The sequence below is a fragment of the Muntiacus reevesi genome, chromosome 5 (genome assembly GCF_963930625.1).
Source record: "Muntiacus reevesi chromosome 5, mMunRee1.1, whole genome shotgun sequence".
Classification (NCBI taxonomy): Eukaryota; Metazoa; Chordata; class Mammalia; order Artiodactyla; family Cervidae; genus Muntiacus; species Muntiacus reevesi.
Genome location: NC_089253.1, coordinates 119,299,911 through 119,371,999, shown reverse-complemented (window position 1 = coordinate 119,371,999; position 72,089 = coordinate 119,299,911).

The following is a 72,089-nucleotide window of genomic DNA, read 5'->3' as shown; positions in this document are numbered from 1 at the left end:
TTAGGCCTTTCATTTATTTTGAGCTATTTTTTATGTAAGATATACAGATTTAATTTCATTTTTTTATGTGTGGATATCCAGTATTCCCAGTACTATTTGTTGAAAAAAACTGTCCTTTCTCCAGTGACTCCTCAGATCATATTTAAGGTTGCTTAAGTACACCATCTATTCTTAAAGTGTCTTCTTGGCAAATACATTACAATCACTTATTAGCATTCTTCTTTTAATTATAATAACTATCCTTAACACACATCAATCATAATAGTGCTCTCATTCTAGCGTGAATTAGTTCGTAAGAGACCACTACTCTGCTACTTGTAGTAGTAAGTCCAAAGGGCTCTCCCTCCCACCTTGCCATTATTCAGCTGTAAGAAAATGACCCGCCAGTTTTCCTTGCTGCAAACTTTTCCCTGCTGAAAACTTTCTGCAAAGGTTTTCTCTTCTGCAAAATAAAAACTTGAGCAAGAACAATGACTTTCAAATGTTTCCCAAACAGCAGAACACCTTGAAACATGAGTCTTCCTTATAGTAAATTGACAAAAGTACAGGTGCTTTGATTGACAAAAGAGTGTAGCACCCAGCCCCTCTCTATCATGCAGTTGTTGAGAGATGTTTGTGAAATCTGAAGATCCTAAGAACACCGTTTAAAAAACCAAAGGAGAGACGCAAGCCCGATTCCCTGCTGGACAAAAGATATCATGGGTCTGTGATGTCAAGTACACTCCCCCAAAGCAATGAGAATTTCAGAACAAGTGTAGAATTTTTGGTATATCAGGATATTGGGAGGTAGAATTTGTTTGGATGGAAGGAAATGGGAAAATGTGAGAGGCCAAAAGAGAAAATGTGATGCAACTAATTGTAAGCATAAGGGAGTAAAAATAAACAACTGAGGGGGAAAAGGCTGAAACAGGAGGGAAGTGGGCAGGGCACAACCCTTAAGGAATAACCTAGCTGTCTGGATAGACATAAACTAATTAGAACCAACTAGGTCCGAGATGGTAGAAGATTTGACTTCAGTAGACCTTGAACCTTATTATACACTCATTGTAATGCTTTATCATCTTAATGACAGGTGCCATGACAATTCCAAGGCTAACCACAAATAGCCAAAAAGTGGACAGTGGGCTAATCCCTGGAACTCTCTGCCACTCTCCAAAATAGTTCAAAAATAATCCTCCTACTCATTAGCCTATGGAATTACCCAGTCCATAAAAACTAACCACCCCATATTTCGGGGCCCCTCACCTTCTGAGATGGCCCACACTCCTTCTGTGGAGTGTTTCTCCCATGACCACTCTCACTTTCCAGATGACCCCACACCCTGAGGCTGCTCTCAGCGTTTGAGACTGACTGCATTTTGTCTGTGCAATGTATACTTCTCAAAATAAATCCACTTCTTACTTATCCCTTTGTCTCTCACTGAATTCTTTCTGTGACAAGACAAAGAACCTGAACTTCAGCAAGTACTGAGGACAGGCGTGCGATCTCAATTAAAGACAGGGGTTCAAGTGTCAATCTGAGTTTTGGTTGAGTTCAAGTCCCAATCTGAGTTGTAAGTTTCAAGATGCCTGAAGCAAGAAGAGAGGCAGATTGTGGATGAGAACATCTGCTTCATGGATTTGCCCGGGTCCACGTGACCTGGGAAGATACCCTTGATAGGTCAAGTAGAGGATGTCATGGGATCATGGTGGTCTTCACAAAGGGCGAATCCCAAACCTAACTGAGGCTAATTTGAACTTTAACCCTTAGCCAAAGAGTCTGAGGTTGGATTAATCACACTTCTATTCAGCACGTTATCAAACCCTGCCTCCCTTCAATCATTTAATTCTTGTGCATAGACAGCCTGGCTCTATCCTGTTCTCAACCCCACTTTCCTATGCCCTCAGCACACAGTCCATGTACAAACACAGATTTCTGTCTTTCTTTTTTCTTTCCACATCATGTAATCTACAAAGGAGACGGGTGTATGTGGATTTTAAAAAAGAGATTTGCTCAACTTTGAAGACACTAACAAGAACCGGGGTAACACGTACGGAATAATTAAAGCTGCTATGATCTTCTGCGTTTCAAAACCCTTTTAAATTCGTGTCATCTTTGGTCAACAGCTTTACAGTTCTAACAAGCAATTTTCACAAAGCCCTATTAAGGGCCGTAAACTTTATTTTCTTCTCTCTATTTCTCCTTAAAACATTGTTTTGGGTTGCACTGTGGTGAGGAAGTATGAAGACAGTGTATCTTTAAATAATAAAGAAACCATTTTAATATTCTCATAAAATCATCCCCTCTGCTCAGCGCTACAAACTTTAACAGCCCAGCAGCCAGAGAAGCAAGCAGGGCAAACAATACAAGAGTCATTATTGTAACTAAATTAGACCGTTTGTTTTCTTTCCCTCAAATCAAATTGTGTAGGAGCTGCTTTATTGCAAAACAGACATTAAAATTCCAGCAAGACCTCAGAGAGAAAGTAATTTCTATTTTATCAGTGCTGTAAAGCTGTCTTTATGTTCTGAAGCAGGAAATATTGCAAGGATATTTATAGCTTCGGCTCCAAAGCCAGTTTGAATAGAAATGTTACCGCAGTCGCTGGAGCTGTCATACCGCTCGCTGGAGCAGGGAATTTTAGTGAATTTGTGAATTACTGTTTCAGTCTTGACAAGTCTCTCAGTGAGGCCGGTGTGTGTCTGGCGCTGTTTGGTGGTTTGGGAGATAATGATTAAAGACTTGGATTTGCTTTAAGAGAAGATTTAAATGATATTCTACAGCTAATCAGTTTTGCTCGTCAGGTCCTTCCAGCATAAAGACAAGGCTTTCAGACTTGGCCATCCTCAGCCTTGGGTGGCCCTGCAGTGAACTTTCCCCAGCCCCCTCCCCCTCCTCCCTCCCCCTCCCCCTTTCTCCCCTCCCCCCATCTGCCCTTGACCTGCTCATAAGGTGTCCCTGCTCCCCTGTCTGTCTGAACCGCTTACCAAGATTTGACAGTTATTTACCATCCTGCTTCTCCCCTAGGTCTGCTAAAATGATTCATCATGGTATCTTGCATTTATCTTAAATCTTCCTGTGAAATGTGCCAGGATTCCACAAATGGTGATCCTCACCATCAAAGTGGAAGGGGCCTTAGCTGTTTTACGGGAGGATGTGCTAAAGTCTAGACGTGGGGAGTCTTCTGACTAAGGTCACGTGCTCTGGAGAACAGATGGGCTGAGCGCTCAGTTCTCTCATTTTAGCTCAAGTATTTCGCCACTACCACTTCCATCTCGCACCACTAAAAAGCAGTTTCGTGACTGAGGTCTAAACAGACCAGCGTTTGAACAATTTCATCTGAAAGTGGGGCAATGAATAGAGACTTTTAATAGTTCTGGGGCCACCCCAGGCTACGAGGCAAGACGAAGCTCTGCTGTGCTGGAGAATATTGCTGCTCTAAAAGTCAGCGGCCGGGGGGATGGGGAGCTCATGACTTACCCGGGTCTTGGGAATGAAACATACCATGGAGCGTGCGGTGTTCTAATAAAGCTGTGCAAAAAGTAATCATAAGAGCTATGCTTTTGGTTTGTGGGTCAAAGATTTGATTTACACCACATCGCTCATCACCTGACCACTGGGATCAATAGCAAAGTTAATTTCAAGATAAGCCATCCCTCAGGGAGTTTTTTCCCCTAGAACCATATCCTAGAGAATCCCTTTGCTCTATGCGGCAAAATCTGTACTCTCTGCTCAGAATCTGCCATTTTGGTGAGAGCTGAAGATGCTTTTTTAGTCTCCCTAAATTGAAACGGAAATAGCAGACTTGCCTTGGGGACTGTCCTAGCTTCAATGGCTTGACCATTCTTATCCGGTTTTTCGATGCATCCACATCCTTGACTTGTCATTGACTCAGAGAACACGAGGGCTGCGAAAGGACTCTAGAGACCATCTGATGCAGTCCATCAATTAAGATCAATTAGAAGAAAAGTCTTTTTTTTTTTTTGTATATTCTTAAATATGGTTTAATACTCTTCTCCATTTCTGTACATCACAACACCAAGATTTTGCTGTTTAGGATCTCTCTGTAGAGGCTATAGAGAATGCAAAGGCTACGGTTTTCACCCCCTCTTATTTATGTGTTTGTATTGTGTAAGTGTAATACATATCAGTATATATTGATACACACATCAATATATAATGCAATATATATCACTGAAGAGAACACATTGATTAAAGAAATACAAAAATTTGGCATCATTTCCAAACTTAAATAGTAAGAAAAGTCTTTTTATTCAGACCTTGTGATCTTCCGTCTGTACTTGCAGTGTCCAAAATAGTAGACAGTAGCCACATGTGGCTATTCAGCATTTGAATGAAGCCATTCCAAATTTAGATGTGTTGTAAGCGTGTAGAAAATAAACCAGATTTCAAAGACCTGGTAGAAAGAAAAAAAAATCTAAAATATTTTATTACATTGATTTCAAATTTTTATATTGATTTCATGTTGAAATGATAATATATATTGGCTAAGACACATTAACATCTTTTTCTACTTCCTTTCTGAATGTGGCTACTAGAAAATTTTAAAGCACATATATGGACCACATTATATTTCTATTGGGTGATGTTGTGCATCTTTCCATCTTGAGTATAGGCTCATTATTAAAGCAATATGAGTACCTAGATGTTCAAACTCTCCCATAAAGATTCAGCTTGATACTGGTCAGGCTTTCTTCCTATCAGCTGTTTGTTCCCATGTGTTTAAAAGCCCAAAGAATAAAGCCCTGCCCTATAGCATGGTGCTATGCAGAGTTATCATCTTCCTGTCAAAGTTCAGAGGGTTAGGGGTGGTTTTAACTGTATCCCCTTTGATCCGTACTTCAAATTCTCAGGGCATGTGTGCTAAGTCACTTCAGTTGTGTCTGACTCTTTGTGACGCTATGGACTGCAGCCCACTAGGATCCTCTGTCCATGGGATTCTCCAGGCAAGAATACTGGAGTGGTTTGCCCTGCCCTCCTCAAGGGGATCTTCCAGACCCAGGGATCGAACCCACGTCTCTTATGTCTCCTGCATTGGCAGGTGGGTTCTTTACTATTAGCGCCACCTAAGAAGCCCTCAAATTCTCAGTAGGATATCCCAAACTAGAAAGAATTATTACTTTTTTCATATCTAATTATAGATTTTTCTAATTTTCCACTCCTGATTGTTGGAATAAGCTTAATAGAAGATGTATTAAACATAGATTCTGTAATTACTCAGTTTTAAGAGGAGATCTCTACCATCAACGAAAACCTATTTTCTATTAATATTTCCTTCTATTTCCCTTCAGATAGAACTCTTGTAATGGTTAAGTTGGTACCCACACATAGCCTTGCATATAACTTAGATTTCTCTTTTTCCTTTCAAACTAAATTCTTTCTCCTTTTATAATCCAGATACATTTGTTATTAAAGTACTGCTAGATAGAGATATAATCCTTCCCCTTTCAAAATTGGCTATTTGGCCTTAATGACACCAGACTTTGTAGATAATTTGGCAAGGACACTGGCTTGAGCAGTATCTCTGGCTCTAAAACATTAGAAATATACTTTTATTCAGACAGACTCATATCATGGGCCCATGGAAGTGATTCACAGACTTGTCTGCACTTAGAATCACCTGATGATGTTTCAAAGAGTCCAAAGTCCAGACCGTATCCAGGCCAATCACATCAGCCTCTGGTGGACAGACCATAAGCATCAAAAATTTCTCAGGTGATTCCAATGTGCAGACAAGTTTGGAAAGTCCAGGCTCATCAGACAGCCCAAACACCAAATATCTGCCAGAGTGCACACCCATTTAAATTGGATTAACGTTTTCTCCCCCGGAGGGTCACTGTGCCTCTTTTCTTAATAAGCCCACATCACTTATTTTTGTTGTTGTTATAACAATGGACAGAGTCTAAATTGGGGGAAAAAATAGAGCAGAAAGTGTATGTAAATTAAAAGAACAACTTTTATCCACTGTTTGCCAAGAGATGTTGTCTCTCGTGGTATCAGAAGATATAAACTGAGCAGAAATTTAAAAGAAGATGGAATATGAAAAGGTCATTATTTTTTATATGTGTGTGCTAAGCTTCTTCAATCATGTGCAACTCTTTGTGACCCTGTGGACTGTAGCACACCCAGGCTCCTCTGTCCATGGAATTCTCCGGGCAAGAACACTGGAGTGAGTTGCCATTTCCTTCTCCAGGGGATCTTCCCTACCCAGGAATCGAACCAATAGCTCTTACATCTCCCACTTTGCCAGGTGGGTTCTTTACCACTGGGCAACCTGGGAAGCCCTACTTTTTATATACAAGTTTCAAATTTCATCCCTTTGAGTTGGACTTCAAGTCACATTCCTTACCCAGATGGTACCTACGAACACTACAAGTTGAGATAAATTCCTTGAGATTCTGTTGGCCACATTTGTCTTCATTCTTACTGAGGTGTTCTGAAGTCTCAGTTGGCATTCCAGAGACAGTCATAAGGCTGGAGTCAGGAGCAGCTGAAGAGAACCACTTCTGGGAGATTTCCTCCAGAAAGGACCTCTGTGCATAAGGAAGGGTTGATGGGGCAACCATCTTGAGGATATCACACCAGCACACGTACCTGAACAACTTGTCAAGGTCAGTAAGCCTGGTGGGGTTCTGGATTCCCACTTGTTTTAGCTGCCATGAAACTGTCTGTACAAAGAAAGCAGAAACTGGATGACAATTAGAAATTATCTACAATACATATGTTAAATGAATGTGTTAGACCTCCCAACATACTCTAAAATAGTTCCTATTGGTGTTTTCTCAGGACATAGATCCCTGTTAGTTAAATACATATGGGAAGAGATGAGTCTAACGTTACATTAGGCTATCAGGCTCTGCTTTTCTGTAAATACCTGTTCTTTTTAAACAGAGAGCTTGAATCTTTTAAGGAGAATGCACTAAATGCCAATCAAATATACATATGAATGTATGTATCTAATATGCATTATACAATACATGTATTTACATTATATACATTAAATGATATATTATATATTGCACATAATATAATTTATATATATATAATTGGCCCTAGTGTAGAAACCTACACTCTAGTCTTCTTGTGTTTCTTCGTTACTCTAGCACAGTTACCACACACACAACACCTCTGATACCAGTTGTATGGGTTTTTTTCCCACACCATGTCGCTCTCTGCAACACCAGCAAGGTCTACAATTTAATTCAGTTGTACCTGGAGATAGCATCAGATTCCACCAGATTAGCGGCTCAGCCCTGTAAAACCGCCTCCCCCCATTTCCGATGCCATGCAAGCCCAGATTGTTATCTGTGCTTCTGACCTTCATGCATGCTTAGTCATTCAGTCGTGTCTGACTCTTTGTGACCCCATGGACGGTGGCCCGCCAGGCTCCTCTGTCCATGGGATTATCCCTGCAAAAGTACTGGAGTGGGTTGCCATTTCCTCCTCCGGGGGATCATTCTGACCTAGGGATCAAACTTGTGTCTCCTCTGGCTCCTGCATGGCAGGCAGATTCTTAACCACACAAGGAAAGCCCCGTGCTTCTTTCTGATCTACCAGCTGTTAATCAGAGGTTCCATGCTCCTTCCTCCTCAGGTCCAATTAATGTGCTAGGAAAGTCCCCTGAATTTGGGAAAAAACTTTACTTAGCGTTTGCCAGTTTATTATAAAAGATGCAGGTGAACATCCAGACGGACGAGAGGCACAGGGGAATGTGTGTGGGAAGAGGTGTTGTTTCTACGCTTTCTTAGGCAGCACCACTAGCCAACTACCTCCAGCTGTTCACTGACCCAGAAGCTCTCCAATTCCCCTACTTTGGGGATCGCACAGAGAGCATCATGTAACAATCATTGATTATTAACTCCTTTTTATCCCCTCATACTCTCTCTGAAGGATGCGAAGGGATGCTGAAAATTCCAAGTTTCTATTCATGGCATGTTTTCTCTGGTAGCCAGCCTCCATGAAAGAGCCTACCCTCATTAGAACAAAAGACACCACTACCCCTCAGGAAAGTTCAAGGCAGTTTGAAACTCTGTATCAGGAACTGGGGTCAAAGGCCAAATATGAGAACAAAAGATGCTTCTAGTGCTATAAATGATCACTTAGGGAATTATAAAGGTTTTAGAAGTTCTGTGCCAGGAACTAGGGACAAAGATCAATATATATATTTTCCACTTTCTCATAGCACTTAATGCCAATCAAATTTTAAGGAGCATGCATTAAGTGCCAATAAAATATACAAATTTGATATGATATATAGAATATATGCAATATTAAGTGCCAATCAAATATACAGTATATCATCATATGTTATATATAATTTATATAACTTTTGGATTTCCCAGGTGACTCAGCAATACAGAATTCGCCTGCATTGCAGGAGTTGCAGGAAACATGGGTGGGATCACTGGATCAGGAAGATCCCCTGGAGGAGGGCACGGTAACCCACTCCAGTATTCTTTACTGGGGAATCTCACGGAGAGAGAAGCCTGGAGGGCTACAGTCCATGGGGTTGAAAAGAGTTGGACATGACTCAAGTGACTTAGCGTGCACGCACACATATTTAACTTTCATATAATATTATATATAATTTGGTCTTCATAATTACCCTATAAAGTGTATTTTATCTTGCTTGTTTTACAAATAAGCACTGAGGCTCAAAAGGATCAAGAAAATGAAGTTTCTGTGATTAGCAAGGCATACAATCATAGTCTGAAGTCAAGTCTGTCTGATTCCTGGACTGATGCTCTTTTTACTAGGTTGTGCTATCTACCAAAAGTGGAGAGCAGCTTGATGGGGCCGAATTGTGTGGATGGAGGCAAGACAGTGCTTCTGCTGCTGCTGCTAAGTCGCTTCAATCGTGCCCGACTCTGTGTGACCCCACAGACGGCAGCCCGCCAGGCTCCCCCGTCCCTGGGATTCTCCAGGCAAGAACACTGGAGTGGGCTGCCACTGCCTTCTCCGCAAGACACAATAACAGGGTAGGAATGGGGCTTTCCATGAAAAGATACTCAATGCTACTTATTTATTTTTTTATTTTCTATTTTTGGTTTGCAATTGTGCACCATCACAAAGGAAATAGAATCCAGATTCTGTTAGTTGTTTACACAGCTTTTTACAAGTGCTCTCCTGGTTCATGATCTATCAGGCCTCTAAAAATTAGCATATTTTCTCCTGAGGCACAGGAGCCTCATGTTGGGACAGTGTGGGAAATTTTTTGAAAATTGAAAATGTCAGGTTACACGTTGATGCACATACACTGAAACTGCTTAGGTGGTTGCCCGCCTAATCAGGGGTTGCATCATACACCATGTCCCTTCCAGACAGCTAAATTCTTAAGGCTCCCTCCTGCCCATTCATTCAGTCAATGTGTGTGTGTGTCTGCGTGTGTGTGTGTGTTTAGTCATTAAGTCATGTAGAACTCTTTTGGAACCATGTGGACTGTAGCTCGCCAGGCTCCTCTATTGATGGGATTTCCCAGGCAAAAATACCGGAGTGGGTTGCCATTTCCCTCTCCAGGGGATCTTCTCTATCAAACCCGCATATGCTGCATTGCAGGCCGTTCTTTACCACTGACCCAGGAGGGAAGCTATATAAATATATATATATATGTATTTTTAAATTTCTCCCATATGCCAGATATTTCTCTTTGGTGGCATCCCCTTCTCTAGGGATGCAATGGTAAACAAAATGGTAAAAACTCCTTGTCTTTTCCATTTTCGGCCTTAACATTTATTAAGGGGAGAAGGGCCAGTTGAAAAGGCATACAAGTGAAGTAAGGACTATGCCAGACAGTGATAGGTGCTGTGGAGAAAAATAGAAGAGGGGTACAAGGAGCTGCGCGTGTGAAGACAGCATACAGTTTAGCTAGCTAGAGTGTGAAAGTCAAAGAGTTAGTCCTTCTGTGCTGTTCTTAGTCACTCAGTTGTCTTCGACTCTTTGCGACCCCATGGACTGTAGCCCACCAGGCTCCTCCATCCCTGGAATTCTCTAGGCAAGAATACTGGAGTGAATAGCCATTCCCTTCTCCAGGAGATCTTCCCCATCCAGGGATCAAACCCAGATCTCCCACACTTCAGGAGGATTCTTTACCATCTGAACCACCAGGGAAGTCCTTTGCTAGCTAAGGATGACCTAAAAAAGTTGAAGGAGCAAATGGTCAGATGTTTGGGGAAGTATGTTCCAGGCAGAGGTAATAATACAAGTAAAGTCTTCAAGGTGGGTGTTTTAGGTTTAATGATGCCAGATCATGTAGAGTCTTGAATACTATTAAAAGGGCTCCACCTTTTATTCTGAGTAAATTGGTTGTGATCAGGAGAGTCACATGATTTACTATTTATGAGGTTACTTTGGCTGTTATATGAAGAATAGGCTCAACTCAGTTCAGTTGAGCCCAGTCACTCAGTCATGTCCGGCTCTTTGCAACACCATGGACCACGACACGCCAGGCCTCCCAGTCCATCACCAAATCCTGGAGTTTACTCAAACTCATGCCCATTGAGTCGGTGATGCCATCCAACCATCTCATCCTCTGTCGTCCCCTTCTCCTCGCACCTTCATTCTTTCCCAGCATCAGAGTCTTTTCAGATGAGTCAGTTGGCATCAGGTGGCCAAAGTATTGGTTTCAGCTTCAACATCAGTCCTTCCAATGAATATTCAGGATGGATTTCATTTAGGGTGGACTGCTTGGATCCCCTTGCAATCCAAGGGACTCTCAAGAGTCTTCCCCAACACCACAGTTCAAAAGCTTCATTTCTTTGGTGCTCAGCTTTCTTTATAGTCCAATTCTCACATCCATACATGACTACTGGTAAAACCATAGCCTTGACTAGGTGGACCTTTGTTGGCAAAGTAATGTCTCTGCTTTTTAATATGCTGTCTAGGTTGGTCATAACTTTTCTCTCAAGGAGTAAGCGTCTTTTAATTTCATGGCTGCAGTCACCATCTTCAGTGATTTTGGAGCCCCCCAAAAATAAAGTCTGCCACTGTTTCCACTGTTTCTCCATCTAGTTGCCATGAAGTGATGGGACCGGATGCCATGATCCTAGTTTTCTGAATGTTGAGTTTTATCCAAACTTTTTTACTCTCCTCTTCACTTTCATCAAGAGGCTAAACAAGAATAGGCTAAAGGTGGGCAAAGTCAAACTAAGAAAAGCTCTTGCAATAATCCAAAAGTGTTGGTAGTGAATTGGGTTAAGAAGATAGCTGTGGGAGTGCCAAGACATAGTCAATCATTTTCTGAAGACACAACCAGCAGGACTGGCTGACAGATTGGTCATGGATAAAGTGAGAAAGTATTAAAGATAATTCTGTGGTTGGAGCCCTGAGCAACTGGAAGGGTCAAGTTGTTATTATCTATGATAGAAGACACAGCAAGTGCAACCAAGTTTGGGAAATATCAGGAGAGCAGTATTGAAAAGTTGCAATTTGAGGTGCTTTTTTGGACACTGGAGAGCTGTAGAGAGCTGAGGCAAGAGTTCTGCCAGAGATTTAAAATGTGGAGTTGTCCTGATGGCACTGGAAGCTGTGGTACTAGAGAAACACATCAAGAAAGTGAGCAAGAAAGAGGAAAGTTACAAAGACTGAACTGTGAACACTCTGATGTTTGGAAGTCATTTGAATGGGTAGGAACTGACAGAGGCAACTGAGGAGGTTTGTGGATATAAGTAAAAGGAAAACAAGAGGGAATACTGTCTTGGAAGTCAAGTGATGCTAGATGTTGCTGATTGGTCAAGTAAGATGCCTGCTGAAAATGGCTATGCTGGTTATGTTCATGACATTGAAGTGAGTCTGGAGACCTGGATTCAAACACTGACTTCATTATTTATTGGTTTGTGACCTTGGGAAAGTCACACCTACAGGAAGCTCAATTTCCCCAACTATGGAAACTGATTATTATAAAGATGAAATAAGAAAGCTAAAAATGTGCAGTAGAATTAGAACCTAGCCCATAGCGATTACACAACAAATATCAGTTGATTTTTGTTGAATCAAGTCTTATATATTTATAGTTCAGTTATTTGCTTATTTTGTTAATTGATTGATTTCTTGTGCTTTTAACATGGCCTGCACAATCAAGTCACTGCTATCTGACTCCTGCTCCCCATCCAGTTTGAACTCCTAATCACTCCTCCTAGGTTTAGCTCTGATACTATATTTTTCCCTCATTCTGTTGTAGCTAACTTGATTGCTCTAAATTTCCAAGTCACTCATTCAATAATATTTTTGACCACCAATGAATGAGCCCCTGTGCTAAATATTGACCATGACCCCTTGCAGTTCCAGCCTTTCCAAATCACCCATGAGTTCTCTCTGATAATGTCAGACTCCCATTCCTGGTTTCCAGAGGTTCAAATAAATCCCTGATTACCACTTACTAACCCTGAACTATTGAAGAAATTACTTAGTTTCTTGAGATTCAGTTACCTTCTCGAAGAAGTATAAATATAAATTGCCATGCTGGGAGATAGGTGTTGTTCACATTGTGAAAAAATGATACCAAATATGTGAATGGTCTTAGTCTTTGTCACTTAATAGTCAATTACATAGTAGTAACAAGAATGTTAATTTCATGCCTCTGCCCACTCTATGCTGATGCCTCCCAAGACGTGGTGTTAAGTTTCTGCCATTATCCAGATGAGACTCAGAGAGTGAAAGATGGTGCACAACAAATTCTCACACACTGTTTCAGACTTGCACTGTTGGATTAGCTATCTAGCATTAGTTGCTCCATCGTGTCTGACTCTTTTTGACCCCATGAACTATAGCCCACCAGGCTCCTCTGTCCATGGGATTTTCCAAGCCAGAATACTGAAGTGGGTCTCCATTTTCTTCTCCAGGAGATCTTCCCAACCCAGGGATCAACCCGCGTCTCCCACATTTCAGGCAGACTCTTTACCATCTGAGTCACCAGGGAAGCCTGGATTAGCTATATCCATTGAGAAACAAATCCTTAGTTAATAGTTGTCTTAGTTATGAAAATAGCCTGTGTGCATGTGCAAACACACACACACACATGTACACACACACATAAAAACAGGCAAACATCAATTTTGGTTGGTATATTGGAAAAAACTTAGACGAAAAATCAGCTGATAATTCAAATAAGTTTTAACTAGGACTCAAGTAAAAAATCCTGAGGCAAAACCCATACTTCATACATAGTTTACCCCTGTGTTTTCCCACCTCTGTTTCTATTTTCTCTCCTTTACTCTTGACCTTGGCCAAAGAAAGCCACAAACTGAAATCCAGACCTATGTCTAGTCCTTACCTACTGTGTATACATGTCCCGAAGAGGACTTAAAGATAGCTTCAGAGCAAAATTATGGGTCACCCAAAAAGATATACAGAGGAGAAAATAGTTTTATTATTTTTTTTGCAGTGATGAAAAGTCATACTCTTGCCATGAAAAGACCTCAAATTTTATTAGAGTGCATTGTTATAAAGATATTTTAAGGAACTAAGAATAGATGATTTTTAAATAGCAAGATATTAATATTTTGAAAAATAAATCTTGTTTTTTTTTTAAATTAATGATACTGCTGAATTAATTCCTAATCAGGTTGACTACTTTTGATTGATTTGGTCTAAAAATGAACTTATGGAGACTTAATTACACTGTGAGATCAGGGTATGCTTATTGATTGTGCCTTTGACATGATTAGCTGCATTAGATTTTGATGTTCTCATCTCTCAAAGATCAAAACTAGGATTGGACTTTCTCTGCGGGCCATTAGTCATATGCTCATGGCACGAGCTCAATTTTTTTCATTATGTAATAGGTAGAGGAGACTATTAAAAAAGCATTAGCTTTATGCCACTCAGAAATCTATTTTAGAAATGTGTCTGATGGAAACAGACCATATCTCTCCTCCTAACCCAACAGATGCTTAATAGACATGGATGGAATTGAGAAGGGAGCATTTTTATGGAGTGTTTCACTCTTTACCATCCACTGTTGTACCACAGTGGGGCTGGAGCCCCTTCACAGGTAATCCTAAATCCCACATCACCATCTTTGGTCTAAACGCTCTAGTCAGCCACTAAAGATAAGGGCAAGTACAGCTGTGGTATTTTTTGAGTCCAGGCTCCAGCCATGCGGCAGATCAAATCCCTGCGCCCTACGGCCAGCTGGGGACTCCATCCATTTCAGTCAGCACAGCATCACTCATAACTAGAAGAACGCCACAGAAAATATGGGCGCCGTGGCGGCAGTGACAGGGGAATGAGATGCAGAGCAGTGCATGCTGGGAAGTCTTGGCCTTAATTAGAATGTGCATGTACAGTATTTATCTTTCACTCAAACCTATAAATAAGGCCGGCGCTTTGGCCATTACTGATGTCTGCCGTCATTTCACAAGGCCTCTGCTTTGATGGAGCACCAGCTGCTGCAAAATAATATTTCTTTCTTCTCTCATCTGCATCTACTTCTGATGGAAACCTCTCAGAGACTTTGAGAACTATGACTGGAGAGGAGGAAAGGGGTGGACATCAACTTCTGAGAATCTAAGTAAAAATTGCTCTTTGGGGACTCTTTGCTGTAATAAGAGACCATAAGATGTAGAAAGAAGCTTACAGGAAATAATCAACACTCCTGTTCCCAAAGAGGGCCTTCATCCTCAGCATCCCTGAAGGTATTTTTCCAACTCCTCCTTGAATTATTTTTAGGGATGAACCATCTCCAAAGGCAGCCAACTCCAACTTCGGACACACTAAAATCTTTTTTTTACTATTGAATAAATATAACTCTCTGCCATTTATCCCTATTGGTCTGAATATGAACTCCCAGATGGAAACATCCTAAATGTCCGAGGCACTTACTCAGTTCTCCTATGTGATCTATATGAATAATTATAAAACCAAACATAATTGTTTGGTTTCCTCTCTGACTGAAAGTAAATTGTAAATTCATTAAGGGAAGAAGCTGGTTTGTTGTTGTTAAATTCAGTATTTCTTAGTACATGTACACAGCAGGTCTTCAGTAAGTAATTAAAAATAATTAAATCACTTTAACTGAGATAGAAAAGTCACCTTGGGGCCTCACTTCCAAAGGTTCATGCCTTCCCACAATAAATACTTTTGTCTTCTAGTTTGGTTTTCTATAGGTGAGGATGTCAGGTAGGCATATGCTCACCATCACTCTTAATGAATGGTTTTTCAGAAAGTTGTGGTTGGGGCCAAACACTAAACCACCTCTCCACTTCCCGTGCCTGAGGAGATATCATCAATTTCTCCTTGAAATACACTGTCAGTCATTTCTTGTCCAGTTGGCTCCTGGAAAATCATCTGCCATCCTTATCATACTCAAAAAGAAAATAAAAACTAGGTTAAACCAATGACGAGCTCTCACACCCAACCTCATTCCCAATGGGAATTTCATTACCTGTCTCAGCATTTCCCTTCACAAATTGATCTGCCGTGAATGATACTCAGCCTGCTGTTAAACCCTAGAGGGTAGGAACCCTGTAGGGCTGAGGGCTTAGACTTTCCTTTTCCCCTTTAGTGCAGCCATGATAAAAATGCACCCCTTTGCTCAGAGAAGTGGGAATATAAGTATATTCCCCCAAAGGCTGGGGGAAAAGAATTATAGATTTCTCATGGAAAAACTACATATTTGACAAGGAAAGACAACTATTTATACAAAAAATAATTTATAGAAGAGAAAGCTGACATTAAATGCTTCAAGCTTTCAGATGATGTTACATGATTCTTCTGGGTGATAAAATGCCAAACAAATGTGCATAAACTTTGGAAAGTCTTTCAAGGCAACTATGCAATACAAAGTCAGGAATCCTGGATATGGAACAAAGTCAGGAGACCTGGATATAATTATTTGCTATCTATGTGCTCTTGAGTGAAAATCTGAACCTTTTTCAAAATGGGGGATTTAATACTGATTCACAACAAATGAGCAGCAGCAAATTATGTCTTTACCTCCAGCAGTGTTCTAACTGAGGTGTTGAAGCTGAGGAGATGAACCAACAGACCGATGTGGTTTTTCAGGAGGATGAGGAAGTCATACCATCATGGACACCACACAGACTGAAGATGATACTTGAAACTGAAGTATTGTGAGATGGTGCAGAAGTCCTGGATGAACATGAGGTTATGGAACAGATGAGAAGAATAAAGAGTGATGCATCTTGCAAGGGTGAGTCTCACAGTAAAAGGTACTTCTTAGAGCACAGTGAAGGAGTAATTGCTTGGAGAAGAGAAGGCATCATTGAAAGGATGTTAAAAGTCCCCAACAGAATAAGTACTGAATTGCCTAGAATACAGGCAGTCTCACCTGGACTCACTAAACACTATTTTATTTTCAAAGTCTTCCAATGTGCTAGATACTGCTCTAAATGTTTCATAATACATTAATTTTATCCTCATAATAATCCTAATGGAGTTTTTTCTTCTATTTACTGATATAAAATCTGAGGCTAAAAAACTTTTGGTACCTTGCTCAAGGTGATATACTTCATGAATGGCAGGGCTGAAATTTGAACCCAGAGCCAGAACTCTTTACATCTACCCTAGACCCCAGTGTTCCTGAGTAATTGCCAGGATCCACTCAAAGTTAGGGAAAGAAGAAATGGGCTGTGGAGGAATTACAGATATAGAGGAGTTTATTTACTTTGAAACTGGGATTCAAGATGGCATTTGGAAGAAAAGTAAAGTTAGTCTTCTATTGACTCTGGCTTATCTTTGGTCCTAGTTCCAAATTGAACTCTAGTGAACATTTGCCAAGATGCTACAAAAAGATCCTTCCTGGATGCCTTAGAGAGAGGAACCTGGGGTCTTTGTAGCTGAACAGGACTCGGGTCCTTTCTGATGGTCTTGGTGGCCATCTGCTGAAGTCAGGTCATCATTGGTGCTCAATATTTGTTATCATCTGTAATGTTGGACACAAAGAAAAAGATAGGATAGAAATTCAGAGAGATGGAAGAACCAGACAAATGAACTTGCGTGCTTTGCAGTCTGCTTGAGCTCTTGAAGCAGCAGTTTTCACTATGGCTTGCACGATGATATCAGATAGAGCACAGAAGGCTATAAACTTCGGCTTTCCCCAAGGCAGGCTGATATTTTGAGGACAGATCACTCTATCCTGTGTGTTTCAGCGAGTTACACTGGGAGAAATGGGGGCCAAAATAATGGAATAAGATGTGTGCATTCTGTCCTCCCTCTCCCCATTACAACATATAATACCTTTCCTACATATACATACCCAGTAAAACACAGATCCTTTCACTCCCTCTGTGTCTGTGTAGATGAGATCAAAGGCATAGTTGGAGATGCTCCCATTTGTTGAACTTTGGATCATTTACTCTGGCATGTCTGTATCCTATAGTGGGTAGTAAATCGCAGAATTCTTCTTTATTTACTTGTTTATATTATTGATTACTTGCTTTCTTGCTTGATTGCAATCCATTATAGGCTGAACAGAGTTAAAAATTCAAAAGGCTACAGAGAAATTCATGGATGAAGCATTGATTATAAATTACCAAGTTGATGTAGGATATTTGAGTAAGATCCTCTAAAACTGATTGAAAAGTGGACCTTCCACAACCTCACTGTGAAAAATATATCCAATCTGCTTCTCTTGTTGGGCAGGGGTCGTGGGAAGGGAAAGGGTCTCAAGGAGAATAGAATCCCATCTAGAGTATCACTGGCCATAATAAGCCATTGAAACCAGCAGTGTTTGCAGAGAGACTTGAGATCCAGATGCAAAGGTCAGCAGGGATCAGAATTCTGGGAGGTGCCAACATGAAGCACCAGGTCTGGGCTGGAACATCGAAGAGGACCTGGGTGAGTTCCAGAGATGAGAGGTCTTGTCAGACATCAGGATCATTTAAAGATATCAAAACTAAGATGTTCATAAATACTTCAGGTAATTAGTAAGACCCATGTCGACAAATCCTATATTTTTAATGAGCTAAACCAAGTACTAAGCCCAGAAGGACAAGAACATCTCCAAAGGCATTAACCTGGAGTACCACACCATCCCAAAAGGCCACTCTGTGTTTAAAAAACAAAAAACAAAAACAAAAAGTAAGGAATTTAGAGGGGAATAAGATAAAACAAGAAGATAAAACCTTTGTAGGAACTTGATAGTTTACAAAGCATTTTCACACATAGTTTCTCCATGGGTCAGCGTGAGCCAGTGTGATTTACAGGCCTGGTAGAATAGGAATACAACGGGTTAAAGAGGTAAAAGGCCCAAGTTCTTAGCCCAACCTTGCATCTGTGTGGTTAGACCTGTTTTCTCTTTTTATTTCAGTGTCTTTTTTCTCTTCTTTTCAACTAGGACTGCTCAACCTAGCACTACTGACAATTTGGACCAGATGATTCTTTGTTGTGCAAAGTAGAGTGCTCAGCAGTTTTGCTGTTCTCTACCTGCCAGAGGCGAGGAGCATACCCACCCCCACCCCCCTACCAGCCAGGACAACCAAAAATGTCTGAACATTGTCAAATATTTCCTGAGGGCAAAATCACACTTGGTTGAAAACCACTGATATAAACAAAGAAACAAAACAGAAGCATCTCTGGTTGTCCTTGATGAACCCTGGGCTCACTTCCATCTTTTGCAAGAACTCTCTGTAGATCATGTAGCATTTTATGACTGCCCAGACTTTAGTTAAGGTCACTCATTACTTGCTAGATGCATAATAACAGCTAAGTCCCTTAATTTAGCTGCACCTCAGTTTCCTTGTCCGTGAAAAGGGAAGAATAATAAGATCATCTCCAAGGTTGTAGGGAGAAGGTGATACGAGATAACATGTAGAGAACTCAGAGAGACATGGATACAGGACCATTTATCATTGTTAGATATCCTTCTTACTGTTGTTACCATTATATGGGAAAGTGGTTGTCTTTGACTGTTTGCTATGTCATCCTCTCTCCCTTGTAGGAATAGGAAAATGAAGATGACAATTGCTTTCCCCTCGGGAGCTGGCAGTCCATTAGGAAACAGAGGCCTGTCTATGAATCACTGTAACACAGGGCATCAAAACGATTGCCAGCAATGAACTAGAAGTTGCTGCTGCTGGGTTGAAAGGCAGAGAAACAGATGCCAGGACCACACTGATATGTAGAACTGTGGTGCAGAGTCACCTGGGAAACTCTCAGGAGTTCTGGATGATGTATCTCAAGATCAAAGAGGTCTGGAGAGAGTCCAGGGAAGGGTACCAAAAATGATAGAAAGTATTAGGACTCTGCTGTCTTAGTCTGGGGAGGTAAAAGCAGAAAGAGGTCAGGATTAAAATCTGCCAAAGTATGAAAAGTGGTTATTTATACTCAATGCTCCTTTATATCATTAATAAAAATATGTTGTTATATTGTGTGTTCTGTCGCTCAGTCATGTCCAATTCTTTGCAGCCCCATGAACGGTAGCCCACCAGGCTCTTTCTGTCCATAAAATTTTCCAGGTAAGAATACTGGAGTGGATTGCCATTTCCTACCCCAGAGGAGCTTCTCAACCCAGAATCGAACTTGAGTCTCTTGCATCTCCTGCATTGGCAGGCAGATTCAATAAAAATGTGTAGAGCAAAAAAAATAGTACTGATCACTCTATTTGCAGGGCAGGAATAGAGATGCAGATGTAAAGAATAGACTTGTGTACACAGCGGGGAAGGGAAGGGTGGGATAAAATGGAAGAATGGCATTGATATGCACACATTTCCATGTGTAGAATAGGGAGTGGGAAGCTGCCAAATAGTACAGGGAGCTCAGCCTGGTACTCTGCGATGAGCGAGCGGGGAAGGATGGGGTTGGGGGTGGGACGGAGGCTCAGGAGGGAGGAGATATATGCATATTTATAGCTGATTCACATAGTTGTACAACAGAAACTAAGATAACATCATAAATCACTTATGCTTCAAATAAAATAAATAATTTTAAAATGTATAAAGTATCTGCACAAATCTTGGTTTTATAAACCTTGCTAGGGCTATAGAAATAAACAAGTGCAAATCTTTCCCTCAAGGAATTCCAGTTTAGAGAGGGAAACAAGTCTGCAAGCAAGTATTTCCAAGATATCGACAGAATATCTAATGGCCTTATGACCAAACTATAGTGGAAAGTCAGAGGGAAGAGTCAGGGCCAGAGAAGCAAGCTTTACAGAGGACGTGATTCTTGGTTAGTGCCTTAAAGGGGGAGTGGAATTTCAATAGAGAAGGAGGGCATCCAGGGGTGAGAGAGAGGGAATTCCAACAGCGTGGACTTTGTGGATGTTGGAGCAGATGTCCTGGCGGCAGCCTGCTTGGACGGTTCCACAAGAGCAAGCTTCTCTTTCTCTGGCCTTCCCACTTTGGTGACGAGATTTTGCTCACATCTTCTGCATTCAGCTCCTAGATTTTCTCGCATGAGCACCCTGCTCAGCCTGTGCCCAAGTGGATATCAGCGGTTCAGAAAGCTGCCACCACCAGGGGCAACCCTGAGCCAACAGGAATACGTGGGGAACCGGTCACGCTTCCCTCTACGGGATGGATATTTGCATGAGGCACTCTGTGTGCTTCCGGAGTGAACCACGGGGCAGAGCCTAGACGACCCTCCTTCCCTGCCTCACTCTCCGCACCCCTCACATCCATTTCCTTTGAAATATCCCCAGATAAACAGCTGGCACCCAAATTTTCATCTCTGACTCTCTATTTTGGAGCAGCTCAGACTAAGATAAGGTCAAGAGTGTGACTAAGGAGAAAACATCATTTCTCACCACTTCTTGAATTTCTCAAATTATAACCATGGTATACCATGGAACACTTTTTGTCAGAGGGACTTTTCTTCAGAGAGAGCTGAGCTAATTACTAGATTTGTGATTGGCTATTTAATCAATATGAGACTCAGTTTCTTTATCGACTTCTTATCTTCTAGAGTTGGGAAAATATGTGAAATGGTTATCTAATGTACTTAATCTAGATTGAACGTGGGCATGACCATCCTCTTAAAAATCCTATCATATCTATTATAGTAAAGAAGTTTGATACTACCTTACACAGCGACTGATTTTTAACTTTGGCTTTGGCTTTATACAAACAGCAACTTAGAAAGTCCTGGATAGTTACCATACTACTTTGAATTTGGCCCAACTTATGACATGTTTGGCCAAAGGAAGGATATTTCCCCTTCAAAGCAGGCCTCTTAGTTGTCAGTACTTGAATTCTTTTTGGAGCTCATCTTTGGGCTAGACTTCTCAAAGTTGATTTGCATGACACATTGAGAAAACCAATCTTATTAGTCTATGGTCACAGCTCATTTTTGATCTAAAAGGCTCATAACCAGCTTGATCAAGCACATGGATCCCTCAGCTCAGCTCTTAATGATCTTTAACTGTTTCAAATCAAATTTGCTTTCAGTGGGCAAAAAGTTTCAACTATTGAGGAATTCAAAAGAACATATCATAACAAACAGAAGATAATTTCTAAAAGTCCCCCAAGATTTGGGGCATAGAAGCCATAGAATCATAATTTTAGAGCTAGCAGGAATTTGAGAGAGGACCAAAGCTCCTTCATTATAAATGAGAAAATAGAGAGTAGGATGGGGAAGTGATTGAAAAGGGACAGACTTTATAATCAGCAGTTGACTCACAACTAGGAGCCTGACTACCTAGCTTTTAATCCAGCATTATTCTAGCTACACCATGAATTAGTAGCATAATAGAAACATGGATAGTTTTTCAAAGTCAGTTCAGTTCACTCAGTCATGTCTGACTCTTGGCGAGCATGCTAGGCCTCCTTGTCGATCAACAACCCCTGGAGTTTACTCAAACTCATGTCCGTAGAGTTGGTGATGCCATCCAACCATCTCATCCTCTGTCGTCCTCTTCTCCTCCTGCCCTCAATCTTTCCCAGCATCAGGATCTTTTCCAATGAGTCAGTTGTTCGCATCAGGTGGCCAAAGTATTGGATCTTCAGCATTAGTCCTTCCAATGAATATTCTGGGTTGATTTCCTTTAGGATTGTGTGGTTTGATCTCCTTGCAGTCCAAGGGACTCACAGGAAGCTTCTCCAACACCACAGTTCAAAAGCATCAATTCTTTGGTGCTCAACTTTCTTTATGGTCCAACTCTCACATCCATACATGACTACTGGAAAGACCATAGCTTTGGCTAGACAGACCTTTGTCCGAAAAGTAAATGTCTCTGCTTTTTACTATGCTGTTTAGGTTGGTCATACTTTTCAGAGTGACTACACTGAAATGGATCATGTCAATTAGAATACATAAGTTCATTAGGTATTATGTATGCTTCTGAGTAAGAAAAGGGTTGAAGAAGAACTTAAACACATTTGTCACTGATAAAGCCATATGAAACTGTGAGCAAAGGAGATGAATGCCTTTGCTTTAGGGCTGGAATCACGGATGCTAACACTGTACTTGCCCCTAAGGATACAGATGGATAGTGGAATGCTGTGATAATTGGTTAAGGATTTATTGGAACATGGCAATTCCTTTTTTCTGTATCCTGGTACTTGTAACACACACACACACACCCTCTGCTCTTCCCAGTAAGAAGCATTGTCTTCACTGTGATAGAGAGAAAAGGAACAGTAACTTTGGGTATTTAGTTTTAGATGAAGCTGTATGAAAGCAAAACTTTAGATTCTCACTCTCAGAAATAACTTCCTAAAGTTTAAACACACACACACACACATATATGTATACACAAATACATATTTTATCCAATCTCATTTTAAAAAAACCTCTGTCCTAACTGCAAAGGCATTGAGAAATAATTGATTATTTTAACTGTGATCATTTAAGGTTGGTGAATTTAAGGTTCAATGGATATGAACTTGGGCAAACTGCAGGAGATGGCGAGGGACAGTGAGGCCTGGCACTCTGCAGTCGGACACGACTGAGCGACTGAACAACAACTGGTTGGTGATACACAAATCATAAAACAAATAGATGACTGTGTTATTTTTCCTGGGGATTCTATAGGAAAATAAACACCCTAGTAAAAAGTGGAGGTAAATAGGTTAACTGCCAGGTGATGCTCTGGTTGTACAAATCTGGCCATCTCTGTTTTACATTAATTGACCAGATTAAGTCAGTCATCACTTGATTTTCATACTTTCTTTGTTTCTATCACAGTCTTTTCTCTCAGGCCATAATTACTAGTTACCAAGGTCTCATTCAATTCAGTCCAAAATCACACCCACAGCTTAATTAAAAGCCGTATAGTTTTTTAAAAAAATAATAATTATATAATAATATAAAATGTTTCTGAAATAACATAAATACACATTATAAAGTATATGATACTCATAATATGCTATAATCTATATATAACTATATATAAAATGTTATGATGCCAGACATCATAATAAGTTTTCAGGAATGTAAAAATTGAAATGTGAGCATCTGACCTGGTACTGTTTGACTACAGCTGATTGAGAAGGTTTCAGGTATTCTGGAGAACAAGCTGTCATCGAGAAAGGATACACTTGCCTCCTCCAAAACTCCTCCTCCTCCAACCTCCCACTGTCTCTAAGCCGTGAATTTCCGTGCCTAGTGGAGCCGTTTATGAAATAACTGTCTCTATTGATTTCTACATCCAATACAGGTATGCTTGCTCAGCTGCCTGTCTGTTTACTGCCTCAGGCAGGACCATTGAAAAAACTAAAGAGGAGACGGGTGTGTGCATGTGTGTGTGTGCATGCCCGTGTGTGTGGAGGGGTGAACATGGAGGTGTATGTTACAGAAGTGATATTAAAGGGAGGAATAAGGATTCCAATAATTCCTCTTTGGTAGGAAAGATGCAAATAGGAAGCATGGCTTGTGGCATTTCCCCAAAATGCCAGGTGCGAGCTTTGCTTCCTGTTTAGGGGTTGTCAGGGAGCAAAGGCCACTGGCCTTCTGATTGGAGGACCCTGCTCTCCCCAGGTGCCACCTTTTGCCAAAGCTGTGGCCCTGGCACAATTATCTGACCTCTCATCATTAGTTTCCTCATATGTCAAAGTTAACGGCTTACCACCTGTCACTTTACAGGGAGATGCTCAGAGTCATGTAGGGGAACTCCTTTGAGAGCGCCTCAGAAATTACAGAGCAATGTATAATTAAAGGCTTAGGTGTATTAGAACCTCTGATATGGAGGCCGTGGTCTGAGAAGGGGATCAAGGGAATTGTCACCTCCAGACTTTCAGATTCATCTGCTTCTCTGAGCTGTCTTTGACCTCTAGCATGAGTTTTAGGGTTATCTTCCATCCTTTTAGGTGACTGACTCTTGCAGACTATCTATTTTACAGTAGACTCTAGAAGCTCTCTACTTCTAGACAACTGCACAGACACCGTTTCTCCAAGAGGCTTTGAAGAATGATCTATGAAGGATGCTACAAAACATCTCAGGATCAATTGCTGTAATTATCCTCTGAATAAGTTTTTGCCATTATTCAGGCAGTGCATATTGTACATGAAAGGCTATGTTCAGCCAAACCAGAAGCTTGCTGGATCTGGGATTTACAGCTTACTGTGTAAGAAGATTTAGAAGGCAACCCCTAGGAAATCCATCTGGAGATTGTTGAGAGGATAAAGGAAAATATAAGCACTTTTAATCTTAATATTCTTTATGCTCTGCTCATTATGATTAGATATATCTTCTAGTTAAGCCCTTAACAAAAATAGAACTGGCAATGAAAAGACTATTTATTTTCTTTCTATTGCTAAGGGAAAATAGCATGCATAAAAATAATAATAACAATATAAATGCTCCAATGCTTAGCTATTTAGAGAATCATCCAACGTAGCTCATTTACTAAGTTTAGAGAAAAAAGAAATCTCTCTCTAGACTGAACCTGAGTAATGAAAAAACACAAGTTGACTTATTGTCAATTCCCATCTTTGGTAGGCACTCAAACACTCCCTTTCTTTCTAATATAAAAGAGAAAGAAAATCACTGAGTTTTCTGTTTCTGTCTCCTACAAGCTCTAAGTGTGGGGAAAAAAGAAAAAAAAAAAAAATGTCTGAAAAAGGCAGGAGCACAAGGCCTCTGAGAGAGATCATGAGAGTTTCTTTTCCCATTAAGATTATTATTGAGGCAGGTTAAAGGGGAGAATAAAATCCAATATATTTGCTGTGCATTGGTCATTAATATAAACCAGCTTTGGCTCAGAGGAGACAGTAAACACAACTTTTCCAGACCTTCAGCACCTGGGTGATAGGCCATCAGTGGCTAGACAATAATGCATTTTAGTTGTAAATTTCTTCTGAGTCATGGTTGATGATTCTCTCCCTGAAAACCATACAGGCTATCCAGGATCATATCAAGGCAAGTGTTAGCACATAACTAAGGTGCTCTCTGTTATTTCTGCAAACAGATCCAGGAAAAACAAAACTCCAGTTTATAAAAGCAATAACAAGAAATGATAAGTTTCTGTAATAGTACAATTCATTTCAAAGGTTCCATTAGTGTCCATAGGGGTTATTTAGTTGACAACACCGGTTTAGGCAAGGCTGCTAAAATGCCCTGAAATGAAATGGTTTCGTTACAGCAGCTGAGGATCATCACTCTGTAGCCAGAGATATACGTTCCGGGTTTAAATTCAGGTCGGTACCCTGCTATCCTTGGAAGAATGAATAATCTGGCTCCTAGACACATGGAAAGACTGAAGGTTTAAAATGCACAATCTCAACCTTTCCCAGTCCCTTTTCCAGAATCACAATGAGTGAGATTAAGGATGATAACTGGGAAGGTTGAAAAAGAAGGCAAAATGAAAGCCTATGACATGCCTACTGGTCTGAATAACCACTAACTTCAGCTGGATTCAAACATTTTGGTATACTCAGCTTCCCAACATGCTGACTTTTTCTCCTTACTTCCTGGGGGACTTGGGAAGGGAAAAAGAAAAAAGGGAAAGAGTGGTTCATAGTAGAATCATAACGTTGTCGAGTTTGAAAGAATCTTAGAAAAATCATTTAATTCAACCTGGTGAGACGACAGTCTAGGTGGGCTGAGTCTTTCTTACACACTCATGATGTCTGTTTAGTACAGGTTCAGTTTACCGTAGGATCTTAAAACATATTGACTGATTGAAGGGGCTTTCTCATTTTGGAGATACGTAAATTCAGTGCCACAGAGGTTAAATGCCTTGCCCAAAGTCACAAGGCTAGATAGTGGCAGAGGGGAGACAGCAGCTCAGATCTCTCGGTTCTTTGCAGAAAGAGAACAGATCTTTAAAGGACCAAAGATTTTATATTGTTTCCACATGGCAGTCATAGTTGTCTACTATACAGAATTATCTTTCTAGGTCAGGGCATGTAGCTAAATCCTAGTAAGAAATTTTACCATGAAACTGGGAGATTCATGACTTCAGCCAAAATGGATAGTTCTGGAAGTACTTCCACATTTCCTCATCTGGACTGTGTGTGTGGTCTGTGTGTGTATGTGTCTGTGTGAGCATAACTGAGAAATTTCTGACAGTAAGGCATTTCTTAGTAGATGAACATCAGATAATTCCATTGCCAGATAGACTGTCATGCTTTCTTGATGTGAAAAGACTTGGGCACTTTGCTCAATCTTTCAAAGGGCCAGGGTGTTCCAAAGCATTAAATACATACCAGTGCTACCAAAGTGAGGGAAAAAAAGCCCTAAAATCTGTGCATAATTGCACACATCAAGCTAATTACCCAGAAGCACTATTAGTTAATGAGATTAGCCAGGAGGCCCGTCCAGCATGGATTAATCAAAGAATAATGACAATGCACCTGCAGCAAAAAGGCAGCTGATCTCTAACAAAAGGAGAGTTTGTCCATGCACGGAAACACGACTCCACACTTACTTTCTGACATCCTTGTGTTTTCTTTTAAAACAAAAATTTCCTTGGGTTAATGCTCCAAAGGGGGCTACGATGGACTATAAATCCCATAGCTCTGTCACTCTAGACAAAAACACTCAGCTGGTGATTCAATTTCTTCATTAAGAAATGGAAACACTCATAACCTATGCCCCTCTGATTCACAAGATTATGGAAAGGTATTTGTGGAGCTATATACAGACTTAGCTCAAAGCAAAATCTTTGGTGCTTAAAATAGCAAAATAGTCAAATGGCCCAATTATGAAATATCTAGCTGGCATTTCCCTTGTCTTTCATCAGGGAAAATGTTCACATCAAGGAGAACAGACGTTAGTGTACAAGATATAAATAACCTGCCTTCAAGAGAATGGCAAATAATTGAACAGGAAAAAATACAAATAGCATTTAAAAATATTTCACCTTATTCTCAAGGAACTGTAAAACAGTTCAAAACAGGAAAAAAATATCTCACAGCTGTTAATAGAAAAAGAACGTCATTCATTCAACCATTTGCCAGTCGCCAATGTACACTATGGGTTTCTGTGGTGGCTCAGACAGTAAAGAATCTGCCTGCAATGCAGGAGGCCTGGGTTCAATCCCTGGGTTGGGAAGATTCCATGGAGGAGGGCATGGCAACCCACTCCAGTATTCTTGCCTGCAGAATCTCTATGGACAGAGGAGCCTAGAGGGCTACAGTCCATGGGGTCATGAAGAGTCAGACATGACTGAGCGACTAAGAACAGCAGTATGCACTATAAAGATGCAGTGGTCATTGGTTCTTTACGTCCCCAAGTCACTATGTAACTTAAAAATTCTTTTATGCATAAAGCAAAGAAAAGCTAAAGAGTTTCTTGATGAAAGTGGAAGATGAGAGTGAAAAGCTGACTTAAAAATCAACATTCAAAAAACTAAGATCATGGCAACTGGTACCATCACTTCATGGCAAATAGATGGGGAAACAATGGAAACAGTGACAGACTTTATGGTTGGGGGCTCCAAAATCACTGAAGATGGTGACTGCAGCCATGAAATTAAAAGATGTTACTCCTTGGAAGAAAAACTATGACCAACCTAGACAGCATGTTAAAAAGCAGAGATATTACTTTGCCAACAAAGGTCTGTCGAGTTAAGGATATGGTTTTTCCAGTAGTCATGTATAGAAGTGAGAGTTGGACTATAAAGAAAGCTGAGCACCAAAGAATTGATGCTTTTGAACTATGGTGTTGGGGAAGACTCTTGAGCGTCCCTTGGACTGCAAGGAGATCTGACCAGTTCATCCTAAAGGAGATCAGTCCTGGATGTTCACTGGGAGGACTGACGCTGAAGCTGAAACTCCAACCTTTTGGTCAGTTGATGCAAAGAACTGACTCATTTGAAAAGACCCTGATTCTGGGAAAGATTGAAGGCGGGAGGAGAAGGGGGTGACAGAGGATGAGGTGGTTGGATGGCATCACCGACTCAATGGACATGAGTTTGAGTAAACTCAGGGAGTTGGTGATGGACAGGGAGGCCTGGCGTGCTGCAGTCCGTGGGGTCGCAAAGAGTCGGACACGACTGAGCAACAGAGCGACAATAAGTCATCTATTCATTCAGCACATTTTTACTAAGTGCAAGTGTGAATCAGCCTCCGTTCTCAGTGCCGGGGGTGTGGCAGTGAAAAAGGAGACCAGCCATCACTGTATTTATGGAGTTTCTGTTCTAGTAAAGAGACCGATGTGGATCCTGTTCTCCATGGAGAACATAGCTGAGAGAGAGGAGGCTCATTGTTGGGGTCATGCACTGTGAAGAACCAAAATATCCTCCTGTCAGTCTTTCTTTAGGGTTAAAAAAAAGGAAAGCTTGGAAGTCTATAGGGATCAAAACAAATTTATACTTAAAGGAAGTGGTCAAATAGAAAGACAAGAGCAGCCAGCCAGTAATATTCTGAAGAAATGTGTGAGCCATCAAACTCCTGTCTCTCCTTCTGGTGTCTTTATATCCAGTCATCGTCCTTAAGTTATAGACAACTTCATCCATTTGGACCTGCAAGCTGCTTTTTTCCCCAGTGGTATCTGTGCACACAGCTACCCCAGCTCAGCTGCCCCATGTTATAAACACGTCTCCCCCACGATGCTATTCCTGACGGACAGAATTGCTGATCCCAGGCTAACTCCCATACTAATGCAGCAGGTCCTTGGATTCCATTTTTGGCAGGTTCCATCATACCAGGAATGACATCAGCCTCCTCCTGGGAAATAGGAAATAGTCATCTAATTTTTTTAGATGTGGAAATCAGTCATGATGTTTAGGTATGCACTCGGACGGTGCCAGAGTCCATATCAAAATACTAGCTCCATATCAGAATACTAGTTACTTTTAAGTGAAAATGAATGCTCTCTTCCTCACATTATACAATTTTACCAGGAACTTAGAGGGGCATCAGATACACTGATTATGCAAAAAAGAAGACGGGAAAGTGGAAGAATCGTAAAGACAAACTTGGTTGATTTACATTTATGCCAAAGGCTAGACCTCTGTGAATTTGTCTGCCTCCCTTCCACTTTGCCACCACAGAAGATCCAATGATTTTCATAATCCTGTAACTTCATTCTTTCTAATGAATAAGTCCTTAACTCATCCCAGTGAAATAAATGAAATAGTTACTATCAGCTTACTTGATGGTCCTTATTTATAATACAATGTCTTTTCTTAAAAGAAAAGTTCTTGAGCTAATGCATTTATGTCGGGAACTTTTTCTAAATAAATATGATGAACCCATAGGTTGCACAGCTTTTCTGTACAGAATCTAAGTTTTGAGACACTCTGTGATGACAATTGCAAATATTAAACACAGCTATTTTTTTTACTATTTCCTTTATCCTTTGGGTCTCCTCAGATATTTTACAGGGAAGAAACTGGCATGTGTTTATTTCCAATCAGTCTCTCAACCTCCTTGCATGTCTCTAAGATCTGCATTTACTGTACTTGAAGAAGAGGTTAAGAGATCAGAAATGTGGAAATTAACCTGCCAAGAATGTAAGGTAAATACAATCAGCGCTGGAATAAGAAAACAAAACAAAGTCAAACAACGAGAAAAGAACAGACCTTACTAAGGCTTTGTTTCTGCCTTGAAAAATTTGGAATTGCAGTTTGCAAATGTCTTCAACAAGGGCAGTAAAAACTTGTCAGAAATGTAAAACACCAGCCCTCTCCCCATAGCTGCTTTTAAAAATTGCTCTTTGATTGAATCCACAGGGAGCAGCAGAGCCAAGGCAATAGGCCTTACACAATGAAATACTTAAATACGATTGAGGAAGGTCTAGCATTTGAAGCTCTTGTAGAGCAGAATTTATTCACAATGTTTTAAAAGGTGGAGAAAGAGGTGAGATGGTAGAGGAGGGGGAAGGGAAGGGGAGGGAAGAAGTGGGTTGGAAAGGTAGGGTTGGGGTACACAAGAGCAAAGAATGGACAAAAACATTTTTAAAATAAAATAAAATACCCTCAAGTCAGATTCCTTTATAGAAACCTTTGGGGACCCAATAAAAAGCTGGGACTAAATGAAAGTGTTACCAAAGCAGATGGAGAATAACATCAGAAAATCAAATGACACATTTGAAAGGGCAAAACATCAATATTACCTAAAGAACTGATCAAATGTGCCATTTTGAAATGCACACCAAAGCAGCAAAATCATGAAATGCATTAAAACAGCGAACCGGGGAATGGAGAGTGGGCGCTTGGCTGTCTCCTGCCACACAGAAAATCAGACGTTGTGTGCTGGAATACATGAATATAAAGGGAGCCAGGTTGTTTCTATACACGCTTAGAAATTGTCAAAGTAAATAAATAAATAAAAATGATGGCCATGCTTAAGAGATGCACTTGTTCCAGCCTAGGAGACTGCAGCAGGTTTCCTGGACAGACATCCTGATGCTGCCTCATCAAGTGTTCTCTGCCTCTGAGCTACGCTAACTCCTTGGAGGCGGCTTCACAGGAGGGAGAACCCCAGGTTAAATCCAGGAGCTCAGGACCAAGACTATGTTTTTTTTTTTTTTTAAATCATAGGAGCTACTTGATGACTAACTTATCTGTAGATGTCACCTAGCCCTACTAAACTTGTCTGCAGTATAGGTCTAAGCATATTAACCAAAAGCACTGGCTTGGTGTAGCTAAATGCAAGCTCTGTGTTGTCTAGATTAGGAAAACGCTTGTATGTTACGCCAGCGGGCCAGCCATGTATCAGTAAGTGACATCACCGTCATCACACATGTTCTCTGAGAATTTTGAAACTGTTACTAGAAAGCTCCAATTTTAAGACCATCTGTGATGGCAACCACAAACACAAAACATAGGGTTTTGGGTTTTTCCTTCATTTACTTGACCCTATCCTTCAGGAATCAGGAAAATTTAGAAAAGTCTTTGTTGGGTTCAGGCTGGGAAGAGCTGGGAACAGGTCTCCAGTACGCACTTTTTTTGATAAGGTGTGCTCTGTCCTCTGACCATACTGTTACCACATAGATAAGGGGAGGAACTCCAGCATTAAACTGACACGGCGCTAATCCTGGCTTCATCACTTACAAGCTATGAGAATGCAAGCAATTTACTAAATCCCCCTGAGCCTCGGTTTCCCCATCTTTAAAAGAAAGATAATGATGGTAACTATTTCACGGAGGTTGTTGGAAGGATTAAGTAAAATAAAGCATGTAAAAGATTTAATAAGTGTCTGGCATAAACACTAAGTAGATGTAAGTTATTAAATTAGATCATAAGCTGAGGAACTAAAAGGGACATGTCCATTTATTATGAATCTCATTATAAGGAATTAGTAAAAGCAGGTCCAGAAAGCTGAAATGACTTGCCAGAGCAACACTGCTGTGATGAGCTAGAGCTTTCAGTGCCTGCCACTTCCCTGTTTTATATGTTCACCTTTCACATTCATTCTTTGCATTCACACAATTGCTGGGAGGTGGAAGATATTTTTCCACACTATTCATTAGCTCGACCTTGAATTTCCTTCTTTTTCCTTTAAAAAATGTGCTCTTATTTAGTAAGAATAAACCAATACTCTTTAAGATGCTAATGGATGATATTGGTGTTAAAAAATCCATATGCCTCCCTTCCAGGGATATTTCTGCTTCAGAAGACTCAGAATTCTGATGGAGAGGATCTCAAGCACTTCCTGGGCATGGAAGGAATAGAGACGTTTGCTTCCCTGTGGAAGACCCTCCTGCACCCTCTTTAAATGAGGCTATAATGTCACCATAGACCTCAGCTTCAAGGGACACCACTGAGTTTTCTGAGAATGATGCCTTGATAGATGTGAAATGCAAAGTCCATGCAGAGCCCACACATAAGTCATGCAGGAGATAGTGAGACACTGCCTCTCTGTCACTAGCTCTCAAGTTATGAAAGACTGAAGCAGCTGCCTTCAAAAATATCGAAATGAATTCAAGTTCCTAAGGTAGATCAGTGGAACAGAAGGGAACAATTTCACTATCTCAATATAAAGTAGACAGAAGATTTCTTTAAAATCCAGCACAGAAATTTGAATGTTTCTGATTTTCTCATAATAGAAAATTGGGGAAAGAAAGAGAAGAAAGAAAAATACTTGGAAACCCTAAAAGAAAACAATAATTCCTGTTGAAAGGAAGTGATTGACCTATATCTTTCAAATTGTAAGCTTCCCTACGTCAGAAGTTGGTTGAGACACCGGAAGGCCAAGGATTCCATGGTCATTTTCATGAGGTTCTCTAGGACATCAGATCTATAGCTCAGGATGCTCCAGATTCATCCGGATTGAGTAATGTCGTCTTGATTAAGAAATCACAACGACAGCTGAGACAGTTGGACCAGGATGACCAGAGGGCTGTACTTACAGGAAATGGGGCTGCGATGGAAACGGCATTCCTCTTGTAGTGTGTTGGCTCTGCCCGAAAAAAGCTTCTTTGCAGAACTTGCTCCTTCCCTGACTCGATCAGCATTTCAGCAAGATCTTTCCTGACACTGCATCTAAAACAGTAACCCCACTCCATGCCACCCCAAGACCCTTGTCACCCTCCCCTTTTCTTTCCCTCAGTACCATCTGACATATTAAACGTCTACTTGTCTAGCAGTTAACTATTTGCTCTGTGGTAGCTAGAAAGACGTCTTCCCCAAAGATGTTCACATCCTAACCCCTGGAATCTTCAAATATATCTTACATGGAGAAAATATCTTTGTAGATATGGTTAAATTAGGATTGTCAAGTTGGGAAGATTATCCTGAATTATCTGAATGAACCCTAAATAAAATCACATGAATAAAATGGAGGTAGAAGGATAATCTCACACATAGAGCAGCTGAAGACATGGCAAAAAGAGATTTGAAGGTGGTGGCCTTGAAGATTAGAATGATATGGCTACAAGCCAAGGCATGCCAGCAGCCAGCAGAACCTGGAAGAGGTGAGGAAGGGGTTCTCTCATAGGACCTGTGAATGAACAATGTATGACCCTCCAGCACCTTAACTTTGGACTTCCAGCTTCCAGAACTATGGGAGAATAAATTTGTATTGTTTTTAAACCACTGGTTTGTAATAATTTATTTTATTAATAGCAGCCATAGGAAACAAAGTCTTCTTCTTCACCGGATTGTAAACCCCAAGAGGAAAAGGACTTTTTTCCTTTGTTCATTGTTCCACCCTCTGTGCCTAAAATGGGTCTGATACATACTAACCACTCAGCATTTACCTTTGATGATGGGCTTCCCTGGTGGCTCAGATGGTGAAGAATCTGTTCACAACATGGGAGACCTGGGTTCAGTCCTTGGGTTTGGAAGAGCTACCTGGAGGAGGAAATGGCTATCCACTTCAGTATTCTTGCCTGGAGAATTCCATGGACAGAGGAGCCTGGTGGGCTACAGTCAGAGTTGGATGTGACTGAGCAGTTAACACACACTTTACATTTGATGAATAAAGGAGAAAAAAGTATCTGTATCTCATTTGGATCCTAAGTTTCAGTCTTTTTGCCCCCTCAAAAATAAAACAACTTTGAAGAGTTGGCATTTAAGAGCCTAGTATTCACTTCATAACTCAACAACTCACTCATGACATAACTAGGCCTACTTAAAAGAATCATTTCAGAAAGATTTTGCCCAATTAGTAAGTGGGGCAGCTGGGTCTAGAAACCAGGACTTCGGCCCTTAGCCTAATATTCTCTCCAACCGTGCTCTGAAAGCCTCATTTAGACACAGGTTCTTCTGGAGAAATTCACAGGGCTGGGACTGGAGCAAGACAGCTTTCCAGAGGTGATGCACACTAACCAGTCTCACCTCTTCATCTATCATATCCCTAACAAATTTCTACGGTAATAGTCAAGGCCAGCTGCTACCACCCAAGGCTGGTTCTATCAATAATTGATTATTATAATATATGTAGCTTATTAGGGCTTTTTCTGTCATAATGTGGCAGGACTAGATGGATCTCTGTAATAAAAACTAAGAATCTCTTTCATTTATATATTGCTTTTTCTTTCTAAGTGCATCCACATCTGTTATGTCATTTTCTCATTCTGATACCCTTGGGAGAGACAGATCGGTTTGGGGTACACCTCCTTTTATTCAGATATAGAAAAACTGGCAAGAGGAGTATGGAATGTTTCCAATGATCCTCCCTGGCGAGTGGGCATAATCTTGTCTTCCTAAGTCATAGGACCTTGTTAGGATCAAATATGTAAGGTGGGGTCCTAGAAAAGGATAGAGGCTTACACATACAATGGGATATTTTTCTGAACTAGCTCTTGGTTTAGAATAAAAAATTAAATTCTGGGACTCTTTTCTGGCAAATTACAATTACCTTTCCCCAAGCTCTATGTGTATCTCTCTTCTCTTCTTGACATGTAAACTTTACGTTTCCACCAAAATCAGGATGTTAACTTATTAAGCTGATGTGAAAAATATCAGTGTACTCTAGCTGTCAAACCACCATTAAAATGAGAAGAACAAAAATCTCACTTTGATTAGCTGTGCACATGTGCTAAGTCACTTCAGTCGTGTCCAACTCTTTGTAATCCTAAGGACTGTAGCCAGCCAGACTCCTCGGTCCATGGGATTTTTCCAGGCAAGAACACTGGACTGGGTCGCCATCCTCTACTCCAGGGGGTCTTCCTGGCCCAGGCACTCAACCTGTGTCTCTGGTGTTGTCTTTTCTGTTGTAGGTGGATTCTTTACTTCTGAGCTGAAGCAATCATAAAGAGAAAAATTAATATACTTACAGTCACCTAGTATTTTCTCCATGTCTTCCATAATCTGCTCGGAGGAAGACAAGTACATGATGACAACCCAAGGTTGTTGATTATCTTGGCCCAAGACAATCAAAGCCAGATTTGAGGGAGATGGTTCATCCTATTTCTAAATAGTTCCTGAAACACATTGATATTGTTAGGAGAAAATGTGGGAACCACGCCAATGGGAAAATCTTGGTTACCAAACTTATTAAGTGCAATTATTCCAAAATTATATTCCTGACTTCTTTTCTAGCACAAATTGAGCAATTTTAAAAAGGAACACAGAACGTTTACACCTTTTTAGAACAAAATAAGATGTCGCTCTTATAAGCCATTTATTCCTAATTGCACAATTACTTTATCATGTAGCACTTGCTGAGAAAAGATTATAAGGCAAAGAATAGACTGATTTAAGGATTTTTATTTCCTTCCTCTCACAAAAAAAAAAAATAATAAAACTAGCAATCCAATTTCTTTTCTCTCTGGAATTCAAAAATGTTAAAGTATAGCAAACATTCCTCATTTCTGGATAATAAAATAATGGTGTAATTAACAATTGGCTAGCACAGCATCACAAGAAATTGTTGAATCTCCTTGTGAATAGAAGCAAAAGTCATGCTATTTTAAGGAATTTTGGAATGGGAGTTAATTACTATCTAGCCTAAAAACGGACATAGAATTCTTCCAAAGTGCATACTAATCTTAGGGGGCTCTTTTGGGGCTTGAAACTGCTACTCTGACTCTGGGACTGACAAAGCTCTACATGGAGCCAGTTATGTCTTGGAAACTCCTCTTCCAGGATCCAGGACTTGGCTTCTACTCTCAGGGACCTGCAATGCCGCTCCTGCTGGCTCCTCCAGGCCACTGTCTGCGGGGCGTGCAGGCTGAAGAACAGAAGAGTGACCAGTCTAACTACGGGCCAGAGAGCACAGATTGGGCTGGGGAGGACTGGGCTCCATCTCTTCTGAGAACTGTCTGTGAAACCACATCCTTCCCCAGGCGGGACTCACACCCAGCCAAAACTCAGTTTGGGACTTGAATACCAGCTCCTAATCCCTGACTTAGGAGGGGACTCGAACCCACTGCCTTTTCACTAAAACCACTCACTGGGGTCAGAACTTACTGAAGCTCAGGTTCTTTTACCTTGTTGCAGAAATTCAGTGTGAGGCAAAGTGACGAGCAAAGAGTGAGCTGATTAGCATAGGATGCTTGTGGAGACACAAGCATCAACGGAGCGCAGCCCGTGAACAAAGAGAGCTACATGTTTATAACCAGAGAAAACGTGGGTTTGGGAGAAGACCACCCTTTTCCCTCATTTTTGGACAGAGGTCAAGGTTTATGTCATTAGTTTCTGCTTTGACACTATATGGTCTAACAGGAATAGTCATGGGACTATTAAAATCATTTTTATATTAGCAAAAGGGGTGTGATATATACTACAATATGGTGATCTGTTTCAAGGTTTCAGTATAATGTCCCTTTTCACCTGTTCCCCCCCCCTCCTTTCACCTATATTCCTATCCTGGCTACATGCATAAATGCTACTCTTCAAGGACCATTAATTCCCTGACTTTGTGTAAGATTCAGACTCCACATCTATTGTTTTGTGTTTTAACTCTCAGGATTTGTGGCTTGAGTGTGCCTAGCACTTGAATGCACCTGGTCTTCCTTCAAGCTATTATAGCTTGTAGTTCATTATTGGATTCTTCTCTTGAGTGGTTATTAGCTTACATCAGTGGCTCAAACTCCCTTTTAAATCCCCTCTCTGTCCCTAATAAGATTTCTAAGCTAGCTGTTTAATTATCCTACTTTATTCGTATAATCTAGAGCCATCCCTCACCTGGACTATTGAACTAGCCCCTTGAATGGTCTCCTTATCTCCACTCAAGTCTCCTTTCTGCAGGTCCTTCCCACCTTATTGCTTCTAGATTGCAGGCATGCATGCTTGGTTGCTCAGTTGTGTCCAGCTCTTTGCGACCCCATGGGTTGCAGCCCACCAAGCTCCTCTGCCCATTGAATTTTCCAGGCAAGAATACTGGAGTGGGTTGCCATTTCCTCCTTCAGGTTATTTTTCTGACCCAGGGATCGAACCCCTGTCTCCTGAGTCTCCTGCATTGGTAGGCGGATTCTTTACTGTGGGGCCACCTGGGAAGCCCCTTGCTTTTTGATTAAAATCCCTTAAAAAGTTCACCTTTTCTTTAGGATCATATCCAAATGCCAGAGGATGGACATTCAAGAATCTTCTCCATTTTTCCCTCACCTGTCCTTCCAGATCCCCTGCTTCCATTCCTCATTGTTGCTCAAGCCACACAAATGACAGATTTGCGTGCCTCTAATCTCTCTGCCTGGGAACAGCTTCTTCTGTGAGCTATTCTGGCAAAGCCCACTCATTCTTCAATTCAGTGTCACCTTGGATTCTAAGTCGCCAAAAGGGTAGGTGCTACATCATCTATCTTTGTGAACATCACAGCATGTAACTTGCTTGGCTCACCAGATACATTGTAACTAATTGTGGGAAGAAAAGAACCTGCATTTCTTACAAGAGAAGCCAGCCTCCTTTATTTACCAGTATTGCTCTTCTACTTGATTTCCTGTTCCTTTAGGGTTCCCCCCACCCCGCCCTTTCTTTTTCTATTTTCTTTAGCTGGCGTTGGGGGTGGGGGAGGATGGGAAGAGATTTGTAGTTGGCGAGCCTGTAGCGCAACCGTTGCCATATCTGCCTCTACTGGAATTTCTCCTTCATACCCTATTGAGTGCATCTGTCTCGGAGGCCTGAGTTGTGACAGCTATTTAATAAACCACATCAACAGCACACAAGGCTTAAGAGAGGAGGAGAGTGGGAACCTCATATTCCATTTCAACTTCGGTGATAACCTCTGAATTCCATGTTTTACCATTTTAATACAACCGTTATTATTTCTCCCATCTCCCCCCACCCCTGCCGTCCGAGTTTCCTTCTTGCCTTTTGCTCTAGTGTTGGTTTTGTATAGTCAGCCTCTATCCATATGCATGAGTTTACAGCTGCGCTAACACTTCAGAAATCTGATCCGTCTCCCTTTCTCTTGCCCCATCCCTTCTCCACGCTTTGTAAAATCTTCCCTTGGCAGAGAAGGGGCCACATCTCTTCACTGCTTCTGTCCTGCCTCTCCCCATTCAATTATGGAGATGCATTATAGTCGAGTGTGGAGATGGTCATCTTTTCAAGGGCCTTACGTATTCCCATTCACTGGAAAGAGAGGTGTGTGTGTGGGGGGGGGTGGGTTGTGCAACGAGGAAAGAGAAAGGGGGTGGTGCCTGCCATGGTTAAACCTTCTGGAAAGCCAGCTTCTGATACAGACCTTGCTTCCAGCTGTGCTATGTTCCAGGCAGTAAGAAAGGCATCTTCACATTTGCAATAGAAGAGATGGGTAGCGAATCTTCAGGCACAGCATCACCCCCAAGAAGAGTTCCATTTTCCCCAGGCATGTAAAGGCAATCTTGCTGTCTCTCCTGGGGTGGGGTCGACAAAGCTGAATCCCACCAGCAAAGAACGTGTGCAGGAGCACGTGCAGTTTGAGGAGACACCTGTTTCAGCCGCCCCACGTGAACCCTCGGTTATTTGTCATTTTCTGCAGCTCACAGCGGAACCGGCCAGGACAGGGTGCCAGATTGCTGGTGGAGGCCCAGTTCCAGTCAAGCGCTGGCATCCCATCCAAACAGGTTGAAATGAGGTTTCAAAACTACCTGTGAGCAAGAAAGATGAGGTGGAAAGTCGCTGATGCCAGCAAAAACACCACAGTGATAGCTGATCGGGGAAGGGAGCGCGGACAGATGAGCTGTTTAAAGCGTTTAAAACGTGCTCCTCTTGAAGCCTGAGGCTCCCTTGTCTCCCTCAACTCTCTCTTTTATTAACTTCGCCTCTTTTATGAGTAGTTTAATAAAACTATTTTCTAGTCTGTGCGGGGAAGATCATAAACACTCCTGCTTTAGAAAAATAATAAGATTCCTAGGATATCCAGAAGAGAGTGAGCAGCCGGGATGGGGGGGATGAACAGTAAATGATGCCGCCTAAGGGCTCCTGTTACCTGGAGGCCTGTGTGAGCCAGGCAGGAGGGTCCCTTCTGAAAACCCCACTGACATGGTGTGAAAGAAGGCATGCTTTTTTAGGCCTGGGAAGGAAGGCAATCCTTTGTGACTCCTAATTTAACGTGTTTATATCCAGTGACTCATCATCTAATCCCTGGGCTTTGCCTGAGGTCACAAGAGTCCTAGCTCATTCCCTGTGCAGAATGACGTTGGACAGGGAGAGGCAGTCTGGTCTGAAAGCCCACTCTCTGCTCTGAGCTGGCAGGCCACCCAGAGACCCTAAGACCCCTTGAGAGAGTTAATGAAGGAGTTATTCTCTCTCCCTGACACCCAATATCTAGTTCATCAGCAAATCCTGTTGGCTCACTTTTAAATATATTCCAAATCAGATCACTTTTATTATCTCTTCTGTTATCACTCCAGGGTGTGTTAGTCGCTCAGCCGTGTCTGACTCTTTGTGACCCCATGGACTGTAGCCCACCAGGCTCCTCTGTCTATGGGGTTCTCCAGGCAAAAACACTGGAGTGGGTTACCATGCCCTCCTCCAGGGGGTCTTCCCAACCCAGGGACTGAACCTGGCTCTCCTGCATTGCAAGCGGATTCTTTATCTTCTGAGTCACCAGGGAAGCCCCAGGTGTGGTCCAAACCACCCTTATCTTTCATCCATACTGTAATAGGGAGGAACAAATCTAAACCCCCCCACCCTGCCCCCCACATTGGACCTATTTCTTTTACTTTTAACATTTGCATTCTATTGCTTTTGCTTCCAGTTAAGAATATTGCCTATAGCCTAAAATACATAGGGTAGCCCATTCTCAAGGCTCTGACCTTTAAGGGTATAATGCTTTTCTATTCATACAGAGATAAAAAGTCATAGAACAGAGAATAGCATTTGCCTTGTTGGAATTTTATAGGAACATCATGTCCTGACCTGTGTGGACTAGCCGCAAGAACAAAGAATTCTGACACCAAGAGGTTTGCAACGACCAACGACACCTCCTTCCTTTTCAGTCTAAAAGAAGTCTGATTTCTGATTTGGGTAAGATGGTTCTTTGGGACATGAGTTCACCCGCTTCTCTGATGACTGGCTTTCCAAATAGTCACTATTTCTTACCGCAACAACTTGTTTCTTGATTTATCAGCCGATTGGGCAGCAAACTGCACCAGCTTGGACTGAGTAACGCTGGCCACAGGGGCCACAGCCTGATCTTTCTGCTCCCACTTGTGCCCGCCCCCCCACACCACCTTTCTGTGTATGCTCCACAGCAGAGCCCGAGAGAGCTCATGGGGGCTCCCACAGCCATCAGTGGATCCCAGGTCTCTCCCTTGCTTCCTGCATTTTCTACATAGGCCCTCTCATTCACCGTGAGTCAGCTGTCTTGGCCTCTTGGAGAGGTCTCTGCAGGAATGGCAGGACTGCCCCACCTCGGGGCTTTTGCCATCATCCATGCCTAAGCCTAGAACACTCCCCAGACATTTTCATCATTCGCTTCCTTCAAGTCTATCCGAGTCTCACCTCCTCAGCAATACTTTTCTTAATCACCCAGCTTAAATCTGCAATGACCATGCCAGCATTCTCTATCCACTGTATCTACTTTATTTTCTCTGTAGCATTTATCAAAGCCTAACACATAATATATTTAATCCATTCCCTGATCTGTACATTGCATAAAGGCAGGATTTTTACCTGTTTTGTTCATTGTTGTATCCTTAATGTCTAAAAGAGTGCCTAGCACATAATATGTGTTTAATATGTATTTTGAAGAATGGTTGTCATGTCTATTCTTTGGTTAAAATTCTGAAAAGTTGGGAGTAAAGGTTACTTCTGCATGCATTGATGGTGTGGGGCACACAGACTTCCTGGGGCTCCAGGAACCGGCTCTCCCTGTGACATGGGTGTGTGGTGATTGGGTCAGAGTGCTTTTCTGATCTCTCAGGAGTATGGGTCAACTGCTGACCCAGACCTTGGGAAGCTGGTTTTCAAGTTTAAAAGAAGAAAATAAAAAATGTACCTACTGTAGTCCTATCATTCATGCTTAATGAAAGAATACCTCTCAATAGTTGGGGAGAAAGCTTTGTTTAACTCTGTGACACCATTCTGGAACAAAAAGGAGCTAACCAGCAGGAAACAGCATCACCACCCCGGCTTTTCCACTCTCCTTTTTACTGCTGTGTTCTTGTCACCACAGGACCCTCAGCGTGGCCTTGCAGAGAGCAGTGAGGACAGAATCAGCTGCTGAAAGACATGCGTGAAGCCATTCAGAAGGAGGTTTTATAGCATGGATCCCCAAGGCTTTCCTGGGAAAGCTCAGGAGTCAAAGACTGCATTAATTGTCCTGTCCTAGCTGCTTTTCCTTGATACCCACATTTTATCATTGGATAAAATGTCTAATCTCCTAGTCTACCTTGTTGACCCGGTGATGAGCATCACAGCTCAAAGTCTAGAACCTGCACCTGCCCTTGACTTACATGACAGCTTCTCCACTTGCTGCTCTTTAAAATTGAAGAGTAGAGTTGACCGAACTCTATCCACACCAATACAAGATCTCAGCATCTGTTTCAACCTGGAGTTCCAGAGTCTACAGAGGACATAGGGATTGTATGGTATTGACTCTTAAGGGAAATGATTAGAAATAAGAGCTATCCAAACTGATAGCAACTAGAGATGGCTATGGTAACCAAAGAGAAGGTCTAGATGTAAATGGTATAAAGGTGACAACTGAGCGAAAGGAAACAGAAATAAACACTAGGTCTTGAAGGGTGACTTTAAAAACAGAAACCTGGAGCCTGAATCTCCTGCATCCTCTCTCTTGGAAGGTAAGGGATCTGTTAAAGGAACTAAGTGTATTCAGACTGGAATAGGCAACACTTAGCTAAGTTTGGAACAAATTTAATGAGCGATATCGATGGACATGAGTTTGAGTAAACTCCGAGAGTTGGTGATGGACAGGGAGGCCTGGTATTCTGCAATTCATGGGGTTGCAAAGAGCCGGACACGACTGAGCGACTGAACTGAACTGATAGGGTTGTCATTACTTAAAATTCTGAGAAACCTGTGTGTGGGTAAGAAGCAACAGTTAGAACATTACATGGAACAACAGACTGGTTCAACATTGGGAAAGGAGTATGTCAAGGCTGTATATTGTCACCCTGCTTATTTAACTTACATGCAGAGTACATCATGCAGCATGCGAGGCAGGATGAAACACAGCTGGAATCAAGATTGCCAGGAGAAATATCAACAACCTCCGAGATGCAGATGGTACCATTCTAAAGGCAGAAAATGAAGAGGAACTAGAGAGCCTTTTGATGAGGGTGAAAGAGAAGAGTGAAAAAGCTGGCTTAAAATTTAACATTCAGAAAGCTAAGATCATGGCATCTGATCCTATCATTTCATGGCAAATACATGGGGGAAAAGTGGAAGCAGTGGCAGATTTTATTTTCTTGGGCTCCCAAATCAATGTGGATAGTGATTGAAGCCATGAAATTAAAAGATGATTGCTCCCCAGAAGGAAAGCTATGACAAACCTAAACAATGTGTTAAAAAGCAGAGACATCACTTTGCCAACTAAGGTCTGTACAGTCAAAGCTATGGCTTTTCCAGTAGTCATGTATGGGTGTGAGAGTTGGACCATAAAGAAGACAGCGCACCAAAGAATTGATACTTTTAAACTGTGGTGCTGGAGAAGACTCTTGAGAGTCCCTTGGACTGCAAGGAGATCAAACCAGTCCATCCTAAAGGAAATCAGTCCTGGGTATTCATTGGAAGGACTGAAGTTGAAGCTGAAGCTCCAATACTTTGTCCACCTGATGAGAAGAGCCAACTCATTGGAAAAGACCCTGATGCTGGGAAAGATTGAGGGCAGGAGGAGAAGGGAGTGGCAGAGGATGAGATGATTAGATAGTATCATCGACTCAATGGACATGAGTTTGAGCAAAAAAAAAAAAAAAATTCAAGACTAGCAATCATGTGGTAGACAGATTGGAATGAATGCATTTGGAAAATGGAGCTAACAGAATTTTAAAGCTACCACATTTTGCTATCATCGCTACTTTAACAACTGACTATTCTGCTACTCTCATCAGATTTCAGTCTGTGCTCTGAGAGCTTTGGTGTTTACAAAACGTGGTTATATACACCATTTCATCTTGTCTCTGTCTCTCTGCTTACCAATGGGATAAAAGAAAGGGATTATTTCAGTTGAATCCCAAAACATGACCTACTGGTCCCCATTCCATCTGCTTATGGATTGAGTTAAATATTTTTAGTGCAAATAAACAGATTCCCTGATTTGCAAAACATTCAGCCCTAACTTCTGGCCATAGGATAGAAATCTTCTGTTAAACAGCGAATTCCTGGGGGCAGGAGGTTGAAGCGTGTGACAAGGACATCCTGTTTATCCCTGTAATTCAGACTCTGCCTTCTCCTTCCCTGTCTGCTGACTCTCAACTGATACCCAGGGAGCATATCCCAGGTCATGCTTATCTTTCCTCTTCATAGAAGAGGAAGCTAATGAAGACTTCCCTGACTGAATTTTGTGTTTAAATTTCCCCAGGTGAGACTATAAGTAAAGAAACCATGAGTGGGATGAATAATAGTCTCAGGTGCATGCACCATGATTTGAAGGGATCTTAGAGGCTTTTCATGCGCTTGTCTACAGTCACATGATGTTACATCTGCTTCCTGTATTCCTCCTTCTTTCCCAACCCACACCAAGACTTCCTGAAATGTTTCCCGCTCACACACGCGGCAGGAGAGTGTGCTCAGATCTCCAGCGGCCTCCCAGCCCTGTAGACACACACAGAGCCCTGCCGGAGAGCAGATGCCTTTGTCTGGCAGGAGCAGACTTCCTCATCCCTGCAACCGCCGCACAGTGGCCCTAGGGCTCTTCCGCTCTTGCTTTCCCAGTCCCCCTTGTCAAGGTCCTCAGCTCTGCAGGCTGCTTCCCTGCTGTTCCAGATGTGGATGCCCACTGTCAAATGCCAGCCTCTGTGTCAGAGGTGCCTCCCCAAGCAAGGCTGAGCACTGCAGGAGTCGTGACAATGCCTTTCTTCTCCATTGACTATCATCCTTTCTTAGCTGGGAATGCTGAGAGTGCTTCTTGTCCTTCCTCTCTGAGAATCAGAGCTCATATCCCATAGTCTTACTGTATGCTCAAGTCGCTCAGTCATGTCCGACTCTTTGTGACCCCATGGACTGTAGCCCCTCAGACTCCTCTGTCCATGAGATTCTCCAGGCAAGGATACTGGATTGGTTTGCCATTTTATCCTCCAGGGGATCTTCCTGATCCAGGGATCGAACCTGTATCTCTTGTATCTCCTGTATTGATAGGTGGATTCTTTACCAGCTCAGTCATCTGGGAAGCCCAACAAATTGTCTGTCTGGACTCAAACATAGCCCAAGGCATTGGGTGGAAGGAACACACCAGCTCTCACTACCACATTGCCCACGCCCCTCATCTCTGACCCTGGAAACAGCTTTCTCCTTAACAGGTAAGGAGGAGTAGAATTTGCTACCCTAAAATGTCTCTTTGGTAGAATTATCTCAAACTGATTATTTTTAAGAAACTGCAGTTATAGAAGAAGACCTGGAAAATGGTTAAAAATTACTCTTTTGTAAGACATGTATGTTCATAAGGGAAATTCTTCTGTAAGGATGTCTCCTTGTCTGTACCAGAAGTGAAGGATGCTTCTAACCTTATAGAGACTTTTACCCACAGAGAAGGCAATAACTTACATCTGCAAAACAACCTTATCCTGTTCACTTTGCTGACATGGGTCAGTTCGGGGAGTTACTCAGTTTTCCTGGGGATCTCCCATGTACACAGGAGGAAAACGTGTCATTTATTTTCTCTTTGTTTTTCTGTTTATCTATCTTTTATTACAGGGGGGTCTTAGCCATCACCCTAAAAGGAAGGAGAAATTATTTTTCTACCTAACGCAGGCCTCTCCCTTCTCACTGAATCACTCACTGGAACTGCTGTCTGAGGAGTGACTGGCTCCACAAACCCAACCAAGGAACCGATTGGCTGCAACATCCTCTCAGGCTTCCTACAGTGACCCACAGGCCTTCAAACTGCAAAGCATTCATCCTCTCCTCCCCACCCCACCCCACTTGTACGATATGCAACAATGCTGAGGACCCGTCTTCAGACAGGTGATAGACGAAGCAGAGCCCCCCACCTCTAACCCCCACACTGATTCATAAGTCATGGACTTTCAGATGCAGCCACCAGCTCTCCTGAACTTCCATTGCTTTTCTTAGGCATTTGCAGAGTTTTGTCGGTAACCTAAACAACTGGCCTCCAGGCTTGCCCCTTTCTGAAAGGATCAATCCAGGGCTATTCTAAAACCAAACTTGCTTAGAATAGCAAGTTCCTCCTCCTGGAACTAGCTGCTCTGAATGAAAAGATAAGCTCATGTATTTTCATTTCTCCTTGTATATGACTTCCTGTCTTGCTCAAGGCTTTCTTGAGAATCTTCCATGAATCCTGACCCATTTCATTTTCAAAGTTTTCCAGGATTTTGAGAATTAATCATTTTTGGTGTTCAAAGGTGCATAGGAAGCACTATGAACAGGCTAAGCAGGTGAAATGTTCTGATATTCCCCAAATGGAAACTGTAGGAAATCTTACCAAAGCACTTGCTTCCTCTGTCAAAGCTCAGCCCTCCCATCCACAAGGTGTCAGCAGGATAATCTGCAATAATGATGTTATTCCAAGAGGAAACAAATGGGCCAACAGTGAACTGGATAACTAAGGAAGATTCCTTCCTCATGGTCCTGCTACCGAGTTGGTTGACTATACCTCCACGTGTCCTAGACCTAGCTGAGACCCACTGTCTCAGCCAGGGAGGTTCTTTTTCTGATTGGATTCCTGCAGTCAACAACAAAACCAATTCTGAGACTGGAAGAGTGCAACCTTTATTCAATGGTCAAAGGATGAAGAAGCAGGAACCTAGTTTGCAAATCAACTTCTCAACCCATTTCAGGTGGAGACACCAAATATATAGGAGGATGAGGGAAAAGGGACGGAACTGGAAAGAGTGGGAGGAACACTCATGAATTATCCAAGAGCAGGGGCATGGTTTAGACCCAGAAATAATGCAATTCTCCTTTTCAGTCATTGCACGGGGTTTTTCAGATGTTGTCATGGCAATCGTCAACTATCAGGGCACTGGTGGGTGTGTTATTTAGATGCTAATACATTACAGTGAGCGTATAATGAGGCTCAAGGTACACTGGAAGTCAAATCTTCCACCATCTTGGACCTGGTTGGTTCTAATCAGTCCTTATTTTTCCTTTTTGCAACTTCCTCCTGAAACTTGGATAGAGTAATTGGTTCCCACATGAGGGAGAGGCAGGGGTAAGATTCTGGGGCAAAGAGCCTTAAGAACAGTCCTTCAGAGAGATGTTTTTCTGCTTGGCTGTGGCCTGTCTGCATAGATTCCTTGTTACCTGGAAAACCGATGAGAGAATGAATAGCATCATTCAATGAAGTGGAAAAAGAAATCAACAGATCAGCCATTGTCCTATTGCATTTCTGCCATCTACTTCCCTAAGAAAGCAGCAGAAAAATGGCATTCCTTACTCCTTCCTGTAAGTCCTAGAACAGGTAGTCTTCACCATCCAAAACAGAGCTCCTGTATTTAAGTCCAATCTGGAAGCCACTTAAGAACATTCTGTCCTTGATTCTGATCTTTCCTCCTGTCAAAGTGACGGTGACATTAACAAGTGCGCACAGAGGGGGGCTTTGTGCCAATTAACAATTTCTCATTAGCTTAATTAGAGGACACATGTTTTTAATCACAGCTAAGAAAGTGGAATGATTGAAGAATTGATTCTGAGCTTTTGAAAGCATCCCTGGCAGTGCCTGGAATTTAATTCTGCAGATGTGCTTGAAAAGAGACAGAGGTAGAAAAGAGACAGCCTTAAATGGCATGGCCTCACTGAACATAATAGGAGAATACCAGATAAACAGAGTAAGTGTTTCCGTTTTGGATCTGAGACAATCTTTTTCAGGCTCTCTGAAGAATGAAAGGCCTTGCCCTCTCAGTTATGTTATATGAGATATCCGTGTAGGACAATTTTCTTTTCGTTTCCACTAACTCTTTTTCTCTATGTTGCAAGTAAACAGGTCTGATGCTCGTGGAGATGTTCAGATAATGTGGGTAGTTTAGATGCAGCTGAGGGGAGCTGATAGTTGCTCTAGTTGAATTGAGTGTAAAATTTGGACTTCATGGATTACCTGGGAAGTCTGAATTTGCAGAACCTTTTTACATCAGAAAATAGTTTGACTTATGGTTTTGCATGCTTGTAACCTGAAGATGGGTAACAGTCACGGTCTATATATCACCCAAAAGACCAGTCATTCAGACCATGCAGTCCACGGGCTCTTGAAAGAATTTGTGCTACACACAGCATTGATTTAAGCATCTATCTTGTTTTTCGTTCTACACAAGGCAGTAAAGTCATGATCCTTATCATTTAAAAATGTAGTAGGCTGAAGCTTCACCAGTTATACTTTAATCAAGTATGCAAACAGATAAAATGTAAAATGCAGTCTTTATTAGTATAATCCTTTTGAAAATAATTTTTTCTGATTTCAAAAAGCAATGTATTTTAATTGCATACAAATTGGAAAATTCAATAAAAACAAAGACGAAAAAAGTTACACAGCTCCGCCTACCCAGATGTAAGTTCTATTTACATTTTAGTGTATAGCCTATTTTACACTATATATTTTCTAATACAGTGGAATTATGTTGCACTTACAGCTTTAAAACATGCTTTTTCACTTAGTATATCATCATTATCTCTCCACATCATTAAATATTCTTGTACAGCATGATTTTTAATGACTGCATAGTATTCCAGCTCATGAATTTGTTACATTTATGATCAGACTTAATGGATATTTCCATTTGTGTTATTATAAGCAATGATAAAATGGCTGTGCTTGAATGTAAATCTTTTCAAGCAGCTATGATCATCTCATTTGAATACATTTCTAAAGGTGGAATTGCTGAGTCAAAAATTATGTGCATTTTAAAGACTTTGGAACATATTGTCAAGTTTTTCTTCAGAAAAGATTCCCAGAACCAATAATTCACATCCCTAGAACCAATAGTATGGGGAAAATAAGTAAAATTCTTAACAAATACAGTACAAAAAATGATATCTCACCATTATTTTTACTTGTAATTCTGACTACCAGTGAGATCATATTTTTCTTGCATATTGAATGCATTTCTTTTTGTAACTGTTAAATCATACCCTTCTCTCAGTTTGCTCTTGGGATACTCATCTTTGAATGTTCAGTTGTAAGAGTTATTACATATTGAACCATTTTCAAGTATCCTCAACAGTATCTTCCTTCCAGCTTGCTACTTGCCTCCCCCCGCCCCCACAGATGATGTGTTTTGTTGTTTTTTTACATAAAATTTTGATGTAATCTAAATTAAATTCATTATTCTATGATTTATCTTTCTTTGTTTTAGTGTTTGGAAAATGTTTCCCATTCTGAGATTTTGTAATCATTGTAGTTTGTCTTTTCCTTTTTTTCTTCTTTTAAAAATTCATCTGTAATTTAGTTTTGTATGCAGCACAGGTAGTGTTCTCTCTGTTTTATTTTTTCTTTGAAAACTGCCAATGCGCCCTACAGTATTTATGAAATTATTCAGGATTTCCCTCAATATGTTCCAGGGAACACTATTACTGTATGATTTTGAAATAGAAAAAAAGTTTAGATACTTATATAATTGAAATCTGCTGAATAATCCTCTTCATTAAGATTCACATAGCATATTTCCATTTAAAGATTTCCAAAAGTCCTGCAGAATAAAATACTTATTTTATCTTGCTTTACCTAGAATTATACATTTAGCTATGCAAACCTTGTACCAATAGCATCTGTTAACATCAGAGAAATTAATGTTCCATAGAAGCCAAAATGAGTGTGAAACTTGGAAGGTCAAGCAGCCACCTTTATCAAATGCTAGTGTTTGAAGAGGTCCAGCATGCATATAGTACACTTGGGTTCTAAGTAACTTGAGAATAAGGGTCAGTAGGGCAGATGGGCATCAACATATTACCTTTGTTATTGGGAACAGGTGTATTAGAGAATGCAGCTCTGTTGGGAGAACCAAGTGGGCCCCGCTAACTGAGCATCAAAATTCAAGGTAGTTGCTCAGTCCTCTCTCCAAGGACTGCCTTCCCAGCTCGGACTTGAAGACTGGAGGCTGTAGTTATGCTCAAGAGAAAAAAAAGGGAGTGCTGAGTCTAGCCAGCGTGTGTTGTCCTTTTGAATTCTACTGATTAAGTCAGTTACTCCCTCTTCCCTTGATGTAAAGAGTGAGATGCTAGAGCAAATCCCTTCACAAGGGATACAGGGAATGGAGCAAAAGGCACTCCTCATTCACATTGCTCTACATCCACTGGGTTTCACCACATGGAGTCATGGTGTGGCTGTCTCCTCAGGGAGGAGGCCTATCAGGAGAACTCTGTGTCTACCTTGCTTAGGCTGTTATCTCCAACACTGGCCTCTACTCTTTTGAGCCTCTTATCTGGAGAGAGCTTGCATTTAGTTTCCAGAAAGCTCTGAAATGGATCAAAGCAGTACATGAATCAAATCAATTTTGAGCCCTCCCTCCATCTTGAAAACTCCCTATTTTATTTCCCATCCTAAATTATATCTAGCTGCATTGTCCCATATACATTATCAGAGATTCTGCTAGGAGACTAAATACAGCATAAAGATGCTCCAACAATAAGACAAATAAAAGGCTCTGATAATAAAACACCAACAACATTTAGTTGACTCAGATTTGATGCAAAACCTTCCCCTATTTTCAGACTTCCAAGGAGTTAAATCCTCTGGCAAATGAAAATCCAAAAATGTTAAAATGTGAAGTCAGGATAAAACATGTTCTCATGCCATATCTTTTTTTTTTACTGTTTATCTATTAAGTTTTATAATAAGTTTAGCTATCATCTAGAATAAACTTACTATATTCTTCCTCAAAATTATCTTAGTTACAATTCTATAGGCTCTTCTAGAAAAATGTTAAGATCATTTTATCTAGTCAAAAGTACAAGTAGCTTGTATTTATTTCATAAAGTTAATTTTATTTATTTCATAAGTTAATCTGAGAAGGAATGACTGCATTGGGTTTTTCTATGCAGAAACATGAACTAGCTCTTAGTAGAAAAATGTTCAACTATCATTAGATGCTCTATTCATTCAAATAAATGTGTTAATCACAAAAATTACATCCAGGGCTAATTTCTTACCATTATTTTTTTATAGATAATGTCAGCAAGCATAAAAGGTAGCCAGAGGTGTAGGAACTGTCAGATTAAATTTGATGCAATGTAGAACCAAAATAGTGACAACTTAGGAAGGAAGGCCTTAGCTATATAAGACACAAATCAAATCAAAGGTACTTGAATAGTGTGTCCCAATTATTAGATTTTATTTAATTTTTAATTAAACTTAATCCCCTTTATATAGGAGAAATGAGTTAATTGGGTGAAATGAAAGCAGTGACATATATGGTATCTAAAGAAAGAGGTGCCTAAAGAAATAGGTTATAGGTTCCTTGATCTATTTATCTGCCCAGGTGCGCGTGGCCAGGCCTGTACAACCATCTGTTTGACAGACCTGTCAGTCCCATACCCTTGTGGATATCTACAATATGAAGAGCTGAACTAGATGACATCAAATTGGTTTCACTCTCTTTTGCCGATGTCATACAAGTTATATATCTGCAGAGTATAGTAAGAGCTTGGGCTCCAAACTGTGATATTTTTGGTTTTATCTCAGCACTATCACTTGTTAATTATATGATCTGTTGAAATTCACTTAGTCTCTCTGTGCCTCAGTTTCTAAACCTGTGTAACTAGTTAGGAAGGTGAAATAGTACCTGCTTCAAAGATTGTTGTGACAACTAAATTGTTACCCAATAGGGGAGTTGGAAAAAAAACCTCTATCTTAAATGCAAAGTTCCAATACCCATCTTTTGCATTAATTTTGGGTGTGATGATTGCTGCCAGACAATTGTAGACAGTGAAAAAACCTGTGATGGTTCCATAACTCTTGGGTGGCTTGGCACTAGCATTCCTCAGAAGAATTTATGTCATCATCTTTGTCAGGAAGTCTGATGTAAAGCTCAGGATTTTGAGAATTGCTGGAAATTATAATGAGTTGGGGGACAACTGTGTATAATGTTCTTAAATACTTTAGCTGGATCAAAGATCTGAACCTCAGCTGCATGCTACAATTACCGGAAAATTTTTTTTTAAATGTCCATGCCGCGCCTAACCTAGACCAATTAAGTCAACTCCCCTGGGGCAAGGTAGATGCATGATTTTAAATAATCTTTGACTCCATGGGACATACCCTTGCTAATATCTTTGATAGTTCTTTTTCCTTGTGTTTTCCCCCAAAATCCAGAATCTTTTCACTCTCCCATGTTACCCTTAGAATTCTCTAAGACTTTTGGAGTTAGAAGACTCTAAAATTTCATTATTTCTCAACCTCTGCCCAGTATTTCACCCTCTGGAAGAACCTGATCTACATATTCCTTGGCAGATGAGCATCACTAAATGATAATGCCTTGAGTGACTGAGGACTTACCACCTCTTGATGGGGTCAGTTGCTCACCTGTATCTTTTTATGTTGCTACAAAATATGTCCCTGGAACTAAAATCCAGCTAGTCCTAGACTTCTCTCTAAAAACTAATGAAATAGACCTAATCTCTCCCATTGGCTGTCCTATAAAAGCTTAAAGGAATCAGTCATGTCCTTCCTAAGTTGGTTCTTTGCCCTTAGCAAAATCAGATTCTACCACTGCTCCTAGAATGATAAGATTTGTAGACCTCTCCCAACCCAGTTTAACTTCCTAGGAACATTGTATAGTTGGCCAAATAATTAAATGCAATACCCTGAATTGAAGAAAGCATTCTAAGGGTTATCTGAGAAACCTCATACACATGTAATATTCACCCTAAACTAAGTGGAAACTCCTCTAGATGAAAGCTTTAAGGGTTTAAAGTCTTAAGGATGTAAAGGATATAAGGATTTAAATGGACCTTAAAGACTCTCAGATGCATATGTCAAAAGATTTGCATCTGGGAAAGTAATGTGTTTATCCATAAAGTGAAAGTCACTCAGTCGTGTCCACCTCTATGGCCCATGATGTAACCTGTCATGCTCTTCTGTCCATGGAATTCTCCAGGCAAGAACATTGGAATGGGTAGCCATTCCCTTCTCCAGGGGATCTTGACCTAGGGATCAAACCTGGGTCTCCCACCTTGTAGGTGCATTCTTTACCATCTGAGTCATCAGGGAGGCCCATAAAGGCAGGGGTAAAAAATGAAAAGTTTGGACTACTTGAAAAGGACCAGTTTAAATATAGATTTATTTAAAATATACATGATTATTTTAATTTGCTAGAGCTGCCATAACAAATGTCACAGACGAGCAGCGTATAGCCCAGGCCCCCCGGTTCTGCGTGTTAGCGGTCCAGGACTAGAGGGCGGCTGGCTGGGCTTCACCTGTGGTCTCCGTCCTTGCCTTGAAGGTGGTCTCCTTCTGGTCGTGGCTTCACTTGGCCTTTCCTCTGGGGGTCTGTCCAATTTCCTCTTCTTACAAGGACACCAGTCAGATTAGATTAAGGCCCAGCCGTAACAGCTTCATTTTAGCTTGATCACCTGCTTAAAGGCTCTAATTCCAAATACAGATACATTCTGAAGTCCTGAGGGTTAGGGCTTGAACATATGAATTTAGAGGTACACAGTTGAGCCCATAGCAATGATCATTTTTGTTGTTGTTCAGTCACTAGGTCGTGTCCAACTCTTTGCAACCCTATGGACTGTGGCATTCCTGGCTCTTCTGATCTCCACTATATCCCAGAGTTTGCTCACATTCACGTCCATTAAGTTGGTGATGCCATCCAACCATCTCATCCTCTGCCACTTCCTTCTCCTTTTGCTTTCAATCTTTCCCAGTGTCAGGGTGTTTTCCAATGAGTCAGTTCTTTGCATCAGGTGGCCAAAGTATTGGAGCTTTGGCATCAGTTCTTCCAAAGAATAAGTGTGACTATAGGTATATTTTATATATATATGTATGTCATATAGTGTAGCTTTTTATATATGTCATATGTTATTGTTTTATATATATATGTCATATGTTGTTGCTTTTATTATGTTTTTAAAACATATTATGTTCATTATTATTGTTTTATATATGTATATGCTATTGTTTTTATTATGATTTAGATCTATATTATAGCATTATATTATAATATATAATATATTAAATATATATAATATATATTATATATGAGAATATATAATATATTCTATAATACTATTATGATTTAACTCAATATTATAGCATTATATTATTAGATCATATACATATATAGTATTATACATAGTACTACATAATATATAATATAATATATAATTATATATAATACTATATATTGAAATACTATATATATTACATATATAGTATTATAGTAGTATTATATTAGACTATATAATATGATATATTAATATAGCAGTATAATATTACAGTATAATATACATCTAATATCATATAATATAGATATATAGTGTGTATATATATATGTATATATATATACATATATATTTAGCATGTTCTTTTGGTTTAGATTTTCATGAGCTATACTTAAGTAAAACTCAGAGCCATTCCCCAGACTTAGAACAATTCTTGGGGCTTTCATTATTCTTTATGTTATGGTTACAGGATCTTGATCTGTTTTCCCATCCTCTTTAAGGCTTTCCTCCTAATACCGATAGAAGATTGGGACCTATTTTTGTAGCTTTCTTAAGAAACAAGCACACACAACCTTTACGCTCTTGTTTAGTGTTTTTTTTTTTTAATTTTGAAATACAATTTTAGACTCACAAAAGTTACAAAAAGTGTGTAAAAAATGACCCTATATCCTTCACTCATCTTTCCCTAATGTTAACATCTTACATAACTATAGTACAAGAATTAACACCAAAAAATTAACAGTGATACAATGGTAACCAAACTACTATTTCTAGAATTCTGCTGTTTTCTTCAACAGTGAAAGTTTTCTGTTTCAGGATCTATCTCTTATCCCACATTGCTTTGAGTTGTCTCCTTCAATCTGAGACAGTCACTCAGGCTTTCCTTATCTCACATAACCTTGATAGTTTTGAAGAGTATCAGTATTTTATAGGATGGCCTTCAGTTGGATTTGTTTAATAATGTTTTCTCATGAAAAGCTACAACAGAATGAAGTTATACATTTTTGGCCAGAACATTCATAGAAGTGACATTGTATGCTTCTCCGCGCACCGCATCAGAGGGTGGATGGTGTTGTTAACTCTGACTGATGGCAGTGCTAACCCAGATCTCCTGGTTAAAATGGTGTTTGCCAGCGATTTAAACTGTGTTTTCTCCCTAGTCACCAGAATACATAGCTAGTGAGAAATTCAGAAAAACTTAGAATAGTCAGAGAGCTTAAGAAATCTTATAAGCTCATTTAAGAATCTAAAAAGAGTGAATATATGTATTTATGTATAATTGATTCACTAACAAAAGTTTTTGTGTTTGTTTGTTGAGATGAAACCTTCCACCCTGCAATCATTGCATTTAATCTTTGTAGAATAATAGCTGTTGAATGATAGGATCCCACTCATATAGGCAATTTATCTTCCAAGCTGATAAATTTGGAGTGGGCTTTAGCTTCCACCATAATGTCGATCAATCACTACCATCCCCTTCCAAATAAGTGTGTGCTCTAATTAAAGCTGGTGTGTTTGTTATACTAAATACATTCCTTGGGGCAACTGCCCTCTTTTCTCTAAGCAGATTTCTCTTAGCCTCTCACTATATCTGCATACAATTGCACTCATTTCACATGCTAGCAAGGTAATGCTCAAAATCCTATGAACTAGGCTTCAACAGTACGTGAACTGAGAACTTCCAGATATACAGGCTGGATTTAGAAAAGGCAAAGAAACCAGAGAGCAAATTGCCAACATCTGTCGGATTATAGAAAAAGCAAGAGAATTCCAGAAAAACACCTACTTCTTCTTCATTGATTACACTAACGCCTTTGACTGTGTGGATCACAGCAAACTGTGGAAAATTCTTAAAGAGATGGGAATACCAAACCACCTGACCTGTCTCCTGAGAAATCGAGATGCAGGTCAAGAAGCAAAAGTTAGAACCAGACATGGAACAATGGGCTAGTTCAAAACTGGGAAAGGAGGACGTTAAGTCTGTATATTGTCACTTGGCTTATTTAACTTATATGCAGAGGACATCATGTGAAATGTCAGGCTGGATGAATCATGAGCTGGAATAAAGATGGCTGGGAGAAATATCAATAACCTCAGATATGCAGATGACACCACTCTCATGGAAGAAAGCAATGGATAACTAGAGAGCCTCTTGATGAAGGTGAGAGAGGCAAGTGAAAAAACTGGCTTAAAATTCAACATTCAAAAAGCCAAGATGGCATCCAGTCCCATCACCTCGTGGGGATGAGTGGAAACAGTAACAGACTTTGTTTTCTTGGACTCTAAAGTCACTGCAGATGGTGACTACATCCATGAAATTAAAAGATGCTTGCTCATTGGAAGAAAAGCTATGATAAACACAGACAGTGTACTAAAAAGCAGAGACATCATTTTGCTGACAACTGTCCTTATAGTCAAAGCTATGGTTTTGCCAGTAGTCATGTATGGATGTGAGAGTTGGACTATAAAGAAGGTTGAACCCTGAAGAATTGATGCTTTCAGATTGTGGTGTTGGAGAAGACTCTCCAGACTCCTTTGGACAGCAAGGAGATCAAACCAATCTTAAAGTAATTCAGTCCTGAATATTCATTGGAAGGACTGATGCTGAAGCTGAAGCTCCAATACTTTAGACATCTACTATGAAGAGCCAACTCATTGGAAAGCTCCTGATGCTGGGAAAGATTGAAGGCAGGAGGAGAAGGGGACGACAGAGGATGAGATGGTTGGATGGCATCAATGATTCAACGGACATGAGTTTGAGCAGACTCCGGGAGATGGTGGAGGACAGGGAAGTCTGGTGTGCTGCATGCAGTCCACGAGGTGGCAAAAAGTCATACATAACTTAGCAGCTGAATACAACAATATCTACTTACAGGAGACTACCACTTCCCCAGTCTAACAGATTTCTATTACTAGACTTCTCTCCAGATGGAACAGACCCTTGAGGATTTTACACACACACACACACACACACACACACACACACACACACACACACACACACAATTTCTATTAGATTTTCTTTCAGTGTTTTTGTTTGTTTTTCCCCTTCTCAAGTAGAGGGAAGATTGCATTAATGAAACTGGTAAATTTCCTCAGGTAACATAAAAGAAAGATCTTACTCTTTAAATCTTGCTGTCAAGAGTCAGAAATTTCTTTGCAAAACCGGGTACCACTCAACAGCCCCTCCCTCATTTCTGAATCTCAAGGTATGAGTATTAGACAAGGATAGAACTTGTCTAATAGTTCCACGTCTTTAATAGGAAAGATGAATCCCAGGTGGGCTCTGCCTAATGTCTGACAGAATACCTTATTTTAAGATGCGATGCTTCCTTCAGACAAAGGAATGAAAAGTCATCTCTTTACTATAGAACAGTGCTTTGCAAGCTCTATAATGTTTTAGAATCTCGTCACATATTTTTAAAATGCAGAATTAGAAGCAGTAGGTTTGGATGGGGCTTGCAGTTCTGTATTTTTAACATCCCAGGCGATGCTGAGGCTGCTGGTCTGTGGACCACAGTAAGGCTGTGGGGGCTATGGGAGATTCCTGGTCAGGAGAGGGGAGAGCCATGACAACTGCCTTTAGAAATGTCAGCTTCCTGGCTGTGATGGAAACGGTTGTGATGGCAGCGTAATGTTGGACCACCTGCCATACCTTTGGACAAAACTTTCTATTATCAAAAACAAACCACCCCCCTCCCCCAAAAAAATAAAACAAAACAAACCAAAAAAAAAAAAAAAAACCTTTCATTACATTTTCTCAAGAGAAATTCAGGGAAATGGAAAACCTTCAGACTAAACCACTACCTCTGAAATTGGTTACTTGATGTGATATAAAAGAAATTCCCATTTAGAAATTGTGTGATAAATTTGGGGAGAAGGTTGAAGTTACAGCACATGCTTCAGAGGAACCATGTATATTGGATACTGTTTAGTTCCACTGAATTCGAGTAGAAACAGGGGTAGAGGTAGAGATGGAGAAGGTTGAGAACAGAAAGACAAGTCAGGAAAGACACAGATAAAATGCAGATTTTAAATGACTGTTTAGGATGGGCTAGAGTATATGAATACCTTATACATAGACACCCTGATGATGAAGAAGTGATTCTCATTGTCCTATTACAGGTGAGTCGTAAAGTTGAGGGAAGTTAACATGCCAAGGAACGCAGAGATTGTAAGTGATGGGGCTAAGATTCAAACTAAGGTTTTCTGATTCTAGAACATTCTAGCTTAACCCTGGTACCACGGCACTGCCTCTGAGCTGGATTCACAAAGGGCTGAAATATTAGAACAAAGATACCTTAGCCAGGCCTCAGGAGCCCACCTTTCTGACCAGAACTCGCATCTTGCTGTATGTGGACCTACCTATCCCACCTGTGAAAACACTTGTCCCAACATTTTCCTTTCTGATCATCATTCCTGTGCTTCCATTGTTCTCATTTATTACTAAAACTTGTGCTTTTAGACATCACCGAGACCACCAGTTCTTCAAACTCACATTTCTTCCGTTTCATAAGCACCTTCCTGACTTTAATTCTTTGACTGCCTGAATAAGTTCTATCACCCTAAGCACTTTAACCTTTGCTCTCAGGGATTCTTGTTCTTCTGCCTTCCCCACTCTGTAAAACCCTAGCCTCGGATGAAATGTGGTCAGAAGTGAGATATACCTCTTTAAGCCTGGCACCTAAGAATATCTAGTAAAACCCTTCTTACTTACGCTCCCTGTATGTGCCACCTGTATGTCCTTGACCATGGCACTGTTGGAAGCAAGACGGCAAAGATTTTGAATGAAGGTAGGCTGGAATTCCACATGCCACCCCCACTTGGAATTTATGATTAAAGAAGATAGACATCCATTAAATCGTTAAGATTTCAGGTTTGCCTGATATCTTAACAAATAGAGAAGTTGTTATCAGAATTGGGGTACCATCAGATGAAAAATCTAAAATATGTGGTACTGACTTGGCAGTGGGAGAGACAGACCAAGAAACTGATATGGGAGGCAGGACAAGTGAGCTTGTTATTTAGAAGCAAAATTTTTATCAAAATATCTGATAAAACATGGAAATAAGATTTTATGCCTGCTGAGCCAGTGCTGCCAAGGAAAATGGTTAAAAGAATCAGTTATGATGGTTCATCATTGAAAAGCTATTATACAAAAGACACCATCTCAGGGTACAATTGACTGATTTTCAATTAGAATGAAAAGAAATAAAGAAACACCAGCAGTTTTTGGAATCTCAAAAGGCTGGAAAAACTCGGCACATATAAACCCAAACTTTAAAAAGATGTAATTTGAAAAATATACTTAGTAGCAAATGGTTTATAAAACACCGGTTGAAGAAAATGACTCTTCCCTGTGGCAAAGATGAGATTACAGATGTCACCTTTCCACAAATTTTTCCAGGCTGAAAGTAAACCAATATTAAGTTAAGAAAGAGAGACGTAAGGTAAGAAAGTGAAGAAATAAAACAGATTGAGAATTGTGTCTAGAAAATAAGTTTGGGCTGGGTTTCTGGTACAAGGAGCTGATCAGAAGCAAATAGAATCAGGAGCCTCCTAAGATTTCAGGAGAACTGTACTGGATATTGAACCACAGGTACCATGAGTCCAGACTAAAAACTCTTCACCTGCGTGAAACTAAAAAGAGCTATTAAACTCCTCATCACTAGCCAAAAACAAAAAGTATACTGTACAAGCTAGACAGCCCTCAAGGACCTTTAGATTTAGAGAACAGTAGGCAAAGAAGAGCCACTCGGAGGGGGGTGTCCAGAGGGCCCACAGAGAGTAAGAGCGAGGTAACACCTCATGCAGAGAACATTGGGAAGCTAGCCAAGGAAATCTGCACGACCTCAGGCTGGGGGCCTCCGCAGGACCTGCCCACAGGACTCCATGACCAAAGGGAACCAGTGACTGCTATTTGTTTTCTCCTCTTTTGTTTTCTGAAATGGTTCTATCCTTGAGTGAGTGAGTGAAGTCGCTCAGTCGTGTCCAACTCTTTGCAACACGATGGACTGTAGCCTCAAGGTTCCTCTGTCCATGGACTCTTCCAGACTCTTCCACCCTTCCAGGTCGGTTGCCCTTCTATCCCCACATCACCATTATTGGTGAGGACAGTTCATTTCTCTTTTTAGTTCAGATTTTGGGAAATAAACGTGGCAGCTGATGGAGAGGACGGACTATCACCCAAAGATCCTGGACTTTGAGCGGATGAAGGGCCCACACAGGACCTTGGGTTGCCTCTCGAGGATGAATGGAGGTGAGTGAGTGTGGTTTCTACTTGGAAAAATGAGTGGAATGGTTGTTTGGTGACCAGAAGGATTGACTGTGATATAGACTGCTATATGTTTGCCAATTCTTTTCCTTTTCTTCCTAGGCACCCCAGTGCTAGTTTTCCCGGTTTTCCTTGCAGGCAAGCAGAACCACATGATTTTCTCCTAGCCAATGGAATGACACCAAAGTGATATAATCCACTGCCAAGCTCCGTCCTTAAAGACCATCTCAGTTCCCTATGCTGGATTTTTCTCTGTCTGCCAGCTTTGTGCCAGTGCTGTAGGTGACTTTGGAGACCATGTGTTGTACGTGGTAGAATCTATCACCCTGAACTTCTGAATAACTGTGTAAAGCTAAGCTCGCAAGCTCCACAAACTGGACTTTGTGTAAGTTAGAAATGAACTTTTATTGTGTGTCAGCCCACTAAGATGTGGACCTTTCTTTCACAGAAACAAAAGTTATTAGTACACTGTGGGAAAAGCTCTTCAGACAGTGCAGAAAGCACATAAATAACTATTTCCCCTGCTAGTCTGTGTTTCAGCATAGAAGAAACGTTTTTGTTCTTTGACCCTGCAGCCCAGAGTAGATATTACTGCCAATCTCTATAACCAGAAAAAAAAGAACCCAAAGCAAAAGTTCAGTTATGACTTTTCTTCCCATCCTGCAGAAGGGCTGGGTGTTTTTCTTTCTTTGAAATATTTTTCAGCAAGATCTGGGTTCTTATACCACTCTTTGACCCTTACCTGCAGTGTTATCTGGATCAATTTAAAATAGTTCTCTGAGCTTCGGTTTTCTAATTTATAAAGCTTAGTATATTAATAAGGGTAGGTCTTATAATGCTCTGTAACTAGCCCAGCCAGATCTAAGTAATTTAGCACAACAAAGGTTTATTCCTATGCACAAATATCCACGTGCGTCTAGATGACCTTTCAGGGTAATTTTCTTTTATGTGATAACTTTAAAGTCCAGGCTGATAAAGACTTCATCCTGCAGCTTCATCATGTGGGACGTATAGTCTAACTGGTCTATGAATTTGGGAAGAGAGGCTAGATAAATAATCTATGGTCATCTCGTCACCTCCCCAAGAATGAACCCATGTCATTTTCTCTATCAGCCAATAGTTTTGAACTCATTTCCTGGCCTGACCTAAGAGCAAGGAGATGTTTCATGGGCTAGAAGGACACTAGTAATATCTACCTCATTTGGATAACAAAAACTTCCCTACAAGAGTCTGGTGAAAAATCATGTAAGATAAACAAAAGAGAGGGTTTTTTTTGTTTGCTTGTTTGTTTAAATAAATTCTGAAAAGCTACATCCATCCTATAAAGCTCTGGTTTCTTCATTCCCCACTGGAATATAGATCTGTGAAATCTTAGAATATATTTGTTTTAAAGAATTATTTTCAAATGACATTCTCTCATATTTACCCATTTTGGTTTTGAAACATATGTACACTAACCTTGATTTAATTCAGTGAACACATATTAACTGCTTACTATATTCAAAACAGGGGCTTGACTGGTGGCTCAGTGCTGAAGAATCTGCCTCCAATGCAGGAGACATAGGTTTGATCCTTGGGTCAGGAAAATCCCCTGGAGAAGAAAACGGCACCCCACTCCAGTTCTCTTGCCTGGGAAATTCCATGGACAAAGGAGCCTGGCAGGCTATAATCCAAAGAGTCGCAAAAGACAACTTAGCGACTAAACATGTTCAAGACGCTTTTGCCAGTTCAATAGAGCCAGACCTGACCTTCGAGCCTAATTAATGTTAATAACAAATGAAAGTGAAAGTGAAAGCCTCTCAGTCACGTCCGACTCTTTGGGAGCCCATGGGCTATACTGGAGTGGGTGGCCTGTCCCTTCTCCAGGGTGTCTTCCCAACCCAGGGATCGAACCCAGGTCTCCCGCATTGCAGGTGGATTTTTTTACCAGCTGAGCCATGAGGGAAGCCCAAGAATACTGGAGTGGGTAGCCTATCCCTTCTCCAGAGGATCTTCCTGACCCAAGAATCGAACCGTGGTCTCCTGCATTGCAGGCGGATTCTTTACCAACGCAGCTATCTCAGGGAAGCCCTAATAACAAATGGATAAGGTTAAATAAGCTCTTCACAGGGTGCATATTGAGATCTGATTTTTATTGGGTTCTGATGAAGCTCAGATCCCATATTTCTGTGGTCCTTCAAGTGCCATTCCCTGGTGTCTCTAGCATTCAGGGATGGTTGATTTTAAACCAGAATCTTTGCTATTTACTTAACTAAGAACTTAAATAGGCTGGGGGAAATAATAGTACTTTATCACCGCTCTTCTATTTTTTTTTCCAGTGCTTTACACTGTACAACACATGTTATCACTTCAATTTGCCCCATACATTCCCCTCAAGGATTGGTGATTATTTAATATCTTGGGGTTTTTAGTAGCTCAACTCACCATGGGCTGAAATTTTCCCTGTGAAGTTCAATGTTACCTTTGTGCCCATGTGTCTTTCTCTTTGTGTAGCTCAAACTTTTCTAAGAGGAAGTCAAATTGTCCTCTGTCTGCCTTATCCCCTTTACCCTAATCCATCTGTTATTATTCCCCTGGCTTCTCTGAGCACTAAATGTCCCTAACTTAATTTTGTTGAAGCTAATGATATGGCGATAAGAAAAAAGACAGAGGGAGAAAATGGTAGGCTGTAGATTGCCATTAGTCTATACGTATATAATTGAAGATTTCAAGTGGGGGAAAGTTTGCTGCAGCGCTGTTAGAACTGCTCTTCAGGGTGCCATTGCCAGCCAGGTTTCAGAATTGCAGAGTGGGGAGAGCAGCCCACATCAGGGAGGTGGGTAACAGGCGGCCGAGCCTCTTGCCAAGATTTAATAATTATGATGAAAATGCAGTAATCTCATTGCAAGAGGCAGAGGCTATTTAGAGCAGCAGACTCCCCCTCCCCTGCCCCCAGCCTCAGCTCTGTCTTTGCTGATCAGGGCTCATTGTTCTCTCACTTAATGTAACCGCCAGTTTCCCAAGTGCTTCTTAAGTTATCCGTCTGTCATTCGGCTTGCGTCTTTGGAAGACGGAACACAGCTCACAGCCATAACACACACCCACTGTGAAGGCGCGTGTCACTTCAGACACTTGAACATGTTCTAACAAGTGCTTTCAGGGTGGGATGTAGGTGGCAGGTTTATGAAAGTTCTCTAACCCCCGAGAGTGTGGATCAACAAAGCCACAGGTCAAAGGTCTACCACTGGAAGTTATTTATTTTCCTGGAGAGGTAAATGTTATTTTTAGAATCTTTTGACACAAGCTGCCTCTGTTTCTTTGCCTTCAGAAACCATCCTCACCCCCAAGTATCCTTCCAGAGCACATGGTCATTTACAAACCTGTGTCCCTGATGGCTCCTTTCTCTCCTATCTCAGTGTTGAAGGAAGGAAGTAGCTATATACCAAATGGATTCTGGGGACAGGGCCTGTGCTGGATACTTTATAATATTAGTGCCAAATATCTTTAAGGTATTTTATAAGAATGCATAATATGTACAATGACCCAAAACAAAACTGAGACAAAACAAAGAGGAAAAACAAAAGCAAAAACTTCACATACAGTCAGGAATAATGCTGAAAATGTTATCATACATTCTTGCCACGGAAACCACTGGTTTGGTTTCCAAGTTTGACAACAGTCAATAAAAAAAAAAAAAAAAAAAAAAAAAAGAGGGAAAATGAATAACAAGCAATGAAAAAAGGGAATCAAATGATGGTACAGTTCATAATGTTCATCAGATAAAAGCAATCCAGTGGCTTTAGGAAAAGCATCTCTATTCCCCAAAAAGAAGCAGAAATTCTCCTGGGGTTTCTCATAAATAGACCACTCTGCACTGGATACAGAGTAACATCCTCAACAACACCCTTGAAGAAGAACCAGTTATAAACAGAATCAGGTTTTTCCTTGTTAAAATTATGCTAATACCGCACATTAGAACAAGGGAGAGGTATGTGAGTGTCTTAGGGCACAAATTTAAGGAGGCGTTCATTCTCAGGATTGTACTAGAGTCTCTTGAAATTTTGTGCCCTAGACAATGCCCCTTCTCCCCTTGTCCCCTCAGTCCTGCCCCTGTGACCACATCACCCAAGGCCTTATCCAGTAGAAAGAATTCTCTGAGGCAACGGCTCTCAATGGAGGGTGAATTTTCTTCCCAGGGTTCATTTGGCAAAGTTTGGACACTTAGTTACTACTGGACCGGTGGTTCTTGCATGGAGTGGATAGAGGCCAAGGATGCTGCTGAACATCCTCAGTGGACAGGTCAGCTACTGTGATGGTTAATTTTATGTGCCAACTTGGCAGGCCAAGGAGGGCCCAGATTAAGCATTCCTTGTGGGGTGGAGGATGTTTCTGAATGAGATTAACATTTGAATTGTAGGCTCAGTAAAGCAGATTGTCCTCTCCAGTGTGGCCTCCATCATCCAATCTCTCCAGGACTTGGGTAGAACAAAAGGAGGGAGGAAGATGAATCCGCCCCTTATTTTCCTGCTTCACTGGTTGAACTGGGACATCTCATCTCATCTTCTCCTGTCCTTGGACTGGGATTCTTAGCTTTGGCTCCCCTGGTTCTCAGGCCTTCAGACTCAGATAGGAACTTCACTTTGGCTCTCTTGGATCTCCATCTGGCAGACAGCAAATTATGACGATCTCGAGCAGCTGTGGGGTGGTGGCTGTGGTGTGTGGCAGCTTGCAGTGGAATCTCAGCTCCCCAATTAAGAATTGAATCCAGGCCACACCAGTGAAGGTGCTGAATCCTAGCCCCTAGACCATCAGAGACTAGTGGCTAAGAGTAGGACCCTGGCTCTTGTCTGCTTTAAAGAAAGAATTCAGCCAAGAGACAGAAAGTAGTGAGACAAGGAAAGAGTTTACTAGGAGAGAAGATAAATGCACAGAAAGCATGAGTGGTCTCAGAGAGAGAGAGGAAAGAGAGTGGGCTGCACACTGTCAGGGTGTGTTTCTGCAAGGAGAACAAACCCATCCCTCCTAAAGAAAATAAGTTATGAATATTCATTGGAAAGACTGATGCTGAAACTGAAGCTCTGATACTTTGGCCACCTGAAGCGAAGAACCAACTCATTAGACAAGACCTGGATGGTGGAAAAGACTGAGGGCAGGAAGAGAAGGGGACGACAGAGGATGAAATGGGGGGATGGCATCACCGACTCAATGGACATGAGTTTGAGCAAGCTCTGGGAGTTGGTGAAGGACAGGGAAGCCTGGCATGATGCAGTTCATGGGGTCGCAAAGAGATGGACATGACTGAGCAACTTAACAACAAAAATCACGTGTATGGGGACAAGACTGTAGTCTTCCTCTGGCCAATCATCTTGCTTTCTTGGTCTCCCCATCCATATTTGGTCTGTTTCAGGGTGCTCCCTTGTATGTGTGCATCTTTTAGCCAAGACGGATTCCTGTATGAGGGTCTCTGGGAAGTTAGCAGAACATAGTATGGTCCAGGATCCCCTCCCCTGAGGATCTTCTCTGCACACCTATAGTTTGGGGGAAAGCATCTCCTTGACCTTAAGAAAGATATATATGATCTCCTAATCTTTTACATAAGCAGGTCTTAGCCCCTGTCTACCATTCCCATTATCTTGGAGTGGTCACAGGAGACAAAGTCCAGCCACCTATCCTGTTTCAGCTATCATCTTTGTCTCAAAGCATAAACAAGAGTCTAGTGGTAAATGTTTAATTTGGGGCCCATCTATCTCCTGCCTCTATGGGACTTCTCAGCCTCCTTCACGTGAGCTAACTTCTCATATGTATGCTCTGTTTCTCTGGCAAATTTAATACAATCACTCACACACACACACGGAAATTATCTAGCCCAGTATGGCCCTTCCCTTGTAGTTCAGTCAGTAAAGAATCTGCCTGCAGTGCAGGAGACCTGGGTTCAATCCCTGGGCCCGGAAGATCCCCTGGAGAAGGAAATGCCAACTCACTCCAGTATTCTTGCCTGAAAATCTCATGGACAAAAGAGCCTGGTGGGCTGCAGTCCATGGGGTCGCAAAGAGTCAGGCACGACTGGGCGACTAACACTTCCTTAGCCCAATACGCGATTAGTGTCTAGGCTGAGATATTCTGCTCTCAGAAGCACCATACACTTTACCCACATAACCCTCTGCTCCTATGGTTACTTGTTCTACTAGAAGATACCACTTTCTTAACCTCATGGTAAGCTAATCACTGAGTCCTGTTGTTGTAACTGGCTAAATATCACCCAAAGCCTGCTATTTTCCATCTTCTACTCGGACCATGCTGCCGTCTCTATGGCAGGCGCCACTGATGGCCTCCCCAACAGAATTCTTGCAGCAACAGCTTCTCTGCTCAGAAAACTCATATTTGACCTTGGAATAAAAGAATGAGCTATTTTGATTTAGATCAATATTGTTGGTCCCGATCCTCTTTGTCAGGCATTGACCTAAGTTTGAGCATTTACTCAATGAAATATAAGGGAAGTCTTCTGTGGGACTTCCAGGAAAGTTTTTAACTTCTGACAAAAGGAAAAGATAAAATCTAGTGTCACCCCCTTTTCCCTTCTTTTGTGACTTGAATGTGAACTCAATATTCTTCGGTGGCCATCTAGCTACCAAGAGGTGATCAAGGAGGGGAAGGAAAAACAGGAAGCAAGGAAAAGGGTGAGGAGGGGACATTTTTACCCTTGCTGAACAGCATTTTGCCTGCTATTCCTTCTGTCTGGAATGTTTTTCTTCCCTTTTCCACAGGGTTAATTCCTAGTCATACTCGACACCTCAGCTTAAGACTCCCTCCTCAGGAGAGCCTGCCCTGACCTCTCTGACCCTGTCCGATCACGTTACAGGTTCACAACGTCTCACTGAGCAAGCCTCCTCCACGGCCTTTGCCGTCGCTGCGATTTTACCTTTGTTCCTGCTGTGAGGCGGTTGTTTTCTGTCTCTTGACTAGACTTGGTTACAGAATGACTCAAATCATCACAGTATCTCCAGTCCTTGACATTTAGATGCTTGATAGCAATTTCTTTTTCTTTTTTCTAAAAAAAAAGAAAAAAAAAAGCATAAAATATTTGGAATGTAGAATGTTTTTAGTCTTTTATGCAGTCTTCCTGGAAAAGTATTCTGCTCAACAGAATGTTTGATGAGTAGTAAGCAGATATGAGCTCAAGATTATACTTCCTGGAAAATGCTTAGAACCCAGATGTTCTGTGTGTCCAATTAGATATAAACTCAATCACATAAGAGATCTTGAACTGAGGCAGGCAGAAATGCATTCCTTTCTGAAAGCTGAGAGAGAGACAAGCAGAATGCTACAAAGGAAATCCTTCTATCTGCCTTCAGAGGTAAGCTGAGGGAGGGCTATAAGTAGAACCAAAATTCTCAGGAGAAGGTCATTTCAAATGCTTCAATAAACAAGCTCATGAGTGAATGAAGCTCTGAAGTCATACAGTATATAGCTAAAAATCCAAGTGCTTTACATATACAATTATTTTTAAGCTCCATAATAATATTGTAATAATATGAAGTAGCTATGATTATCTCCATTTTAAACTCTTCTGATATGATAAAGGGGCAGCATTGGGTCCCAGGCTTGTCTAACTCTATAGTTAATATTCTTCTCTTTATACCATCGATCTTCAAAGTCAGCTGACATTGTGAACACCTGGTGAAATTTGGGTTCCTTCCTCAAAAATTCTGATTTAGTTTTCAGGGATTTTATAAGCTCTGCCCAGTCAGTGTTGAGATTCACTACTCTCTGTCATCTTAAAGCAGGCCATTAGGCTTGTCATGGGTCAAACAATAGCTCTTAAAAGGATATGTCCAAGTTCTAACTCCAAGAACTTGAGACAATTAAGTTAAGGATATTGCAATGAAATCAACCTAGATTTAGGGTGGGCTTTTAGTACAATGACAGGTGTCTTTATAAGAAAAAGGCAGAGGAAAATTTGAGACAAAGAGGCACAAGGGAAAGGACCATATGAAGATAGCAGCAGGTACTGAATTTATACCCGCACAAGCCAAGTACATTTGGAGCCATCAGAAGCGAGAAGAGGTAAGCAAAGGTTCTCCCCGAGAGCTTTCAGGAGTAGCATGACCCTGCCGACACCTTGACTTCAGACTTCTGGTCTTCAGAATTACGAAATCATACAACTTTGTTGTTTTAAGCTTCTAAGTTTGTGGCAGTTTGTTAGAGAAAACCTAGGAGAAATACAACAGTCCCCACGTTCAGAGTTTGGCAGTCAACAGTTTTTGGATGGGACCTAAAGATTTGCATGACTGCATTTCTGATGAGTCATTAGATGATGCTGATACTACTGGTCCAGGGACCACACTTGGAGAACCATCACTCTATACCTTGCACCCTAGCCCAGCTGCTAAGCTGCCACACCCTCTGTTTGGAGTCTTTCCAGAGAGGGATGTGAGGAATAATTAAAGAAAAGGAGAAATATGTAAACCGTCTATATTTCAGTTATCATTATTGCTAATTTCAAAAAGTGGGCCAGGACTTAAATGTGAATATTGTCTTCTTCCTTTGTAATTTTCATAAGACTTAATGTCAGTTTTGATTTAATACACAAAACATCAGGAGAAGTCCTTCAGCCTCCTGCTCCCCAAACCTCTACACATGAGTTTACACTCGTCTGTCTGTCTGTCTCTTGGTTGGTTGCAAAGACTGAGGTGTCCCTTTTCCCAATCAGGGCTCTTACCTCCTGCTCTGCTGAGGATCCTACTGACTCTTGTTATCCTTGAAGACATTTTTCAATCAGTATTCAATGTCTAGTTTTCTGCGGCTTTTACCCAGTTCCATTAACAGTCACCCAAGACTTTAATCTCTTTGAGAAAGTCTTTCTTCCCCAAGTCCCTTCCCCAAATATTATTTGTCACCATAATATTTCTTTTCCCCTTTTTAGGTAAATTTAGAAATAAAGTATAATGCCTTTTCGATCACTTTTCAATCCCAGCAGCTGCATACCACTTCTCTAGGTACTTATTTTAGTCTGTTTTAAAGCTTGTCTAATTTTCCCACTCCTTAAGTTTTGATGGTCCTCAGTTATCTTCTCTTGGCCTTCTACTATTCATGCAATTTTCTGTTCCTGTGTTGCTCATCTGCTTACAAGGTTTCACAACCATCTCTTTGCTAAGGAATTCCTGATATTTGTATCTAGCTCAGATCTATCTCTTGAGCTCTAGACTCAGTTTTCCCTCTGATTAATTCTCTTGTACATTTTTAAGCCAACAAAGCCATTCCTGAAATCCTCCCCTTCCTGTATTCCAATCTGATAATCAGGTAAGAGACTTATAAATGATCGTTTCATTAAAAGAGAAGAAAAGAAGTTGCAGTAGAGATTAGAGAAAAATTGGAACTAAATGATAAAAATAAATGATATCAAAATTTGTGAGACACAGCCAAAATCAATTTTAAAGGGAAATTAGTATGTTAAATTCATATAGTAATAAAAAAGAAGAAAGGCTAAAAATTAATAAAGTACTTTCTCAGAAAATAGGAAAAACAACAGCATATTAAAGAAAGAAGATACAAGAAAATGATAAAGATAAGAGTAGAATTTAATAAACTATAAAACAAATGTACAATGAAGAAAATCAACAAAGTCAAAAGTTTCTTCTTTGATGAGTCAAAAAATATTCGGGTATTTTATCATAAAAACTGATTATAATTTTAAAAGCACAATTTACTAATAACAAGAAAGAGAAAAGAAATATCACTACCAATCCAACACATAATATTAAAAACATATGATATTATAAAATGAAATATATGTGTAGGAAAAAAATGAATTGTAGAAAAGTATCTTGTCAAAAGGTAACCCAAAAAGAAATAGAAAATCTGAAAATCCTATATTTATATGAGCAATCAAACCCTGTCTAATTAAAACTGTCTTATTTAAGAAATATTTGTTGAGCAAGAGAGATGAACCTTGCTGAATGAGAGGAACCAGACTCGAGATCTCTCAGAAATAAACTAGATAGATATTGAGGAACTAATCCATAGAGAACGGAGGATGGTAGCCTGGGAAACGTTGATTTGAACTGATAAGAGCGTATCTCTGGGCTTCATTATTTAAGTAACCAAAGGAAAGCAGAATGTAAGATAAATATTTTTGGAAGCTTCATGTGGTACAGGTTTGTTAGGCCAAGGAATGGCAAAGAGAGGTGCTCAGAGATGGTCGCGGAGATTGAGACTTGAGGTATCCTGGCCTGGGGTGGTATCACTGGGAACAGAGAAGAAAGTCTGGATCTGTGAGATTTTTCCAGAAGGAGAAAATAAGGCAAAGGGGAGATGGGAAAGGGCGGGGAGGGGAAAGGGAGGGCGCCTAACCCCTGGGAACGAAAGTGGGTCCCCTGCAAACCCTAGTGGTTCCTCTGTAGCCAATGGGCCATCCTGAGATCACCTTGGATACTTTTATCTTATCTGCACAGAGTTGGTGAAGGTCCCTCCCTCCAGATAAACATCTCTCTTCTCTTTCTCTTCATGCCATCACTGCCATTCCAGCTAAAACGTAAGATTTCAGCAGGGCATTCTGCTAAGTCTGCAGTGACCTTGTAATGGATGATTTGCCTGAGTAGGTTTGGGACAGATTTTCCAAAATGAAGCACAGTTCTGTGTATAATAAATGCATGCACAGAAATCTTTATTACTCTGTGAATTGTTTTTTTCCTAATCCAATAAATATTATGTAAAGGTCAGGGTCAGAGAGAGCTGGAGTCTTCTCGCCTGCAGAATGTAAACACCCCCACAATGAAGCCAGAAAAGACAAAGGAGCTCTAATGGTCTTCATCCTTTAAATCTGTGTTCTTTCACTAATGCTCGCATTTGGTAAAACTGAAGTTCAAGACAACTTTTTCAATTTATGAGCAATAAGGAGCAAATGGAGAAGATCATTCATGAAAAAGAGAAAGTTTTCCAATTATCAGTGACATTCATCTTTAAACCCCCAAAGTATGGTTTTCCAGAAATGTTGCAGTCAGTGTGAAAATGTAACTATTGATTTCACTTTCATGGCAACATTGTAGGACAGAGCCTTAGAAACGTAGCTTCAGAAAAGTTTTCCCAAACCATCCATCTCTACAAATGATTCCCAGATGGCTTTGGGGACTGGCCCAAGGTCACCTAAGTAAGGTCACATATAGAATAATATTATTAGCAAGGAATTATTGTGTATTTACTATGTGGTAAGCATTGGTCTAGAAATTTCCAAGTATTAACTTCTCTCCTCCTATCTAACATTCTAACAATGCTAATATAACATCTCCATTTCATAGATGAGAAAACTGAGGCAGAAGGAGGTGAAATCACCTGTCCAAGGTTACATTCCTGGCAAGAAGTACAGTCAGGACTCAGTACAGGTACTCAGACCTCTGAGCACAGGTTAGAGGCTTAAATATTCTTAAACATTCTGGGTGAGCGGACAGGAAGAGAAAGTCTTTTCCACGGCCCTGTTTAGGATAAAAATGTAACCGTGCCCACAGAGAAGAAATGAGTTAAATGCAGATACACAAGTATTTCCAGTGGCATCCAAGAGAGGAAGATATTTCTAGTTCATTCTCTTGAGATGTTTTTTACTAGCAGGGAGCATACGCGTGACTCTACTTTCCTGAACTGCTCCTTACACCAGAAAGAAATCCAAGAAGAAGCTGCTCAAATTATAATGATTATGTCGAAAAGTCTTTCTCCTCTCCAGCCATTTGAGAAAAAGAGAAAATCTAAATTAAGGTATAGACTAGCAAAGAACTTCAGCTGTCTTTTTTTCTTTTTCAGTTTTTTTGTAAATCGAATAACACCTCTGAGTTTCAGGTCCCTCCTCTCTAAAAGGAAGAAGCAAATAAATAAATAAATAATAAAAGAAAGAAGCAGGAATAGCTGGGGTCTAACCTCCCATCCGTGTCACATTCTAGAATTTCCTCTTCCCTTTAGTTTCACTAAGAATATAGGAAAGCGCTTTGCCCGGAACAGCTAATTTTGGCCCACGTGGGTGGGCGGTGTGCGGCAGCTGTGGGTAAGGCCTGACCCATGGTCATGGAGAGTCTTCTTTTCTCCTTCGTGTGGATCATGTGGTTTAAGCCTGTGTTTCAGCAGTTCCCAGGTTATGCAAGACACTTCATGCTGACTCACTGCCTCTCGAAGTCTGCTCATGAGCTTTCTCTCCCCACTGCTAACCAGGGGTGCCACTCGGGGTAAACATGACCACAGCCCAGGCAAGGGGCCTGGTGAGAAAGTTAAAGTCTGACCTTAGCATTCCACGGTCTGAATTTGCTGACCTTTGTCCCATAATAATCGGGGAGTTGCTTTATTTCCAAAACCTGAAGCCATCTTACACTCAGCTATTATTTGTAACTGACTACTTATCCTATGTCTCTCTGCAGAGATCCAAAGCTCCTTGTCTGACAACAAGCAGGGCACATGTCAGCCTCAGGACTATGCCT